The sequence below is a fragment of the Chaetodon trifascialis genome, chromosome 19 (assembly GCF_039877785.1).
Source record: "Chaetodon trifascialis isolate fChaTrf1 chromosome 19, fChaTrf1.hap1, whole genome shotgun sequence".
NCBI lineage: Eukaryota > Metazoa > Chordata > Actinopteri > Chaetodontiformes > Chaetodontidae > Chaetodon > Chaetodon trifascialis.
In genome coordinates, this window is record NC_092074.1 from 13,118,485 (window position 1) to 13,177,695 (window position 59,211).

The window sequence follows — 59,211 nt, forward strand, 5'->3', positions numbered from 1 at the left end:
CCACCACCCTCTCCACCCGCACCAACCGCACCTGTGAGGCGGACTTTCTTTCCACGTCACTCTTTCCAAACCAGACATCAGTTTGGTCAAGTGATGTCACCTGAGCAAACTTCCGAGTCTTTGTACTCATCCTTCCACAGAAGGTTTCATACAACCTTACCCCCCACATTTTCAGCTCTATCACCCAAGATCAGCAAGCACGTTCATTTGTAAAATTGAGATTATTTGTTGGGGTTGACTTTGACACAACGTGACTTACAAAGCTGATTTCTGTTCATATAAACTTTCTCTTTGGACTCAAGGTCTCACCTGTACACTCTTTTAAAGGTTATATATGGGCTGAAGCAGGTTTGAGGCTACAGTACATGCAGCAAACCATGTCTCAACCATGTCTGAGCTAATACAAGATTTAGATTCACTATTTATGTTTATATTTTACTCTACTGGTTTTCACACATCCAAGTTAGTGCATTCTTGCATTGTTCACCTGCCTCTGCTGCAAACCACAGGTTTCAGTTTGAGTTAGCAAACGTCTGCTGCAGCCAGCGTCCGGGGTTTGCGTTTCTGCGTGCGTGTGCGTTTCATTTAGTCTGTGTGTCTCCTAAACTGTCGACCTACACATAACCAATGAGTCATAGCCAGGAGAACATATGTTTAAGTTTCTACTCTCAGTGTTTAAGCACCAAATACCTTCAGTGCAACAAATTCTACAAATGCCCTACCGTCCACACCTGTACTGAGCTAACAGGTAAGACACAGATCAGTCAGGTCGTCTCTGGAGTTTGAGATGAGGCAGATGTGTAATCAACAAACTTTTACTTAAGAATTCAACCATCAGCTTCATCACATGATGCTGACACGGTGCATGGCTATGCTCACGTGTGTCATGCTACGTGGCTTACAGGTTAAGGTGCTGCTGACTCTTGCCAAACAAGCCTGACCTTCGACCTTTGAAATAACAAGCATCATTGTTCGGAAAGCAGGAAACATTTCAGAAATATACCAACTTTTGACCTGAAAACAAATGTAACTATAACCAAGCTATTTCAGACTCTCGGGGTGTTCGACTAAAGTTCATCGTTGTGTTAAATTAATAACACGAGCGTATCGTCCTACACCGCCGTCGCTGGTTAGTTATTGTCCTGATCTCATTTTAGATGTTCTAAAGTCTCCGGCCTGCGTGGAGGTTAAGGTGCTGCTGACTATAAACCGCAGCGTCCCCTGTTTGAGACCAGCAGGGGACATTCCCCACCCCCGTCCCCCCGTTTCCTGTCCTCTCTCTAGTATCAAAAACTTTTTCTAGCTTATGTTTTTCATCCGACAAGCTAACATACATTGTGACGCCACTTCCACCGTCCTGAAGGCTGTGCTGGCAACCTCAGCAGGACATTTGACTGACATGGGACAGAGCAGTGGTGGACATGGCCAAAACAGTGCTGGTGCTAAACATGCTAACAGGACTCCTTACGTGTTTACACATAAATCTAATCTTTCACTTTTGAGGAATAGAGGTGTCAAAACGCACTATGGAGGTCACAGCTGCATGATCCAACACTCCCACAGCACAGATGTCGTTTCGGATGAGACCCACTCACAAAATGATGAATCCTACTGAAGCATATTTCGATATTTCTGATTCATTTCTGTGACATACACTGTAAGGTAGCACAGTCAATGCAGCAATGAAGTGCCCATCTTTTTGTTGTAATGGAATATTGGCTTATGATGAATAAATTATACATCTACAAAGACAAAAGCGACGCTAATTGTAATGCTTCCTGTTGTTAGCTGTATTCAATATATAATGAGCACAGCGTTACTGTTAGCACAAAGAGTTTTGGTTGCATTGGTGTGTTTTCGATATGACATTCAGTGTTGTGACGAGTTTTGAAAGGTAAACCCCAATAGAGAAATGTGATTAATACAGTCAAAAACTGCCCTTAAATTTTCTTAAAATGCCAGAGATTCATGCATAAATACAGCCTGTTCCACCACTGATGCTGCTTTTCTTTCCATTCAACATGCTCCATACTACTATAAAAATGAACAATATAGATATACAGTAAATAAACAACCTTTGCCATAAAACCTCACCAGTCACAAAGCAGAACATATTTTTTACGTCCCTTGATTTTCAACTATTCAGAAGGATTTGAAAATAAAATTTAATTCTTAACCTGCCATGTGTACTGTACATGACGCTCTAAAGTATGGGTGACAGACTGAGTAACTATTCTTGAAATAGACCTTATTTATGGCAACGTGTTCACACACATTACTTAGAGATATTATCATGTTTCATCATTTGAAATCATATTTTAAATCATACTTTTAAAAAATAAAACCACATGAACCGGCCGCAGGGAGAGGAGCTCAAAACCACAGTGCATCTGCACGCACACACACACACACACATACACACACACACACACACACACGTAGTGAGAGAGGTGGAGATATGCTGTGTTCATTTCATAGAATCTGTTGTCACCCGCAGCCCCCTCCACCCCCCACTCCTCTGGCGCCTCTTTTTACTGAGAAGCATTGACCACATGACCGCAGCTTGTTTGCAAGCTGTTTCAGGTTATTTTTTTTTTATTTTGTCATGGAAGCTGTTTTGTCACCCATGCTTTCAGCTACACACATGCACATGCAAAACGTCACACACACACACACACACACACACACACACACACACACACACACACACACACACACACACACACACACACACACACACAGCAGCTAGCAGCATAATAAAAGTGCAGGACAAAGAAGGTGACGCAGACAGAAAGAAGACAACGCGACGGGCAGGTCAAGCTGACGACAGAAGCAATCAAGATGATGATGATGATGATGATGATGAAGAAACCCATCATTCTGATGACCTGTATCTTGCTTTTCTCGTCCCTCGCTGTCCTGGCATCTGAAAGTAAGCTGACTGCATTGCACCTCTGTAATTATTTGTTATTGTAAAAGGTCAAAATAATCAATGATGCGTTTCCATAATTTAAAAGGAGATTACAGTGAAAATAATAAGGACACTCTTTAAAAGCTGAGTCAGTCTAGTAAAGTTTATATTCTCATTTTTGAGTGTTGGAAGGGAAAAAGTTTTATTGTTAAGCATTATTATCAGTCAATGCATTAAAAAGAATAACATTTTGCAGTAGATGTATGTATTTCCATAAATCCTGATAAGATAATAACGCTGACAAATGCAAAATGTTGAATTAAATCAGCTGTATTACAGGTGGCACAGTGCGTTTGTGTGTTGGCTAAATGAAAATCTCTCTTTCTGTCTGCTCTATTTGTGTTTTTCCTCTTGGTTTCACAGACAGCTTCAGTCCAGATGAGTGCTGTTTTGACTTTTACTCCACAAAGCTGCCTAAGAGCAAGGTGGTGAGCTACAGACACACAGACGAGCGCTGTTCCAAGACGGCCGTGGTGTGAGTGTCTTAACTCCTCTTATTAAACTTCAAGCAAACTCTCAAGCAAACGGTGCCAACAATCTTTGTCTCTGTTTCAGTTTCACGATGAAGAAAGGTGGCGCGTTCTGTGTGGACCCATCTGTGGACTGGGTCAAGAACATCATGAAGGCCAAAGACAGGGCCCGTACTACAACCGTGAACAGATCGGACTGATCCGACGTGTTTCGACGCCACTTTAAAGCTCACTGAGTCGAGCAGACGTGGTGATGCAGCAGTAACCCATGATTCAGCTCCAAAGCTTTGGCTGTTTTTAGAAAGCTCTTATGTCTGTTTTAATGTGGCTTCAAGTGATGTATTACAAGATTAGATATAAGCTATTTTACAGTGCTCAAAATGTTTTCTGATATATTATTAAAAAAAAAAACATGATGAAGCATAATTTTCTCTGTTTTGATTTTCCATCCTTTGATCATAATTTTGTCAAACAGCAGTGGAGCATCAGAGCTGATGTGGTTACTGTCAGATAAAGCCACAGGAAATTGAGATCTGCACCACAGAGAGGCACAGAAAGACTGACTGAACTCTTTAGACAAACATCAGCTGAGATGAATTACAAAACACAACACTGCTGCCTCTTATTTCTGTGTAAAAGAGCAGCAATCTCTACTTTAGTTTAGTGTGCAATGCGCCACTGTGGGCAGCAGATGTCGCTCTTCTCTCTTATTCACATCCAGCGGTGTTTCATGGCGGTTCCCACAGGCAGGTTTTTAATCACTCTGGGTGACTGCAGCAACATTAGGACTTATTCAATCTCATCTGTAATTGCACTCATGGCAACAGCAGCTCAGTGAGACGTCGTTTGAACTCATATGCTGAGCCACAGCGCTGTCAGGTCTGTAGATAAGGAAGTCCAATCTGGCAACTGAAAGCTCTCTCTGCCAGCTGCAGTCTGGGGTCAGTGCTAAAAAGAAACCCACATGAGGGAAAACACATGACGAACCCTAAGACACGGACTGCAGACGCCAAGTTTAACTTCAAGTGCTCTTACTTTGTTAGAGTTCCTCCACATTTCACGAGAAACTGACCCCAAAAAATATCTTTTGAGGCCTCAAAAGACGCCAATGTGGTGACATCATCACCCAGCTTTTCTGTAAATAGTTTAAGACCCAGATTTTTATTTTCATGCCATGATACTTCATACATGTGTGTGTGTGTATTCAAAATCCTGTGAGTACAATTACTCAATGAAAGCTCATGACAAAGACTTTGTACTCACACCACAGGTGACCCATTAGAAGAGATGGTCTGATTAGATTTTGGAGGCTTGCTGCATAGATTTGCATTTCAATGAGGGGGGGGATCAGGGAAGATGGGGCAGCTCGAGTGCTTCTTGTTCGCAATTGTGATGCTCATCAACAATCATGCCGCTAAATAACAACTATTTGGCTCTTTGGGTTTGCTGAAAATGCTCACTTGCGAGCCGCAAAGGGAGTCTTGGAGATGTTCTGATAAATCTGCGTGACCGACCTGCGGCAGAGGGGAATGAGGACACAAGCAAGAAGCCAGAGCTGGAGAAGCATGCAGATGTTTGTTAGGCTAAAGGTCCAGTACATTTGTGTAAAAATACTCAATTTCAAGTAAGTAATAGTAAAAGCACAGAAGTATTATCAGCATCGTTTTTCTTACCTGTAGTGGTATTTCTCCATTAAGACTGTTTTGGAGTGAGTTGCTGAGTTCTGGAGACACTGGCTGACGTTGCTTTTGAGAAACACAAGCTGAGTGCAATCTAGTTCCATTATATTCCAGAGAAGGCAGACATCACTACAGCCGATATCTCCACAACTCTGCGACTCACACCGAAACAGTTTAGATGGATAAATAGCCGTTTGCAGGTAAGAGTGAAAAGAAAATGTGTTTCTGATTTTGGGATGAATCATCCTTTTAAATATCAGAGGTAACGGAAGAAGAAGAAAGAGGATGGCTGCTTTGACTGATATCATTATAGTGTAAATGATTTTCATAGGTTAGTCCCGTCAGTGGTCCCCAAGCAAGGAGTCGGGCCCCTCCAAAGGGTCACAGTCTGAGAGGCTGTGAGACAATTAAAGGGAAAGGAATGAAGAAAATGTCCAGTATTCATGCTTTAGACTTGAACGATTATTTAAATAGAGGAGAAATGTCTCCTTGGTAGAACTTCTAACCACTTACAGACGTCCAACATGTGAAAAAGGGCCCTAATTAGACACTTCTGTTTCATAAGAGGTCACAAGCCAAAACGGTTTGGAGCCACAGTTCAACCTATAAATGCTACGTGCTATGTCAAGGATACAATATGTCAATCGTATGTTTTAAATTGATCATCTTAATCTGCATTTTCTGCATTACAGCTTATGGGCTGCAGGGAACACCAGTATGATCAATGTAACGTTAGCTAGCTATCTAGTGAAGCTATGTCTACATATGGAGCTGGTTGTTGTTACATTTTTGAGCCTTTTATCCTGTTGATGAATGGATCATTTCAAAAGTGGAGTAGCTTTCTATTAAATATTTGTTTTTTCCCCCAGGGATCTGCTTCCAGGCTGCAAAGTAACCAGTGCCTACAGCTGACAGCAGCGGAGTGAAATATACAAATATTCCAGCTGAAATGTAGTACAATATAAAATGATACAAGAATTTAATGCTGGTATTTACTTAGAACCCTGATACCAAAAACACGGACGCTGTGTGAACGATTGAGCCTTTCGAGGATGCTCCTTTCATACCTAATCATGATGCTCTCACCTGTTACCAATGAGCCTGATTACCTGTGGAATCAGGCTCAGGTGTTTTTGGAGCGTTCCACTACTTTCCCAGTCTGCTGTTGCTCCTGTCTCAACTTGTTTGAAACATGTTGCTGCATCGAATTCAGAATACACAGATATTTCTAAAAATCAATGAAGCTGATGAGCTCAAACATTAAATACATTGTCTTTGCACTGTTTTCAATTGAGTATATGTCAGGATTAACCAATGATCATATTACTTTTTATGTTTTATACAGTGTGTTTGGAACTTTTTTGGAATCCAGATTGTACTATATTAACTGTTCTGTACTTATATCAAGCTCCTTGGATGGCACAGAGTATTTGTGCCATGACAGCTTGTTCTGGCTGCTTTATATGAACAACAGCAGCGTGTGTGTTCATAAAAAAGCTGCACTCGCACACTCATGTAGGGAATTCAGGTAGTGTTACAGGAGACTGAGAGGAATGAAGAGAAGAGAGCAGAAAGAAGAAAAGCGTGAGCACTACAGGCGATGATACAGTCCGGGGGTGAGGGACACAATAGCATGTCATCAGGAGTGTGCACACACACACACACACACACACACACACACACACACACACACACACACGCACACACAGACACACACACGTGAACACACGTACGTATATAAATAACTGGTGTGTGATGTCAGCTTTTCCTGACAGATGGGATCAACATAAATTAAACCCTGGGAGAATGAGAGATGGGGCGTGTGTGTGCGTGTGTATGTGTGCGTACGTGTGTGTGTGTGTGTGTGTGTGTGTGTGTAGAAGCAATAAGGCAGACAGGAGGAAAAAAAGAGTAAAAGAGGTTCACGCAGTCAAATGTGCAATAATAGTTATAGCAATAAAAGTGTGAGCATGTGGGAAGACCAATGCTGGTCATTCATTGACTCACTCACACACACACACACACACGCACGCACACACACACAGTTGGAAGGTTATTAAGACGCTCACCATTATGAGCAGACGGGGAAATTAAAATTGTAAATCACCTGTTTAATGCTGATCATTAATCACTAACCTAACAGTGTTACATTTTCCTGCACTCTCACAACCAAATTGTCACTTTAAGACATCTGCCGTATAACTTTTCTTGTCACGTTGTCATGGTAATAAGCATCAGCACATTACCCTGCATGCCTTTGGCTGAGCAGTCCGACAATGACTGAGTTCAGCCGTCCAGATTCCTCAGAGTCCTGCGCTGCCGGACACACGATAACGCTGCTTTGCATGACAAAAAAAAGGGAAGTCGCTGTCTGCAGCAGCTATCAAAAGGAAAGGATTAAAAGGAAATTAAATGTGGGAAATTAACAGAAATTAAGAGAAAGAGAAGGAGGGAGATGAGAAAGAGAGACGGGTGGGGGGTGGGGGGGGTTCGGGGGGTTGGGAAGGGGGGGCACATGGAGAAGGGACCAAAAACCTAGAGATCAATATCTTCCGTATAATTACCTACAGCTTCCTGGGTTGCTAGGAGACCAAATAGAGATGAGAGAGAGGGAGAGAGGAGATGAGACACACAAGCGCACGCGCACGCACACACACGCTAATTTCAAGGTTGCGCTGCTTTTCATTGTGTTTTTTGCCTCTTGAGTTTAAACAGAGCTCAGGGTGCAGAAGAAGTGACGAAGATGAGGAGGAGGAAAAGTGAGATTGAGGGAATTAAATGAAAGTGAGGGAGGAGGGCGGGGATGAGGGGGATAGAAAGATACGTCAGATCTTTAGGGGATTGGCCTGCATGAATAATTACTGAGGTATTGACACAGCTTGTCTCTTCATCGTCCGTCTTCCTGACCCTCCGCTCGTTTTTATCTTTTCTAATCCCACGTCCACTTCATCCCGGCTCCTATCCCTTCACTCCTCTCTCCTCACTGTCTTCATGCATATCGTTTCTTTGCCTCTTTTTTCTCTCCCCCCCTCCCTCCCTCCCTCCCTCCCTTTCTTTTTCTTTGTACTTTCCTCGTTCTTCTTAATTTTTCTTTTTTTGTCCCTCAGTATCTGTGTCTGGAGCTATAAATCTGGTTATATGTTCACAGTGATGAGCAGCAATTCTCTTCGACAACATGCTTTATGATGCAACATTATGACCAACATCAGCTGTAATGAACTATTAGTGCAGATTTCGGATATTTGCAAATGTTTCTTTCTCTCTCTAAGCCATCGTTTCTTTCTGCTCACTTAAATCTCTGTGAATGAATTGAATAAATGTAAACAAACAGAGCAATAATCTGTTCACATTAAGCTATGGCAAACATTTCAAGGGTTGATGATCAGCCCATACACGATCAGTGTGAATGAGAGCCGAATGCATTTAGCCATTAATCACTTGTTAATCAGGTGCACTGAATGTGATCTCATTAAATGGGAACACTATTTGTGCACTGTACCTTTAAATGGAGGGAGAGGATGGTGAGTGGTGGGATGCAGAGTGAGGGAGAGAGAGAGGGACACATAGTAGAAAAAGGGGGGTTGCTGTGTGCACTTTGTCTTGGAGAGGTGTGTGGGTTGAACGTGATTTGACTGAAAGAAAGAAAGAAAGAAAGAAAGAAAGAAAGAAAGAAAGAAAGAAAGAAAGAAAGAAAGAAAGAAAGAAAGAAAGTGACTTCAGAGGAAATTACTGAAAAGAGCTGCACATCCTTCAAGGATTTTTTTTTAGGAGGAACTGCCACTGACTGAACATTCCTGAAGAACATGTTGGAAAAGGAAACAAACGGCAGATATCACTGACCTCTGACGAGACAGCGCTCTCACTTTTAAGGACTTCGAGGCATTTGAATGAGTCCGCTGCCTTGAGGAGATTTCTCCTGGGAAAAATCTTGCTTTACTTCAGACTTGCTTTACTTCAGCCCGTGTGGTGACTGAAAGGAATTTCAGAGTCTATCAGAGAAATTTGTGCTTCCCAGGGAAGACTGAAATTTGCTTGAATACTGCTGAGAAGCTGTTAGGCAGCAGGATATTAATTGGATCAATCTGAAGCTTTTTAAAGTTGACTTTTCACTGTATTCCTCTGAAATGGAATTAAATATTTCTGCTTATTCTACGGACATATATTGATTTTTTTTCATCAATTTACCATATATTTATGCTACTTTAGGTAACTGTTAATGTTATTTATTTGCTAGAGAACGTCACATAGGTGGTGACTTCTGATCTGATTCTCAAAGGATACAATCAGCCCCCACTGATCTTTTTACCAGCTTATCAACAACCATTTTTAGATTTAAGGATAAACCAGAGAGAAGGAAAGACAGGCAGAGAGATGGCACAGAAAGAAGGGGGAACAGAGCAGGGTCATGTTAAGACGGGGGACAATCTTGGAGCCAAAGCCATGGTCGGGGCCCCTACAGCAGGTGGAGGAGTGGTGGTGGAGGTCAGGGAGAAGAAGGGACCTCTGCGGGCTGCGATACCCACAATGCCTTTCCCTCTGGCTGTCATCTGTCTGTTTCTGAACACCTTCATACCTGGACTCGGTAAGTCTGGAATCACACTTTTCTCTTTCTCTCTATCTGTATTCACTGCGTCTCTGCGTGTAAATTTCAGAGGAGCCGACCACAAACCCAGACAAACAAAGACCTGAAGAGAGAGCAAGCGTGAGACACACGGAGGGTTGAAAATAGGGAAACAAGAGGCAGAGTGGGGAGTTTATAGCTGTGGTGCGAGCGGGCTTGACAGCAAACAACAAGATCAACAAACATGAAGGCAGAAAATCAAAGAGAAAGCAGAGGGGGATGCTGAGTGGGCATGGAAGGTGCATGGGAAGTTTGCAGGCAGTGAATAAAACCGAAATTAGTTTAGAAAATACCCTTAAGCTGTGTCCAGCCGTGACCAGTTTCACACAAAACTCATCACACGAACAATTTATTTGACTTCTCTTTAATCATCTTCGGAAAAAAAAATTTCTGTTTGCATGACTGTACACAGAATGCATTTTTTTCCTCCCTGAATCTGCCTCTGTGTGTGTGTGTGTGTGTGTGTGTGTGTGTGTGTGTGTGTGTGTGTGTGTGTGTGTGTGTGTGTGTGTGTGTGTGTGTGTGTGTCTTATCTGTGTGCATGCATATGTGTGTGGGGGAAAAAAAGACATTCACACCTTGTGATGGAAAGTAACTACATATATTTGCTCAAGCACTGTACTTTAGTGCAATTTTGAGGTACTTTGCTTTATTATATGTTATTCTGAAATCAGCCATTCTGCATAACAAGTGCTTTTACTTTGGATTCTTAAAGTGGACTTTGATGCAAATGCTTCTCCATTTCACTAAAGTCAGCTTTTGAATTCAGGACTTTTAGCAGAAAATTTCTACACTGAGGTATTGTTGCTTTTACTTAAGCAAAAGATCTGAGTACTTCTTCCAACGCTGAACGTGAGTTTCAGGGTGTAAATACACTCAGCCATTAGTCTGAGTCTGGTTCAGTCTGGGTATAAAGATCCATCACAGGTCTCATCATTATGGGCAGCGACAGCATCGCTGTGACTGAACTCAACATTTGTATCATCATGGGGAGAAACCTTGAGTGTAGCTTTAGGATGTAATCTTAGTGGCTTGTAGCTCATTTCAGACGACATTTAAACAGTAACAGGTTGTTCAGCTTGAGTTACAAAGTTCAGCTACAAGTTGAATTGAGTCAGTCCAGTGGATCTTTTCTGGTGGCAAAATTAGCTCTTTACACTGATGCCCCCTGTGCTGCCCCCTAGAGGATCATAGAAGAATTGTTGGTTTCTTTGTAGATAAAAGAGCTTGGTCTGTACCAGCTCTATATGGAAAGTGTCCTGAGACAACTTCTGTTGTGATTTGGCGCTATACAAATAAAATTGAATTGAATTGAATTGAATTGAATTGAATTGAATTGAATTGAATTGAATTGAATTGAATTGAATTGAATTGAATTGAATAGAAGGTGGTGCACTCTGCTGCAAAGGTAGAGGTGCATTTGAGCAGGCGCCTCACCCACCTAATCACCACATTCACTGCAGTTTTAGTGCTCAAAACAACACGGAAGGAACGCCAACGGCACGTGAAATACACTAAAGTGTATTTAGTGTATACAGTGTGTACATTCTCTTTGGGTCTTCAAGTATAAAATATTTGATCAGTGACATACACTCAGTGGTCACTTTATTGGGCTCACCGCTAAAATCCAACACAATGCAACACAACAGCTCAGCCATAAATTCTAACAATCTCAAGATTTAAGTATTCTAAGACTGTGCAGATCCAGATCCTGATCATTCCCTATTGTTGGGAGGCCTCTGCCTTCTCCATCTAATTTCCCTGCTTATGTCTGTGTATAGTAAAATTATGTAACATCTGGCAGCCACAGACACATACGTGTACACACACACAGGACGAAGCATCAGCCTCAGCGATATGCTGATTGTCACTTAGTACATGACAGCCTGTGGAGCCAGACACACAGACACACCGCATGTCATTCATTAATCTAGATGGGTTCAAAAGCAGCAGCAGCAATTAAAATGACAGAAATATGTAGCAATTAAAGAAATAAAAATCAGATCAGAGTCCATCTCGGCCCCTCGCCCTGATCTGTTGGTCATAACTCTGGAGACCTGTTATGTGTGTTTGCCCTCTGTTCTTCATCTCCTCCCTCTCACTGTGCTTTCCCTCCGAAATCTCTACTCCCATCATCCTTTTCCCTCACTTTTACACACATCCTACAATCTTTTTGTTGCAACCTTTCTGCAGTAAATGTTAAACAGGCGTGTAGGAAAACAAGGTCAGCTCACACCATGAGCTAAATAATCATTTTTTCCCCCTCCAGGCCAGTTAGCCTTACATGCTACCTCAAAAATTGTGCCCAACATGTATGAAAGAAAACACCTCATCGATGTGTGTGTGTGTGTGTGTGTGTGTGTGTGTGTGTGTGTGTGTGTGTGTGTGTGTGTGTGTGTGTGTGTGTGTGTGTGTGTCTTCACAGTGTGAGTGTAGATGTAGGTTGGCCTGAATGCCTTGACATTTCATTGAATAGCTGCGGCTAGTTGCCATGACAACACTGACTGAAATGAACACAATGCACGTGTGTGAGTGAGTGAGTGAGTGAGACAGAGAGAGACTGAGTGTGTGTGTGTGTGTGTGTGTGTGTGTGTGTGTGTGTGTGCGTGCGTGTGTGTGTGTGTGCGTGCGTGCGTGTGTGTGTGTGTCAATGCCATTTGGGTCTAATTGACTGAGACTGAAAACAGCGGCTTGTTCTATTCATCCTGCAGCCAAAATAAAATTTAGAAATGTGTAATTGAATTTGGATGAGAGTCAGAGCAGAACACGATCTCCTGCAGACACACACTCACAGGTATATTAATAAGGACACACACACGCACGCACACACACACACACACACACACACACACACACACACACACACACACACACACACACATTCATGCTAAAATGGAAAATACTGTGTGACACTTTTATAGCTCAATAGATCTACAGAGTCAGTTCAGGCCACCTTGCTCCTTTGTGTTGTATTGTGTGTACGTCTGCTGCTGTGAAAAGAAGCTGTTCAGTAAGAAACACTTACCTGAAAGCACCTGAAACCTTATCTGAACTGGAAATACTAACTTTCAAAACTCAAGTCACATTTTCTACGATACAATATATTGGCAGAAATGGAGGATGAGGAGGAGGGGTATTTAGTCATTTGCAATTGGAAACCTCACCACTAGATGCCACTAAAACCCACAGACTGGTCCTTTGTTCACTAACATGCTTCTTCGTAGCTGTGCTGGAGGTACTGTGCATGGACAACAAGTCTGACAAATTAAATGACAAAGTATATCAGTGGTCCATGCACATGCTAGCTCTCATGATCCAACAACATTGTGGTTATGGTCTGGTTAGCTTAAGGCACAAAAATGACTTGGCAAAGCTTTAAGGGCAGATCATGGTTTCGTATAAAATAGCATTATATATCCTTTATTTAACCAGGTAAAAGCCTCATTGAGATTAAAATCTCTTTAAAAAAAAAAGCATTAACTTGGTTAAGGTTAGGGGACGTTGTGGTCATGGTTAAAGAAATGGGGAAGCAGCTAGACTAGCTCTTTCCAAAGGTTACAAAATCTGCTCATAGCACCAAAGTTCACTAACTTGTTCATGTTTGTTAACTATGCACAAATATTGAAGCGTGTAATCGAGAGATTGCAGTTTCACAGGAGCCAAGCTAGCTGTTTCTCTGTTTTTCCAGTCTTTACGCTAAGCTAGGCTAACTGTAGCTAGCTGTAGCTTCATGTTTGCTGCACAGACATGATAGTGGTAGAAAAAGCCTCTTTTCAACCTCGCAGCAAGAGAGCGAATCAAGTTCATAAAATGTCAATTATGAATTCCTTTAAAAGAAATTAAGGTTGGACGTCGGTCGGAGATAAAAACACAGAGAGCTCTGTCTGAAGTTAAAAAACATGGTTACCAGTGAACAGTTCATCTGTCCGCCCATGCACCTCTGTGCAAAGGAAGAGTTACTGTACAGCACTGAACTCCCACAACTTGTCCTTTTCACATTGCGCTTTGTGTATTGAATAAACAAGCAATATAGCTGCTCTCTGTTCACCCCCTGTTTCACTTTATGCTAAGCTAACATAATTACCTCCTGGCTTTAGCCCCACACAATAGTCAGTGCACCATCTAACTCTCAACAAGAAAGTAAATAAGTGGATTAAACTATTCCTGACTTCTGTCGTGAGTTTAAATGAAAAAAGTCATTCTGGTGTCTGACTTTGACACCAGAGAAACTGTTGTCAAGGAATGGTTGCTGGTAATTTCTGGTGTCAACGTCAGACTGGAAAACTGTCAGATACAGAACGATAAGTTCACATGTGCATGTTGTTCTTTGACAGATTACATTTCACACCAGATTTTTTGTAATGAGAAAAAGTCTCTTCCACACCATAGACTGAAAATAAAGAGTCCAGGGTCTACTACCCAGAGCACCACAGCGAGTTGGAGGATTCAATCTGACAACTGCCTCCTCTGCGGTCCACTTGTTTTAACTTTACATTAATCACGCCTGACGTTAAGTTGCCAGAACCTTAAATTGTCCCTGCAATGTGATGAAGACAGAGTAAAAATCCATTGGTGAGCACCCCAGAAGCTCTAAGTCAGCGCAGCCTAAATGAATTCAAGAGCTGTCGGCTTGTAAATAATTACAGATACTTATTGTGAAGGAAACGACGGCTCAGCACTGTTACCATCCTTGCCTTAAGAGGATTGGAAAGCATGAGGCTTTGACACACAGAGATAAAGTGAATATATGTTTTTGCCCTCGGTATGAGTGTGTGGGCAGCAGAGGTCACGTGTGAGTGTGTGGGTCAATGTGTGTGAGCACGAGTGTGTGATTGATGACATGCGATACTGGCATCAGGTTATGTGGTCGTGTTGACATCTCGCCTCTGGATGTTTGGAAGTGTGCGTGTGTGTGTTTCTATCTTTATATGGACTGAATGGGCTCGCCATTCAACCAACCATCCAACATAGGGACATTTCTGTTGGTGAAACAGATCCGAACCCTATTCTATAATGAGGGGAGCCACTAGGGTACTCCACTAGAAGAGACCCTGGAGGGCCCTGCATCAAGTTTTCTCAACTGGAAGGGCATCCTAGAGGGCACTTATTTATGTCTTCTCCACTAAGGGCAATCTAGAGGGCACTTCCTTGGCATTTTAACCAAATTAATTATGAATGAGCTGTAGGTTAAAAGCCACAGTTCGATCAGAGTTAGGCCTAGTTTTAATGTCAGGCTCATGGACAGATGGAAAATGTTATTGGGTTAATTTTTTCAGGCGATCACCACCCACAGCCTGTCTTCTGACTCTGATCGACACTCAGACTCAGTTGCACTCATTGTGAACGGCTGCGAGACTTATAAAAAGGGCTCTATACAGCAGGATGTGACCATATTGCTGAATGAATTGCTGCAGCTGAGAGGTGTTGCTATGAGATGCAGTCATGTACAAACATTCCCATGTGATGCCAAGATGGTTTGACGACCTGTGCTGTAACATGTCCAACACTCCTGATGTTGTTTTTGTAAATGAAAGCCCAAGAGCAGGTTTAATCCCAGAGATAGGCTGTTTTTTCATTTGTACACGGATGAAGCTTTTCTCTGATGAACTGATCAGGTTGCAAACACAAGATATAGATGAAGATTAGTGTACTGGTATTTGGCAACGTCAGACACATTGACAAGCTGACTGTTTGTGGGTTACGATTGGCAGGCTTACCAAAACAAATAGCTAAACAGCTGGTGAAATTTTGTTCCATCTCAGCTGTAACAGGAAGCCTGTGAAGGTGCAGGCGGTGTTTTCTTTACACGTCAGCATCCAAGAATGCAGAAGCTCTCTGTAAATATCTGAGTCCTGTTGACAGTTTTGATGGAATTGGCAGATTCAGCTAAGACATTTAAAAAGTGTTTGTTTATGCAGTATGTGCTGTACTTACAGTACAGTTTGGCTAACATTACCAAGTTTTCTTCTCTTACTCCACTCGGTAACTCCACAGTAATGTGATAACTGTATTTTTTTTGTTCAGCACACGTTGTGCAAGAGATTAGAATTTTGAATAAATTAATTGCATAAATGCAAACATTTTTTATGAATCACTCTCATTTCTGCGTGTTCAATGGAGAGACTGCTCTGGTACATGATAGCTTAGCATAGGGCATGGGCTGCAGGAGAGTACAGCTAGCTAGCTTTCATTATCCCCTGCTAAGTTGGAGAATGTTTGAGGCCCACTGCTTCACCGTGAAGATGAGACTTCTTGAGAGCTATATGCAGTCACTAGGGCTGAGCTGCTGCTGGTCATTAAACCGAAAACTTGATGCTTGTTAAACATTGTTTTTTTGGGGGGAGGGGGTGGAGGGGGGTGGTTGTAGAGCAAGCACCAGTAACGCCATTGTATGTGATTGTGGCGGCCACAGTCATTGCAGGATGTGTGATGTATTATAAGGAAAGCCTATAATATGACTAATACATTTTTCTGAGAACCACAAATACCCCGAAATTACCGAATTATCAGAATTTGATCTTTCTGGTCCAAATCTATTTTCTGCGCAATAAGTAAATTGATGTAATTACTTTTTCAATCAGCGACATCAAACTTATCATATTGTTCAAGTTACTTGCCCAACACTGCTGTTCTTTCTCCTTTAATTTCCCCTTTTCCTTCGATTGCCCCCCCCCCGTTTTTTTTCTCCTTAAATGTCTGTCTCTTTCCCTTTCTTTCTGTCTTTGTTTCTTTCCGTCTTTCACACTCTTACACTCCATCATTAACCTCCCACACTAGCAGTGGGTGCTTCGTAGAGTTCTGTGTGTAATTATGGTCATTAGTCTGGGTAATGTCTAGGTGCACACATGCACGCAGACAGATTTGTACTTGACAATGCTTTCTCTGGCCCCTTATCTGAACCTTAGCCTTAAAACCAAGTCTGAACCCTCAAAACGCCCTTTGACGGTGTGTCAGAAACTGAGGGCCACCCAAAATGTCCTCACCGCCCAGGTCTCGTGCATGTTACATACAGAGGATCCAAGAGCTTTTCGCACACAGAGCATTGTTAGAGTAGATTTCTCAAACCAGGAACATTAAAAGCTCACTGAACCTTTAGTGTTAGTGTTTAGCATTCATACACAGCAAGCCATTTCCTTGAGGGTTTGCTTGGTGCAATTCAATCATTGGCAGTCTGAAAGGCACTGTATGAGGCCCGCAGCTACAAAGTGTGGAACAGGGAAATAATTAATCTTTTTTTTTGTTGTTTTTGCTGCTTTGATTTTGCCTGCGGTGTGGAATTAATCTAACGTGAACAGAACATTTCCTTCAAATTATTTTAGATATTTTCCTTAATGAAAATATCTAATGATTATATATCTCATGATTTATTTTGTAACATGAGCGTCTGCTCAAAGAATCTTTGATGAAAAATGAGAATCAGATGCTGATCTCTTGGATGCCAGTAACTGCAACCATTTCAGCAGAGCAGCTTTTCTCTGAAAAGTACTTCACTGATCAGATACATAACAGGTGAATTTTCCAGTAAGCTGCTTATGTCCTCAATACTCTCATCAGTGTTTTTGGCCACAAAAGGCTCAAAATGTTTAAAAACCCTGTCACTCTCTGCCCAGCACCATGTAACAAATAGGGTTTTTCCATAGTAGTGAGGTCACTGTGCCATGATGTTGTGAACTGCACCGAGAAATCAAGCCACGCTGTTACGATGTGAGTGTTTCTTCACTGCACAGCAAAGCAAGGAAAAGTTTGTTTGGTCACAAGGCCGTCGCCTGAAGCTCTTTTCAGCTCACTGTGGCTGTTTCTGTTCCTACTATTCCTCCCTGCAATATTTAAAACTGACCTGCTGACAGAATAGTGCAGAATTTGTCCATATCTGATTGATTGGGCCTGTTTTTATTGAAGGAGAGCACTATTTCCACTAACTTTCTACAACTTCTTCACAATAAAAGCTTCCTGTAAGCAATCTGAATCTGGCCTGTACAACTTGCATAGGCTTCTGTCGTTAGCTTCTGTGTGTCCCTTCCAAGTTACCATACTGGGGTAGAGATAGCAGTGTGTTAGCTGTATGCTATGTGGCTGAGCATTAATTCAGTCAACACCCAACATGTTACAAACAGTGTGGTTATCCCTGAATATGTCTCTAAGTTGTTGATAGAGACCAAAAACTGAGCTAAAATTGAATGAATATTGGGCTCACGTGTCAGATGGCCAGAAACATGACTCCAAATGAATGCCAATCACTCTGTATTTGCTTAATGTGTGAAGCTCATCAACTAAAAGGTGATAACATGGCAGGTGGTTGCTTAACAGCTTGTTTCCGCTGCTCCCAAGTGGCTAAATAGTCACCTAATATAAAATATTTATGGATTCCAAATTCTCAAACGTGTATTTACTCATTTTTGTGAGCCCCTATCAGCTGCACTGGACTGTCAGACAAAGCAAGTCATTTGAAGCTGTCACTGTGGGCTTCTCATTGCTTTTGCTTTTCACTATTTCCTGAAATTTTATAGATCAAACAGTAAACTGAATGAAAATACAGATTAATCAATCATGAAATGAATCATTTGCTGCAGCCTTAATGGATCTATGCCTACATGTTGATCCTGTTGTCAGGTACAGGAAATATTCGCTCCTTCCAACACGACTGACAGAAACCCACTGTTCAGTGAACACCACACACGACTGGTACCTGAAAAACTGACAGCAGCCAGACCGTATAAATCCTGTTTTACATGCCAAAGATGGAGGTGATGTGTAACCATTCAGCCGCTGGCTTGCTGTCAATCATGGCTCATGTCTGGAGGTGGGCAGCTCCATCAGCAGCCAGAGCATCTGCTGGTGGGTGTGGCCTCTGCGACCTGAACATTTCTCTGTCTGATCAGACCATATCGGCTTTGGGTGGAATCTCATTTTAGCCCACTGCTGCTCTTTCTGTGAGATGCTTTGAAATGAGCATCGGCGAGAAGCTTGAAAGGAAAAGTGTCTAATTCATCGCTCCTCTTTCACATGTAAACAGTTTTTTTTTCCCCCTCAACTTTTCAGGGTCTGCTTACTATTCTGGGATTGTGCTTGTCCTAGAGTTTTTGGAAACCATTCCAGATAAGGCCAGTGCAGGCCATGTGAAAGTAAATATTATGGTGTACATTCAGATTTGTCAAAGACTATGGGTCGACTGAGTATACTGTGTTTCTATAGAAAGCTTCATTATGACAGGGCCCTCAGTTTGCCTGCAAATTTATGGTTAATGAGAGAGAGAGATATGTAAACAGAAAAGCAGACAGAGAGAAAAACACAGAAACAGACTGGGAGAAGAGAAGTGATACAAAGCTAACTTCTACATGAGTCGACTTTGGCCTTTCCTCACTCTTGAGAAACAAGATGCAGCTGGCAGCGCAGCCGTTCTTGTTCCTCCCTCCCCCCACCTGCTTGGCTTGCACTGTTATTTGAATTCCTGCAATGTGACAAGAAGTGGAACCAGCAGAAAGAGAAGGGCCAAGGCCATGATGCACTCGACGCCCACCAGGCATTTCTTGTGTCGCATTCAGTATTCACGGCATTCAGTTCAGTATTTGCAAAAAGGGTACAAAGAGCCTGCAGAGAGGAAGACATCAGCTGAGTCTGTGAATAATTTATGTACAAATGAAAATATTTCTTGGACGTAATGACTCAATCGCTAAGAAAACACCTCCTAAGCAGACAGTTCTGCAAAAGACATTTTATACTCAATGAGACTCTCTGAATTCATACATTTCATTCAGCTCATCTTAACCAGCTGGTTTAGTGACTTTGCTGTAATTCAGACTCCCATGAAGGCTGTTTATGCAGTCTGAATTCTTGAGATGTTGAATGTAAACTGGCATGTCTCCAAAAATGCTTAGAATTAAAAATATGGACAATTATACAAGTCCCACCGTCAGGGGAGGAGTAATGTAACATTTACGGGACGGGAAATGAAGGATGGGCAGTATAAAACTGTATTTGGGAACAAGACTTGGGTGCATCATTTGAATAATTCTGCAGGTGAGAAGAGGTGCACTGTGCAACATGGCCACTCTGTTTCACGCTTGTTAATGTCATAAGTGTGCTGTTTGTATTCTGCAAAACCTTTTTCATTTTAGGAGGTGTTGCATGTTTTCCTGCAATCATTGAGAGACTGGGCCCAGATGGTGGAAATGATTGGATGGTAAATTATTCTCAGGAACTGCCTTGGCTGCGTCCTTCTCAGGATTTGATAACAGAGTTGGGGAAAGTTGCTGCATGTGAGGAAAAGTCATATAAGAAGAGTGATTTAAATGTAGAAATGATGCTTTTGTACTTCTCTCAGATTTGAATTGTTTCTTTTTTTCTTTCTGCCGTAAGAAAGACATATTTTATTTAGGTTGACAGATTTAATGCACTGATGCCATATTTAGAAATAAAATGTTCAAATCACAATTAAAGCAAAACATCCTGTAATGAAATTATCAGGTTTGTGTGCTTCTCTATGCGACACATGCACACACGGTGCGTTTACTGTCCTTTGAATGGGGCCATTGTAGATCCAGGTCTCCAGATAACAGGATAAGGAGCGATTTCGGATTCCATGCAGGCGGACGAGGCTTGTCCACAGAGATAATCCTGTTTTCAGCTCGGTGGATGTGACCATCGATATGTTGGCGTCTTTCTGTGCTCTTTTCCAAGGCACCACTCCTGCCGCCGCCAAATACTCGGCCTCTTAAATATTGACTCACTCACTGAGTGGACAGTGTGAGATATGGCCATGTCAAGTAGCCTCGGTCTACAATCTGCCTCACTGTGCTGAACCTGTAATTTCTTGTAAGCAGAAGAAAGTTTGATTCAGTTTTTATTTGAGATGATAGACTTCTGGACATCTCCTATTATGACTGGCTGTGACAATGATCACTTTGTGCAGCTCCTTCATTCTAATTGGCCAATGCTAACATGCTAAGCTAAGAACATTGTGATCATAACCTGCTAAATATATGCATGTTAGTGTACAGTCATTGGCAGCATATTAGCATGCTATTAGCATTAGCATCAGGATTGAGCTTTTTTTACAACTGTTAAAAGAGTTTTTGTTTGTGCTAACAGGATGTTTTTGCCCCACAGGCACCTTCATCTCAGCCTTCACGGTGCTGTGTGGAGCTCGCAGTGAGCTGATCTCAGAGCGAGGTGTTTGTTGTGTGTTCTGGCTCAACGTGGCAGCAGCCCTCATCCAGATACTGACAGCTGTTATCATGGTTGGATGGATCATGAGTATCTTCTGGGGAATGGACATGGTCATCCTGGCAAGTCAGTACCGGTCTGTCTTCTGTCTGACAGTCTTCTTGTCTGTTCTCTTCACCTCTCTTTTTTATTTTAGTCTTGTCTCCTTTTTCTTTTGTCTGTCTGTCTCACGCATGACATGCAGTAGGTGGTTGAGTTCAAAGTTTCATCCAAACAGCTTTTCACAGCATGAAAATCAAATTGCAATACTTATGCAAAACGTCACATACACACACGCACGCACGCACGCACATCTGTCTTTTCAGAGGCTTTGTTAACGGTAAGAACTAGAATTACTGTCGTGTGGTTGTATACCTCCTCCAAACTGTCGGGTTGCAGGAGGCCCCCTGTCCTGGTTGTCGTCCAGGGAGAGAAAGTGAAGACGTTGGACTCATTCAAGCGCCTTGGGGTCCAAATACATTAAAAAAAAAACACTGAAGCCCTCTTAAAGAAGGGACAGAGCAGATGGCTCTTCCTGAGGAGACTCAGATCCTTCAGAGTGTGCAGGCTCCTACTGATCTCCAATCAGTTTGTCACAGCTGGTGCTCTCTTCTTGGTGCTTGTGTGCTTGGGGTGGTGGCAGTTTCAACAAGCTATTAAGGAAGGCCAGAGAGGTGATCAGGTTGGTGGGCAGTGTGGAGGTAGTGGCCAACAGGAGGACGAGGGACAAAATCAAACCTATCTCGGATAACCGCCTTCACCCTGTCTACGGTGAGCTGTGGAAGAATAAAGCTGATTCTAATAGAACACCATGTCATGTCAGCAGACAAGGCTTCAAATATGGATGTTGCTGCAAAGAAGCTGCAAACTGTAAAACATGGATGCTTCATGACACACATCTTCACATACAAAGATGAAATATGGCCACAATCTCCCCTTCTGTTTCTGATTTATGGTGTTGAATAATGGCCAGAAAAGTGTTTTTGAAGAACATTATGAAGTTGACCTTTGACCTTTTCGATATAAAATGTTATCACTTCATTTGTGTGAAATCTTGTCATAAGAAGCATATGAATTCTTGACTTATGGACCTTTAAGACCTTTGACCACCAAATTCTGATCAGTTCCTCCTTGAGTCCAAGTGCTCATTTCTCCCAGATGCAATGTAATGAAATTCCCTCCAGGCGTTTCTGAGATATCATGTTCGGGAATGGGACGGACGTGAGCTCACAGCGAGGTCACAGTGACCTTTGACGATGAAAATCTAATCAGTTCATCCCTGCGTCCAAATGAATGCTTGAGCCAAATTTGATGAAATTCTCTCAAGGCCTTGCTGAGATATCATGCTCTCAAGAACGGGGGCCGACATCCGCACGGACCGTCAGACAAACAATGCCTCAAGCCACAGGTGTCGCCGGCGTGGAGGCACAAAAATATAGAATATAATAATGGCAGCGGCTCTGCACAACAGAGGAAAACATCAGATACAGGAAAGAAAGAAAGAGGCAGAGGTAAACGCACACAGAACAGAGACAGAGAGGTAATTTTACTGCCTTCTCTGTCGGAAAGCAGTGTCTTCTCCTCAGGCACTGAAGCATGAACAAGAGCGCGTGCACACACACACACACACACACACACACACACACACACACACACACACACACACACACACACACACACACACACACACACACACACACACACACACACACACACACACACACACACACACAGAGTCACTGTTCCCTCATAGCACTGAGGCAGCCTTTGAATTACCACAGCTCTGTCTCCTTTGTGTGTATGAGTGTGCCCATGTGAGGTAATTGCTGCCTGCATGTGCAACCAAATGCGTGTTAGCTCGCACACGCCTGCAAGGATCTGTGTGTTTGTGTGTGAGGTACAGTGATGTGTGTGTGCGTGTGTGTGTGGGTGTGAGCAGGCCCCCCCGCCCTGTGTTTTTGTTCACTGCTCCCCACTGTTGCTCAGGCCTCTGGGCACACGTCGTATTCAACTGCTGCTGCTAAAATCTATACTCGTGTTAGCGCTCACGGCTAGCAGCTTATTGAATATTTATGTTGAATATGAGAACCATTTTCCTGTTAGCACCGAAGGCCTGATTCTCAGGGTGAAATCATGAATGTTGATCTTCTACGATCAATTATTATTCAGCTATTTATCACCACAATAATGTCTTTGTAGCTATGGGAGTTCTGCTCTCATTCATCTATTCCCTCTCTCTCCTCCATGCAGTGAATCTCTCTGATAATGTGGCATATTTAACCGTTTTCTCCTTCCCCCTCTAATGAGGCTGTGTTGCATATGATCAATGCCTTCTTTCTTGCTTTACCTCCATCTCTACAAACAGCCCTCCTTCTCTTCTTTCTTCGGCTCCACTCCCTCTCTCCTCTTTCTCCATCTATCTAATGATCGTGGTATTATTTGCCTCCCACTGATCGCCTCCCCTCTGTCTCTTTCTCTATCTAATGATTGTTCCTTGATCTCGCCACATCCTTGCTACCTCTCTTTCACTCTCTCACGTTATTCCTCCCACTCTCTGCCCGCCCCCCCAGTTTCCCTCTCCACCTCATTTTCTTTTGTTTTTTATGTCTCCCTCTGTTCCTGTCTCCGTATCGATCCTGCAAACCAGGGTTATGTTACTGTATTTGTGTTCATTTGATCATGTAATGTATCTGAATTAGAGCAAGGTCACTTTGGGCTGACAGCAGGTTTTTCTTTACCCTTGAATGTGTCTTTTTGTCCAGAAAGCCTGATTTGTGGGACTTTGACCCAGTCAGCTTCTGTATAATATTACTTTAATAATGAAGTTCTTGGTTTTCATCACTAACTGACTGTCATGCCTCTTCTCTCCCCCCACTGATCTCCTCCTTCATGGACCAAAGTTTCTGACGGTAGGTGTTTCTTTTACTTACTAACAGTCCCACAGCCAGTTGATAAAACTGTGAAGCGATGTAAAAGCACCTCGCAGAAATAGTGAATAGCCAGCTTTACAATATTTAACATAGATATTCAGTAAACCAGAACAAATATCCACCTTTCCCAGGTTTAGAAATTCCTACAAACGCATTCATTTAAAGCTTTCTCATCTGGGCTGCGGCAGAATCACATGTTATGTTTGGTATCTTCACAAAGTCAGCCTAAATCTCTGCAGGGGTCCACGGACAACCTGGTACAATAGCTGGCTCCTCCACAGGCCTGGGGGCCATTTCAAGATAACACCAACAACAAACAACTGATTATAAAATTGAGGAAACTTACAGAAAAAGTCTCAAAGTAATCCACCAATTGATAAGAAATGGTCTGGTTCCATTGGCAAAGGTCCACACGATCCAGTCCTGTAAGATATTTAGTCCAAGGCATTATAATAATCCACCAAAAGATGTTCAGTCCCTCCAAATTAACTCCAGTAAACATGTTGGTCTGAAGATGGCCACCACACTCTGACCTTTTGATTGACACTTCACTTGACCAGTTAGAATGTTCCATTTCATCTCGCCAACAAGAGCCAATGAGGATCTATGTTTAAAGAAGGCGCCTCATTCTCGTCTTTCATGTAAAGAGAGGTTGCTTGCACATGACTTTACGTCACCCTTTTGTTCAAATCAAACTTTATTTATATGGCACTTTTCATACTTAAAAGCAACACAAAGTGCCTCACAGAGGCTAAAAACAGCAAAAAAGAAAACCCAGCCCTCCCGCCCCCATAAATACATAGAGACATATGGAGACATATAGAGACTCACAGACACGCACGTACGGACACACACACCCGCGCACACACCCATATGGACAAGGCAAGGAATAAGCCATCTTTGGGGGCCATCCACACTGAGAGGGCCCCCAGCCCATGACTAGGGAGCGCCGCCCGAGGCCACCCCGACCCAGGCAGACAGGAGGCCCCACCCTGAGGTGCAGAGGCCTCCAGCCACCCAGGCCAGAGCCGCCCCCTCGGCAGCGCCCCCATCAGTAGACAGCTCCCAGTGTGGGGGGGCCCCCATGAGGAAACGCTGCAGCTAAAAACCAGGGGACTAAGACATAAACATTGAATGAAATAAAATGAGTAAATGAATTAAATAGTAAATAAACATGTCGTTAAAACATGCAACTAAAATAAGATACAAATAAAGATTAAATATGATAAGAAGCCTGATTAAAGGAATGAGATAAATCAATTGAAAGCCTGATTAAAAAGGTGGGTCTTGAGCCTCTTTTTAAAAACATCAACAGTCTCTGTGGCACTGAGGTTCTCCGGCAGGCTGTTCCACAATCAGGGGCCATAATAACTAAAAGCCGCCTCCCCGTGTGTTTTAGTTCTTATTTTTGGTATGGTATGATGCAAACTGCAGATGGAGGTGATTAGCTATTGTTTCAAATCTATGGTAATAGAAGTGATGACTACAAACAACACAAGTAACACTTATTAAATCAGCGTTGACAGTTCTTCACATTTCCACTGAAACAATGCCCATCTCAACCAAAATGAATGAAGCAAATGCTGCTAAGTTTTCAGAAATGTTGGTGCATTAATAAGTCAGGTTTCTTTTTCATCACTGATGGACTTAATATTTCCAATTTATTTGAAATCTAAATACAAGCCAGATTATTACGGTTTGCCTCTTTGAGGAAGGGGTTGTAATAGCTCAACCTTGCCAGCCAATATTTGATAAGGCATTAGCTCTTAATGCTGCAGCCCAGCTCCTTCTGCTTGCCGGCAGCCTCTTTGCTTTCGCTCCTCTCAATTAAATCAAATGGAAATGTCAAAAGTTCAGAGTAAATGTTTCGCAATTTCATGTTGCTCTTTAAGGCACTCTTAACCAAGGGCCTTAAAAGCCAGATAAATTTCACAGTTGTTATTTCTACAAGCACTCAAAAGTCTTTCTCTGGCTTTTCTTCATCTCCCCCCTCCTCTGTCTGCCCTCCCACACTTCCTCAGGCTACAGAGACCAGGGTCTTCCTCAGGACGTCTGAGAGATGTCGCTCTCTCATTTGTTGATCGATCCCACGGACAGTTTGACCTCCTCAATCTCCCCGACGTGTGATGGTGACCTTTACCTTTGTGATGACCTGTAGCTGTCTGTCTTTCAAATGCCGGAGCACAGAGAGAAGCAGAAACATGAAATTAAATTAGCCTCAGCCGCTCTGTCGAGAAGCCTTCAGAGGGCACGCTGGTGATTGGTTGACACCAGGCCACATTTACATTTGAAGCTGAAGGACCGAGCCGGGGAAAAGAGACTGAAACTGTACAGTCACAGTGGATAAGAAAAACGTGTTCGTATTTGTTGAGTGATTCTAATGGTGATCTTTGAATTCTGTCTTTTGATATTTTTTATTTGATCTATTTGACAAAGATGTGCCGACCACCAGGCTGCTCGACAGGATGGAGGAAGTGAAGGAGGAAGGACGATGACTTGGTGCGAGAAAATGGTGTTGATTTCCAAAACTTCTGTACTTTTGAATGACAAAAAAAACTCCCACACATGCTGTACATACAAATTGCTGTAAGAGGTGTTTCTAAATCACATCCCTGGGCTCAAAACAGCATTTAACACCTTTGGATTTATTCCAGTTTTACCGTCACGTGGTCTGTTGGTGCTTTCGCTGCGTTTCCTGCCCGTAACATGCCCGTAACTGGAGCATGTGACCAAACTTGATCCTGATGGAGGTTTCTGCAACCCGTCCATTAATCTACAGCCACTGTAGGTGCAGTGTTTTGTTCTTTTTGGGCAATGTTTCACTGTATGAGCAAACACATCTTTAACACGCCGCATCTCACCGCTGATCACAAGATGTGTGTCGTGCTAAAACTGCAGGGCCGTGTTGAGAGTGACTCATGCCTCCTGATGATCGCTCGCTTCTAATTTTCACAGCTCTTAAATGTGTAAATCAGTGTCAAGGGGATATTTTACGTCATTAGAACGCTGTATTCTAATTAACAGGTTCCCACTCTGGGGAACCATAGTCAACACCCTGTCTGACACATTATGACAAAGATACAATTACAGCAATGTCATTCAAATTTGTGACTGAATTCCTTTGTTTTTGACAGCTGTTTTTGCCTCGTTTGATAGGAATCATAAGCCGTCCTAAACACCAGAAGAGATTAATATGAAATTCAGACAATTAGATCGTTGAGTTCACTGTTTCGTGTGTACATTATATATATATTAACATGTGGGTGTTTGTGTGTGTGACTGATATGAGAAGGTCTGTAGGTCATAAGTAAAGATAACATGTACACGACTCGAAACGTTTATTAATATTTAACACAACTGCCTTGGAACTGTTGATCCAAACAAAGCCTTTCCCATGATACCACATCAGCTTTCTCATGCACTGTCTCATTGGCTCGCTTCCCTGAGAAGCATCCCAGAGTATCAAAAAGTCAAAGAGCCTTAAACTGAAGGAGTCAAACCATCTAGCCTTCGCTGCAACGCTAATGGAAAGCGGCGCACTGAATTGAAATCACTGCCTGCGCGCTTGCAGGAAATGAGTGTTCGGCTCCGGCCGGGCCGTTTGGCAAAATGCTCCTTACAGTCCAGGTGAACGGCAGCTTGTTACCTTCCTTGTAACATGGGATAGATTCAGGCAGCATTTCTGCAAACAAGCGGAGATACATGTATTTAAATCACAGTATTGGTCGTGCCTCTGGAGAAATACATGTGCTCTCTTCTTCATCTGATTTTCTACTGGTGATGTGTCTTTGTAGATCTGAATTCTCTTTGTTTTCTTAGCCAAATGCCTTTTTAAGAGTGCCACTGTTTTTACGACTGTGTTTCTGTTGTACAGTGTTTGCGCGAGGAGCGGGCGATGATGATCATAATGATGGCTGTGACGGTGGTGATATTTTATGCCTTACAGATGACCAGTGTTCTCTCAAGTGTTTTTGTAGCCGTGATGCTGGAGTTTCTTTGCTTTGTTTGGGTTTGGGTGCAATTTGTAGATCTGAAATAATTGTTATTTGGACACTTTATTATAATCATCTGTGTGTGTGAGGAGGAATATTCACTAATGTAATGTTTTTTTTAACGATGGTGGTGTTGTGCTAGCTTTCCGGTTGTAGAATGAACATACTGCCACGTACAGTTCCCTGCATGCATAGCTTTGGTGTGAAGTCACTGTGTAGAGTAACACGCACACACAGACTAACTTAACTATTTTAAGACCGTAGCTCAGTTCTGTGACTTTGCAACATGGATTTTCTTTCAGGCCGTTCGAGTTGACTGATGAAGAATGTTGCAATTAAAAAAGTTTGAGTTCTGATCACTGAGTGCCGACTGGATTGTGCATGTCTTTAATTTGATGTGAATCAGTATTAAAACAATCATTAAGTAGAATCAGCTCAAAGGGATTCAGCCTCAAAATCATGGAGTCGTGCTTCTCCTTGTAGGATTCAATATGTGCACATTTTTAATGTAAATACATGATGTGAGACTTCACATCTGACTCATGAATAAACATACACTTTGGATATGGCTACTGAGCCTCCTAGACATGACATGAAAACTGTGCTGTGGAGTTTTTTTGTTTGTTTGTCTCTCAAACTAATTTCACATCCACAAGGTGGAGCACAGTAGAGGCGGATCATGACAGTTGGAGGATGCACCAGGATCATTCCTCCATCGAACGTGACTGTCAGCAGAATGGAGAAAAAGTAAAACTCCGCTATTTGCCAATCAAACTCCGTCAGACGCTGCAGAGGTCGTCCCCAGGTCAGACATGACTGCCTGCTCTATTTGCCCATATTATGAAACAGAAGACACCTCAGTGCGCAATGTGTGACTCTCTTAATTAGTCATGAAGCACTGAAATAAAGTAACACTGAGGTGAGGTCAGTTCATCCTGTTGAATACTCCACACTAAAACTGTATAAAATCCGTTTCCATGGCAATAATGAAAATAATCTCATTAACCATCTGCACAGGGATGCTGGTGGTGAGGACAGAGAACATGCAAATGGCGCTGAGGGAAACTCTGTGTTGTGAGAGTCTGCCTTTAAGGATTGTGCCCAGACTTGCTGAATCTCCCCTCTCACCAAATAAGGATCTCTCACGGCTGACTCTTTCTGACCAGACGACGAGGTGCACAACATCCCCCGAACGCTCCCGCCATCCGCCACGTCGAGTAAACACAAGCTCTTTCCATCTCAGCTCTGCAATCTGCGACGTCAAAGCACATTTGGGTCATCAAGGTGTAACTCGGTCAGAGAACCGTTTCCACCCGCGACCCAAACTGGATCAGATGCCGTCATTGAATGCTTGCAAACTCTCGAGTCCTGACCTCTTGGTTAAGATATTCAGAGGCCAGTGTGTGCTTCTCAGAGGCCCATCTGGGAGTCCAAAATGTGGTTTGTAGAATACAGTTTTAGAAAATGCATTCTGGGAAAACAGCAGATGGCATTTAACTAAAATTAATGAAAATGCATGCATGACTTTCTTGGCAAGCATATGCTCCCGTAATAATAAGAAATCCATGCAATGCAAAATATACTCAATAAACGCTGTAGATTATTACATTGGCAGGTGGAAAATGAGGGCATTTTGATTAATTAGTCTCTTCAGCCTCAGCTATGCGACTTTACCCTGCAGTGTTTCAGGTATGTGAGCATATATGTGAAGGCTCTGGTGGCACACATACACACACTATCCTCCAGTACTAATAATATCACATATATGAGCCAACATGCACCTAATGAACACGTCTGAGCTCATCACCTCTCACTGTAATTTCTCCCGTCTCTGCTTTCTTGTTTCATAAAGCAGAAATGACACATTGAACGTGTTACAGTAAATGCAGCCAGCTGAGACTCACATCATTATCTGTCTGACTTCAGGTTATCTTCAGCCTTTTTATTGCGATGATGTCAGTAGTTTCTCTTTTTTTTTTTTCTACATGACCTGTTTAAATCAGTGTGGAAACACAACAGTGCCGCGTGCTGGACACTGAGGGGCATTACAACAGGCAGGAAGTTTGACACTAAATGAGCTCAGAATGATTTTGGGAAAAAGTGTGATTAAAGGATTTTCCAAGCACAGACAAAAAGCGTCACAGAGAGGTGAGTCAGAGAGGAAGAGGGCTCTGGGTCTACGTGTGGATCTACATGCACTGCGCCCTCCTGGACATGAGCACTGGCATGATTTATTTGCGTGGATATTTAAGTGCACGTTTTTTTTCCCCTCATTTCCCAAGCTCTCTGCCAGTTCCTCCATTTGTGGCCAAGACATTGCTAAATAAGGACGACGACCTCTCTCCCTCCTCCTCTCGCAACTGTATTTCACTCTTTGCTCTCCTCTAAACAGCCTCTTAACCTGCAGCCACTATATGTGGACTGAATCTGGGCTATATATTCATTGAGATTGATGATTTTCTAACAGTGCAAGCTACTTCACGTCTCTCTGAAGAGCCATTTGAATGGTCTAACACCACACACACACAAAACCACACGGAGCCACACGGCAAGTATTGATCAAACATTTACTCTTTTCATACCTTTATCACAACTTTCAATACAGAATGCATTTCGATTAGAAAATCTAAACCAGTCCTGATATGGAATATAAAGTCCAAGCTAAAAACCCTCCACTGGAAACTGCAGGCACCTTGTTTTTTTCTTTTTCTTCTTTTTTCCAGCTTCACTCCAGAAACCAAAATAACTGCATTCACACAGCAGAGACGAGAGAAGTTTCACAGCAGCCAGATGACGAAGGATTTCACACCCGAGAAGGTGTTGAGAGATTACCGGCATGTGAGAGGCAAGGTGAGCCCAAGAGCCGGAGCTTGTGCGATATCAGGATGAGCTTCTTCCATCTCAGCGGTTCATTAACATTCATGACTAAACCCAGTCAGCCGTCCCGTCAGCCTCAGTCAGCAGCATGGATCCATATGGTTTCATTTCTATATGTTTTTACAGTCTCCTACTAACAGTTGAGTAGACAGAAATCGTGCTTTGGGACTAAAAATAAAAAGTTTTGCTCGTTATCAACTGGAATTCGGCTAAATCTGACGAGACATGAGTGTACAGCAGAGGGAGACACAAACTGAGGAAAATCACGCTCTCACCTGAGGTTCACTCAAAGATCCTGAATGTTCGTGTTAACGGTCAGTTTGAGGAAGACAGATAGTTTGAGAGACGCAGATTTCACCCTATAAAGCTAAAAGATATAAACAGTAATTTAAATCTGGCTACAGTGACACAGAAAACATGCTGCATGGGTAAAAAGTCTTGTGTGTAAATTGCAGAACAGAAATATGCGACCCCGACATGTTGGTCCTGGTCTACACGGTGACTCGTTCTGCCCCTGTACTGTATTAACCTCATTATTTCGTGACTGTGGGTTTACATTTAGAATTCAGTCCTCTTCCTTAATACAATCATTGTTTTACACTGTCACCCATGACATTCCCACCAGACGGGACGATCGGTGTGATTATCCAAAAGTTCAGCAAAACACAGCAACACAAAACAAAAGAAAATGCAAGAATAATGTTGAAAACATCAGAGGAGAGATAAAATTCAACCTTTTTTTACATTCATTTCACACCTGAATATGCAGAGCTGTTTGTCTCTCCTTCCGTCCACATCCCAGCTCTTCCCAGTCGATCCACTCAGGGCCTTTTTGTTTGGCCTTAAAGCACTGCAGATGTTGCTGCTCCCTTTCACACTATGAAAACGGTGGCTGTAAATATATATATATTCAAAACTCATCATAGCGGGTTGCTTGAAATGAGAAAGATAAGCTGGTGCTCGATGACCAGTTGTGAGCAGGTAACGTGGCCTTCGCTCTGCAGTCCTGACCTCGCCGCTGACTTGCACTTTCCTGTTGGCCCCACAATCTGTCCATCAAATCGCTCGACCCTTGAGGATTGGCTTAGGCAGAGTGAGAGGCCGGCGGTGTGCGGCCTTCCCAGTACTTCTGATATGCTGTCTGAAACATGTCCTTACATCGCAGCTTCGCGTTCAAGCGGGAGCAGATAAGGAACGAGCCGCCCATCTTGCGGTGGAGCGAGTACGTCTCCTCGGGCGGCGGGGTGAGCCGTTGCTTGAGCATCACGGGGATGAGGTTGTGGATTCTCTCGGTGGTGGACTGGGAGCCAAAGTCGAAGGGCTCCGAGGAGGAAAAGGCCTCGCCGAGGATCATCACGGCATCCACGTGGGCGTTGATCATTGACTGGACAGAGGGAGGGGAAAACAGGCTGCGTGTTAGTCTCAGCTAATGACCATCCTGCACAGTAACACATGCTGCAGCCATGCTTTGTGATCCAGAGCAGAGACAGAGACACTTACCTTGGACTCATACCCAGTCAGGAACTTCATCTCAATAGACTTCTGCTGAACTCCCTCCCTGTCGCCCTCGGCAGCTGAACGGATTATCTACGATCACAAACAGGTCATGAGTGTCACATTTTAATATCTTATGCATGCAGAATCTGCATAATCAATATGAATTTTAACTTAACAATTAGTTAAACCACAACATACCAGTGTTGTCACGAGACTGAAATATCACAATACCTTGAAAAATATCGGCATTTGACATGATGGGGAAAAAACTGGCATTAAAATTAAGATTTTTATCAAAAGACAGATTCTCCTCAGCTTCACTCTGGTACTATAAGACAAATACCACACTTTTTTTTAGAAACTAGCTCATATTAGCTCATAATTCAAGTGGAGCGAAGTGAGTGAGAGGAGGCGGGGCTACGTGGGCAATGCAGGGGTGTGTGAGTCAGCTGGCTGCCAGAGAGAAGACAGAGCGAGAGGATGCAGCTGATGCCAGAGTATGAACAGTGCAGAGGATGAGCACTGAAATAATTTAAATATTCAGAACTGAAGAGAACTGATTTGAAACAACAATACAACATTGATCCACTCTGATTGTTGTGAAAAGTAAGAGTCTTACTTCTATGTAGACATCTGTGAAACTCTCATCAAATCCTCTTGTGGCTCCAAAGTCCAGCAGCGACACCTAGAGAGACAAAATCACCATTTTCATGCTCATCATCATCACTATTATTATTAGTAGTAGTAGTAGTAGTAATTGTAGCAGGAGTAACTCCAGTAGCAGTAGTATATTTGGCCTGTAGGCAGACTCACCCTGTGTGTTTGTGGATCATAGAAGAAGTTGGACCAGTTGGGGTCAGTCTGCATGTACCTGAACTCAAACAGCTCCCTGAGGCACAGCGTCAAGATGTTCTCACAGATCTGACACAGAAACAAACATATAGAAACTCTAGTGCTGGAATAACAAATGACTTCCTGCCACCAAAGACCCATTCATCTATCCATGGATTTATTGATCAGGAAGACACTAGTTCTCCCATAGTCTGAACACGTTATATAACACATCCCTCCCGACGTGAGTGCACCCATTAGCCTGCGACACATCTATCGACCCCTTCGTCCGTCTGGTTTGTCAGCTCTGTCACCTCGTTCTTCAGCTCCTGCGAGAGGCTCTCAGCCTGGTCCAGGGGAAACCCGGGGACAAGCTCTGTGGTCAGGACATGGCTGCTGCTCAGCTCGTCGATCACCTCTGGGACATAGAAGAACGGTTCGTCCTTCAACAGCTCCCTGAGTCAGACAGATGAACAGATACAGAGACGCATAAATGCAGGTTAAGCAGGCAGGTGGTACGCACGAAGAAGGTAACAGTAAACACACTTTGCAGCATTTGTAAGCATCTACGATATGAATGGATGGAAAGAGAAGTTCTGCGAGGGCTGATGCGCTAGCTTGTGTCAAACTATATGAGACTCACCTGAATTTCTTTGCACACTGGGCTTCTCTAACATAGTCGCACTCCAGTGATAGCTCTTTACTCATTACGTCTATCAGGTGCTCTGGAAAAAGACCTGAGGAGAGACGAAGACACCAACCAATTCAGTATCTGACCAAGTGTGAAATACGGTCACAATCTGCCCTTCTGTTGCTGAGTTATGGCGTTGAATAATGGCCTAAAAAGTGTGTTTTGCAGAATATTACGATGTCACAGTGAAGGTAACCTTTGACCTTTTGGATATAAAATCTAAAATCACTTCTTCATTTTATCCTGTGACACCTTTGTGTTCAATTTTGCCATAACTAGCGTGTGAATTCAGTGTTACAGCAGCAGCTGGAGCAGTGAAAACACAGCGAAGCGAAGCACAGATGTGCAAGCGTCTGCGTAAGAATATGAAGGTGAGCACGCTCGTGTTTGCATGTATAACAGAGTTTACCTTCAGGCAGGGCGTTGCTCATACTCAGCACCGTCATCAGGTTGTTGACGTCACTGTCGATACTCTGAGCGACACCGGGATACTGGGGACAAACAGAGACACACAGGGGAAGAAAATAGAACCATTTTTTACTTAATTTGATCAGAAAATGAGAGAAAAAACATATTTTATGCCACATACTTTTCTGTGATGCTTTTATTCATAATCCCTCTTTAAAATACAGAACCACGCCTGTACCATGCTTACGAGTAATCTCATGACTCTCTTTTAAATGTGACTTTAAAGTGTAATGTAAACAGCATTGTAATTATATTCTGTAACTGGCAAATCCCTCATAAGCTCTAAAAGGTTTAAAGTCATTTTTTAAAGACATCAATTAAAAAAAACACGTAAAGGCGTAAGACGTAATATAACTTCAGCCCAAAGAAACCACAAGCATCTGTTGTTTACACAGACTCAGGTCTGATCTGTAAACAGAGCAGAGATCAGAATCTGTGTGGTTTCTCTTCAAATGCACGTTTGAGAGGACACACACATGTGAGACACACTCCAGTTACAGTGTTTATCTTCATAACAAGAGCTGCGTGCACAAACACACACACTTTCACAGCCTACCTGTATTTTCATGGCCACCTCCCTGCCATCCTTCATCCTCGCCAGGTGAACTTGGCCGATGGACGCTGCCGCAAACGGACGCTCCTCAAACGATTCCAGCTTGTCTCTCCAGTTAGGACCCAAGTCACTGTTCAGCGCTTTCTACAGACAGACAGCAGACACAAACAGCTGATATTCCCGCAGCTCGTCACAGTCAACTCAATGCATCGCCATTAAAAATAAACTTAAGCAAAAAGGAAAAAAAGACCCTTACTGTCATTTGTTTGATGGGCATGAAGTCAGCACTCTGTCTTACGCGCTCAAAGATCTTGGCGAGTTGAGGGTTGATGAATGCGTCATCTGAAATGCGGAAACACAAAAGTCTGTTGCAATAAAAGACTGATACTGCTTGGCAGCCACAAATACGACACTAGCAGACATTGCACAGGACGTGAGGAATCACTATTTCAAACTGCATTGTCAGTTTCAAAATAGACCCCTCAAGGTTAACGCTATTTTGGACTGGTGCTAAAGGGTACAATGGCTGGACGCGCAATTATCCAGCGACAACTGCGTTCCTGTCTTGGTGGATAAATGTCAACAGCTGGCAAAGACCAGTGCAGTGAGTTTACATCCTCCTCACTTGAGTCCAGTCATGTTTTCCCATGTTCAGTGGGATAAACACTGATGCATGCATGTGTGTGTGTCCACATACAGACGACTGCGAGCTTTCTCTGCATGATTCAAGACTTTGAGATTCTCCTTTAACTTATAAAATATTACAGTCTTGCACCATCCTCCCTCATGCACCTGGGAAGTCTCCTGACTATTCCAAAAATGCCCCAAATACTAAAGTACAGCTAACAACTTATACCCAGTGTTGACTTGTCACCATGTCAGAGATAAAGTTGTCAAAGTTCTGCCAACAATCACACACATGCACACGAGATGAAACCTGTTCAGCAAACACCAGGAAGCCGTTGTCTTCTCTGCTATTACCGTGTTTGTTGCTTATCTTAATGACACTGGCTGTGTACGCTTTAACCCAACATGTTATGAATGCCAATGAACGAGGGTCGCCAGCCAAGGTCGTGCAGCGAGGGTAACGGAGATAAACAAAAATAATTATGTGTTTAGTGCTCTAACCCGACCCAGCTGCTCCAGCTCTGTGACAGGATGTTTCCTGCTGCCGGCCGTCCAGCCTCCAGTTTCAGCTGGTGTACGCACGCAAAACACAAACCAGTGCCAACTTACGCTGTAACATTCTCAGCTGCTGCTACCTGCATGTTTGTGCTGGAGCGCAGGAGCAGGTCAGTGCTAATGCACAAGCCTTGACAGAGTAAAAGGTGACCTCATATAGAGTCACTGATCGACAACAAACAGATTTCTGTGCCAACTTTCTGTACTGACGGTTGTTTGTGGTCCAGAGATTCTTTCTCAGGTGAAAATGGATAGTGATCTCTGGTCTCCATGGCTGGTGGAAATGACACGTGTGTGAACTTTTGCGTCTGAGTCATCAGATAGTTTGCATTTCAAGCGAGGGATTCATCAGCTTTATTCTTCTTCCATCTTTGTCCACTTTGCCGTGCATCCCTCCTCGTGCTCGCTCTTTTCATGCTGACTCATCCCTCTTTTTATCTCCACGTCCTCTAGCTCACCCCGTCTACTTCTTTCCTTCGTGAGTGGATGTGTGTGCGTGTGTGTTTGTCACACACCTTGAATGCTGAGCATCTGTCCCAGTTTTAATGCAGCTCCTCTGACTTTACACAGAGTACTGACGATGCGCTCAGCGTTGGCCTCAGACAGGAAGGGGCTGGAGTCCAGAACGCCTTTCTTATTTTCACCTGCAGAGGCATAAAACACAGGATTTTGCCAACATTTTATATATGTATTAATTAGCTATGTAACATTTTATGTTTTATGGACAGGTGAACTAATTCGGCATTGATCAATATCAATAGTTTAAGGTTCAGGTTTATATAGAATATGAGCATCTGTTTGCGTACATATCCGAGCAGACGTGTTTGTCTGTGTGTACAGCATATGTGTCAGTAGGTCATCAGGTAGTGTGTCTGCCTTCAGAGGCTTTAACGGAGATTGGCCACACACAAACACACACACACTTACTTGTTCAGAGCGTGGGATTACTGCACACACAGATAAACACCCACAAACAGAAGTGCCACAGATTTACGACCGTACGCTCTTGCAGCTTAGCTCTGTTTTAGGATTAGTCGGCTCACGGTGCAGAGCAGGAATGTCTGTTTGCAGAAGGTGGCAGGACGGTGAGGGCGGCGGCCTAACGGCGCTCTACTGGCATAGAAAAGGTGTGCAGCACGTAACAACATGCACCAAGGATGGGCACTGAAATTTATGTTAGCTTCTACAGCAGTGCTCTTGCATTAGGAATGTGATGGCAAAATTATTCCATCTGATCACGAGCCAGAGAGAGACACACCTGTCCTCACAGGCAGAAAGTCAGAGCACTTACATCCTGTGTTTTTAAACATACACAAACCCATGAGGCAATCAGAAAGAAGCAGCTGTGTCTCAGCACAACAGCTGTGAAACTGGCCATGTGCATGATTCAGTCTCCCAGACAGCAGTGACACCTGCCATTAGACTTGAAAAGTCATTTGAACACAAAAATTAAAAAAAAAACTGGAACAATAATGCAAAAACAAACAAACAGTGCTGTGAAAAAGCAGTTGCCCCCATTCCTGATTTCTTCTATTTTTTGCACATTTGTCACAATCTGAATAAACACAAAACACCAAATTGAATGATTCTTTCATTTATTGGAAGAAAAAGTTATCCATCTCCCATCATCACCCAAGTGAAACTGTAACTGCTTTCACATCGCTGTGGAGGAACCCTGCTTTCTGAGCACGAACTGCCCATTTAATGTCCTGTTTTTCGGGACCTTCGGCTGTTTTTTGGAGAGGTAAGTGTGGGTGTGTTACCTGTTGCATCATTGTGTCTGATGGTCTTCTTGGCAACTTCTGCCAGTGCTCCAATACCCAAACCTACAGCGAGACCTGGCAGAAACACACAGACCAAACAACAATGCACTCATGAATGTGGACTGGCTAGATACATAAACCATGGAAGAGAAAATAAAGAGGTATACTATGATGTAAAACTGCAAACTATGTTGTTGCAGAGTCATGCAGCGACACTAAAAAACATCCTTTCAGTGAGTCAGTCGGTGTAGTGGCAGCCGGCTGCACCTTCACCGGGATCCTGTCAGTGTTTCACCAGTGTTCAGTGATGTTGGTGTCGATAATTACTGACTATATGAAGCCATCTGTGGCCATATTCTCATTAAAATATATCCAGCAGAATATATGACACAAATAAAACAACCCGGCAGCGTGCAGTGACAGAGATGCAGCAGCTGCACCTCTGTCGACTCCAGAAAGCACATGGAGATTACATGAAGCGTCTAATCATATTAAGTAAGATGCTGAAACAGTTAATCCTCGAAAAAAACTAGAGGGTTTATTTTAGCAGATTATAAGAAAAAGAAAGCCTGCACGAGTCGTAGACTGTTTGTGAGTGCACTCCTTCATGCCTGGTCTGTACCTTATATAACTCAGCATTACATAATCGATTAGTCAGCGGTCTCTGAAGCGACAAATGTGGGATCCAGCGGTAGATGGACAAATCAGGATGCTGTGTGCTTCAGTGTCTTGCATGCAAGTTGAGCATTTCTTCATTGGTCAAAGACGTCATCGCCTCTATTGTTGGAGACAGGTTGGACCAGAGGGAAGACGGACGCACACCACCCTTTACACCAAAATGCGCTGAACTTTGTACCACATATGTTACCATGTGTAACCTGATACAGCGCTACTCTGTCATCACGCTGTTTTTGTCTTCCTGCCTCAGTGACAATTTAAAATGTACAGCAGTAGATTTACACTCCAGCACAAAAATACACTTAAATAGCAGACGAGGCCGCAGCTTGTCATTGTATGTATGACTCCCTGCCGAGCAGAGATCAGCATTTCCAGCAGCATCTCCGAGAGACAAAATCTTTTCCAGACCAAGCACAAGTGTCTGTCAATCATTTGAGACAGCCATGTGTTTACAGAGCAACTGCTGAACACTACGCAGGAGCTTTAAAAGACGACTCCCCTTCCCTCCCCTTTAGTATTCAGAACCAGGAATAAAATATACTTTATAGCCCTGTTTCCTCACCAACCTCAGCAAAACCTTCCAAAGCAGTGACAGCGTGGCAGCAAAGTTATTAAAAATTGCTTTTGCCAGGAAACCTGCCAACAGATTTATGAAACTATATAAATCACTTTGCTGCTTGTTAGCCTAACACGCCTAAAAGCTGCATTCTTTATCGCCACTCGAAGCTGAGAATGAAACTTGAATAACTTGTCAACAAACGTTGCAGGAGAGCGAAGGACAAGCTGAGGACACATTCCTCCTCCTCCCCCACCTCTCCAACACCTTCTAAATGTTACCACTGTCAACATGCCCGATCAACTCGGGCAACACTGCAGCCTGTATAAGCTCCGTTTGTTTGCTATGAGCTACGTATATTTGTGTTGGCAGAGGTCTGACTCGTCTGTCCCGGGTTCACTTTAGGACCCTGATTCCAAAAAAGCTGGGACGCTGTGTACATGTACATAAATACAGAACACCACCAATGAACCTGTAGATTAGGTAAAACATTAAATATATTCTAAGTGTATTGTAATTGTCATAAAGGATTAGTTAATTATCACATCCTGTTTGGGACTCCTCTGGAATCGCGTCCCACAGCTCATGTTCTCCTTCATATTCTGTACTTCTAGCTTCTCTGTCCAACTGCATGCCACCGGTTAGCTTATCCATCTTCCATCTGAAGTGAAATTACGAGCTGCTGATCTACAAACTCTGATCTGTCACGTTAAACTGCGTCTCTGGTTTGTTGTGAGCTTTTCATAACGCTTGTGTGAACATATTATCCTTTGAGTATGTTACAGCTAATAGACTGAGAGAACAGGCAACATGGTCCAACAAATGATTAAGCGCATGCAACAATCTGCTCACACAGATATTATTACAGCTGAAGTGTCGCTGTCCTCTCTCTCAGTCTGTCTGTCAAGGAGTGTTTTTATCTGGACAGGAACACGGGTCCATTAAAGGGCCAGATACGCTTGATCTAACCTCTTGAACTGTTTGTTGAAGTCATTTATGCCTGTACATCCCGTACATACACTCAGTGTTGTTATCTTGATGTCCTGATAAGGCCATGCAGAAGGACAAGAACAACTGTCTTGAACCCAGTTACCGCAGTTTATTAAGGGGGTGGACTCTTACCGGCAGACTGAAGATTACAAGGTTAAGACGTTTCCTGAATGTCACAAATTCAATTTCATGTCACATTACACACACAAACTAGCACAACTATTTTTTTTAAAACTTTCTAACATTGTCTATCTAGCTAATTGAGGAGAAATCACATGTTTGACGCTACATACGACTTGCACGCAGACACACATACCTACAGCTATAGTCAGCCAATCAGCCAAGATTCAGACAGAGTAACACAGAGTCGTATCACTGTACCTCCAAAGTTGGCCAGTCTGCCGAGCCGAGTCACTGGCACTTTCCTCTCTCTGGCTCTCTCACTCAACTAAAGAAGACAGAGCAATAAAGATACCTTTATATTAAAAAGTATGTGTGGAAAGGTGCACGTTTGCATCAGCGTCGATGCTGAGGGACACACATTACCATCTGTTTGTGTGGTTTCATCTCAGCCCTCTTGCTCTGTCTTGCTTTCTCGATGTCTTCGGCCGTCAGCCCCCCAACTGTGGAAGGGTCCTGATGGTAGCTCCTGAGGTGACTGACCTGATGCTGATAGTATAGCTGTCCCCACAAATGCCTGTTCAGACTGTGGTTGTAGAGATGGTGATGTCCAATGAAATGTCTGCCACATCCAAAACAAAAGTGATTACCTCCATCCTCCAAACAGCAGCAAAAACATGTATACGGTAAGTTGCAATTGTATAAGGGACTATTTATACCTGGCATCTTGGTGGTAGGATCTGGTGTTTCCATGAAACTGTTTGCTGGGATCTTTGTATCCCTCAAACAGCGACTGCTTCCCACGGCTCGCTCCTGCTGCTGCTGTGCTGTCATCACTACCTCCTGTGTGATCCACTGTAGAGTCCACACCTTCCCCCCTGAACTCTGAAGATGTGAACTCACTCTCATCCTGAGGGAAGTCAAATTCTAACTCCGATGAAGAGGTCTGCTGCTGGCCAGACAGCTCCTGGACAGACACATACACGTGAAAACACACTCGTAGTCTTCTTTCAACATTTAATGCAATGTGCAGTTATTAATGAATGCTAAATTATGGTGCCACCTACACACACCTGCATTGTCATCATAGCAGCAGAGAGGCCTTGCTCTGCGGCTGATTGGACACTTTGGACTGCGGCACCAACTCCTTGGACTCCTGGGGTACACATAACAAAAAATACTAATATTAGCTTTATTAGCACTTCAGTATGCTATTAACTAACAATACATCAAGATTATCAGTGTTATTGCCTATAATAAGTACTAGTAATAAAAATACATGAAAAGTCTAAGTCTGTTTATACAAGTTAAATACTATCTTGCAGGAAATTAAAATAATGTAGAAACAAATATTGTGTCACCATTTCTGTTCAGTAACAATTATATTTCCAAACTGCAAGTGTATAATGTGGCAGATTTTTTTTAATAGATTTTACTTTTATAACCTTTTATTTTTATGGAATAATTCCTGAATTATTAGGTCATAAAGCTGAAAAACAGCTTGTGAGCATTTTTGCTAACATTACCTTTCAACCAGTGGGTAAGCTAGCCACAAGTCAGCGCACTACACTTGAGTTAGCAGGTTAGCTAGCTGAGCATTTTAATGTGGTTACCACTCCTTTAGAAAAGATAATACTTGAATGTGACACAAGCATTTTTTAATTAATGTCTTGTATTTGTACAACAGGGTACAATGTGGAAAAAACTACTGCATTATCAATTCATTCCGCCTGCAAGCATTTTTGCAAACATTACCTTTCAACCAATGTGTAAAGCTAACCACAGGCTAGCCTATCCTGGTGGGAGCTAGTGCGTCAGCTAAAGGGCAAGACTGTGAGTGCTAACAAGGCAGCAGCTCTAAAACAAGTGCTGAAACTTTTATTTCTATCATATGGCAACGCGTCTGAAAAATAACTACCTGGGGAGTACTGTTCACATTTAGGAACTAAACAGGCATGTTGACCTTACCTGCTCCACTGCGTAGCATGCTGCTCTGAGTCTCCACAACCGCCTGGCTCAACTTAGCCAAACCTCGCATTAGTAACATCATATCGCCTGCCATGATGGACTGGAGACAGGAAAAAGGATGGGAAAATAAGAAAAAATTAGATGAAAGACAGAGAAAAGGGGTATGTGTCACTGTTAGTTATGCTACATGTTATTACTGTACATATTTAGCAGGCCTGGCAACATGGAGGGGCACATACTGTACACAGACCAGACTAAAGGTCAGGTATCTATATGTGTACCAGTAACCTGTCAGTAAAGATGAGAGGAACAAAGACACAGACATGTGGACGAGGCGAGTGGAAAGAGAAATAAAAGCTGTCGTCAACACACATTCTGCTGCCAAACAGAAACACACCCACACACAAACATACAGCTGTCACATCTTGAGAGGACTTTAATACTTTATCTAAAAATACTGCTGACCTGCAATGAGCATCACACACACAAGGAAGGAGGGCAACATCATGCACGCATTTATGCTATGACGGTGTGTGTGTGTGTGTGTGTGTGTGTGTGTGTGTTGTCCAGAACTGGATCTGTAAATGTCACTGGAAACCAGGAGGGAGGAGACTGAGTTGCTGGCTGCTGACAGGACCATGACATTGTTGACATTGTTTTCTATTAAAGCCTATCTCAAAAAATGACACCTTTTCTTTGTAAGAATCAATCTGATGTACCAACAGTTGGCACATTTAGCTTAAACTGTGATGCAACAATGCCTGTGAATGTAACTCAATGTCAATTTAGGACACAAATAAAAGTTAAATTCACTCCTCTGGTGTTTCCAGCTCTTATATAAACAACAGAGCTTTCCTTTCTGTTACGGTCTGCAGTATTACAGAGTGTGTTTGTGAGTGTGTTACAGGTGCTGTTTCGTGGGTGTGACGGCGTGCTTCAACACAGCTCAGCTAGGAATCGGGCCAATGGAAAAAGCTGTTGCTGAAAGAGTCGAAGCAAAGTGTGAGCGCTGCTGCGTGCACACACACTGAGTCAGTAAGTGGGTCATCCCTCCTCCTTTAGGGCTGCTCTGTGTTTTCAGAGGGAGGACTGGAGACTGGGGGGGGTGGACGTACTTTGTGATACAAAAAGGGACCAACATTCAGAGCCCCAAGAACAATGAACATGAAAACAGACATACACGTGTTTTCGTCACTGTTAATTTACCCTTGGATGATCATTGTTGTCCAATGACAGAAACACATCTCAGACTTTCTCTGCAGCTTTGCAACATATGTTTGGGACTTGTAAATATGTTAAATTGAATTTCTTCTCAATTTTGTGCAAACTTTTCTGATCACTTTGCTGGACTGATGTCATCTGCCTTCATGTTGTTACTGCGGCTGATTTTAAGTCATGTTGACAACCACCAGGACGGCAGCCCTGAACTGTTGCATCCTGGGTAACTATGGACTGACTCAGCATGTGATGGACCCCCCACACAATAATGAGCACTCTAGACTTGATCGTCTCCAAAGGTCTTAACATTTTAAGGTTGTGTGGACTGATGTTGTCTTTGTTTTATGCAGCGTCCTAACTGTTTTCCCCTATATGTGGTATTGCTCTTTCATCAGCTGAAAACCCATTTCATTAGCATGACTCAGTTTGATCCCATCAGCTGTGTAACCTTGGAGGAGACTATGCAGCATTTGAAATCCGCCTCCTGCTGCCTTCATATTTTAACTACAAGCTTTTTCAAAACTATTTTTAACTGCAGGCATTAGATCAACTCTCTGTTCTATTTGTGGGTCTTTTCTCCACAGGACCTGAAAGCTGCTGTTAATACGCTCGTTTTAAAAATATCTGTCTACACTAATCACTAATGATTCTAACAATGCTAATGAACAATTCTGAACATTTCCCACATCAGCTCTCCCATTTAAAAAAGGCTGGTTTTTAACTGCTTAACACCTTCCTGGCCCTAAACAATTGATTCAATGTTTTTCAGTCCAGTTTTCAACCACATAGCTCCACCAAGACTGCTCTTTTCAAGGTGTTAAATGATATCCACTTAAACAGAACAGTGGGAAAGTTTCAGTTTAAGTATTACTGGATCTCAGCGCTGCATTCAACATGGTCAACCACAATATATTACAATAGACTGTAAATATGTGTAGATATATGGATTTTCAGGCACATCTTGAAGCTTGAATTTTATTTGAAATACATGGTCTATTTTGTGTCACTTTGTAATTACATACACTATCTGGGAATATTAAAATGATGTGGCGTCCCCCATGGCTCCACTCTCGGGCCTATTCTGTTCAACATCCGGATGCTCCCACGAACTCAGATTATGAAAAGCAACAAACTGTCTGACCATAACTATACAGACGATACACAGATTTACATAAAAACAGCATCAGATCACTGCAGTCTCATACAAGCGCCGAGTAAGTGCATTAAACAAACCAATGATTAGATGTGATAGGAAGAAAAGTCAGTGCTCAGCCTCAACGCCAGCATTTCAGACCATAAACCAGAGGAGAAATCAAATCAGCCTACAATCACATTAAGAACATATCAAGAATTAAAGCACTTGTCTCATCAGGAGTTAGAAAAACCTGTCCATGTTCCCTTACAAGGAGTCCAGACCTCTCAGATGGTCTGGAGCAGGTCTACTTACTGTCCCCACAGTCAAAACTAAACATGGTGAAGCAGCTACTTGCTTTTATTTTCCTCTGTTGTAATTCCTTTAAATCCTATCCATACATGTCTTTTGATCTTGTCTTTATATTGTATTTTCTATGTTATGTCTTAATGCGTTTATGTCTTAGATAAAGCACTTTGAATTGCCTCACTGAATGGTGCTATGCAACTACATGTACTTTGTCTTTTCTTTTGTATGCATCTAAGGATGAACTGAACTATTGTATAAAAGGTCTGCAAACACACAGACTACAGTGTGCAGACTTAAGAAATACTGCAGGTATCGGCATGTTTCAAATGTCAATGAAAGGTAAAACAAAGATTGTTATTTGTACTTTACTGCCCTCACAATTATCACAGTGGTAAACTGAGTCAACTCAGCAAAACAGCAAGATCCTGCAAGACCTTCTGGCATGCTGAAAATTCAGATCAGAAGTTTTGCACTGTGGCAACGGAACTCCCTACTAACACAAAGCTGCACGAGTGGAACATGATTTCATGGAAAATATCTAATCTTGTGCTGCATGAATGGCTAAAACACCACACTTAAAACATACCTTAAACAATGTGCAGATCTGCAACACTGGTTGAATAAATTCACTTGCAAAATATGACACTATTGAGAAGAAGCTTCTGTTACCAAATCTAAACTATTGAGCAACTTCCCATTTGTCAATGTGGGTGTGTTGCCTCAGTAGGTGTGTAAAAGCTGTTTTTCCCTCTGTGTCAGTTCTAACAAGTCAGCTATCGGAAACAGAGGAGAGGACACGATGTACATAAAACCTGAACTAAAATGTAATGCAGAGGACTGAAAAATCTGATTCAAAGCCCAGTAGGTGAGAGGTCACTACAAGGTGCTGCATTTGTGGAAGCACACCGACTGGGATTACACATGGTATTATATTTTGAATGCACACTCACCCACCCGAGCCTCAGTTGTTGTCTGTCCCTCCACAAGCTGTTGACTCACTGCTATAAAAATAACCAGCCATCGCTGTCCGAGTGTGCATCGACATCCGAGCGTTGTGCAGTACACCTCTTGGCTTTCTCCCAGCCTCCCGTCACTGCCTTTGACTACTGATCTTGAGCCAAAAGTGGAAAATGTTTGTCCCATTACTGTGCAGTGGTGATCCACCAGTTTCGCCACCACTAACGAGGGAAACGTGACTGAACCCATGTTTCCTGCAGGACTGGACTGCACAACAGGAAAGTTTGGGTTCTATTTGCTCCCAAAGTGACAAGTGTTGTGATCAAATGTGTACTAAAACACCAGCAAGTGCTGAATGTGTAAAGACTGGATGCAGGCTTGAGCATGTTGGTGGCCATCCAACCACTGGTGATTGGTCGAATAATTATTTTCATTACTGATCATTTTCACGACTTCTCGATTAATCGTTTAATCTATAAAATGGCAAAAAATTGGGAAGAACGCTCACCACAGTTTCCCAAAACCTAAAGACTCTTCATTTACTGTCATAAATAACGAAGAAAAGCAGCAAATCTTCACATTTAAGAAGCTGGAACCAGCAAATGTTTGACAAAACAAAATTAATAAAACGATTAATCGAATACCAAAATAGTTGCCAGCAAATTTTCTTTCAATCGGTTAATCTTTGCAGCACTGAGCTGCATCAATGCCTATCAAGCACTTAAAGAGAAAAAGAAATAAGAATGTCAGTAAAAGTGGCCTTTGTAGCCCGACTTCACTTTGTTTAAATAACCATGATTGGCAGTGGAAAATAAATCTAATCAATCTCAATCTATTAAATCAACCTTTACTGTCCTCTTAAGGAATAGTGTTATCAGTGCTGGCCACAACTGAGCGACGATCAGTGTTTGAAAATTTAATTAAGACAATCCAACGATAATATCTCAGCCAATAATAACTTTTTTAACAATCATATTACATCAACAAACCTTGTAGATAAGCAACCCAGATATTTGCTATGGAAAGACCAGTGACCATGGTGTACTGAGGTGTACTGAGCCTGACATGTTAGAGATAAAGAAACAAACCTGTCAGAGATCTTTAAAGGACGGAAGGAAGAAAACACCTCAGATAAACTGTGTTTATAATCATCCATACTGATACAGCTGCGATAAGCTCATATCAACCTCTGTTTCAGTCAGGCTCTGGTAGATGATAATAGATGTTATACTACAGCTCCAACGTCATGTCATGCTTTCACACGTTCCACACACACACACACACACACACACACACACACACACACACACACACACAGGTTAGATACATGCGGGTGTTTTTATTTAAAATGAATAGTTCACATTAATTCAAATGATTGCAAGTGTGCCAGAGAAAGCTGCAAAACTCTCATCTTGAAAGACTGTGCAGATATGAGCTCTATGTAAAGGTACATTCACTGTGAGTATTCATTAGTATTATTGGTACATGAAAGTAAAATTTTTGGGTGAAAATGAATTGAAAATAAATGCGCTACTCAGCATGTGGCTCCTGTCAGACACGCACTTCTTTCAAACACCTCCAGCGAGGCTGCATGGGCCACTTTCACTTCACTTTATGGGAATTGTGCTACCTAAATTTTTCAGACTGACGAAAAGACGCCGTTTAAAACATGCCTTATTTCACTTCCTCGTGGGCGTGCGGGCACGAGATCACAACAACAAGCGCGTGCGACGTTTGTTGACAGGTGATCGCTTAAATGAGCGTTAGAGCTGCTTTAAACGGCTGAGATTGAAAGAAACGAGCAGGTTTGAGAGACAGATTTCAGGGACTTGGGTAAATCTCGGCTCAGCTGGCCTGTCCGCAAAGTTTGCAGAAGTAACAGAGCAGCCATGGCCGACGGGCACGTCAGCACGCTGCCCGGGATGTGGCATGCTGAAGCAGCGACGGTGAACGGGGTTATGAAGCAAGAAAATACTGATTTACCACTCATTTTATTAGCTAATGCGTGTTAATCTGCGTTAGCGTCTCAAACACTCACCTGCAGCTATCATGCAAGGTCCCCGCTTGTTTCTCGTCCAGACGAGGTCAAACGAATCTCTCTTTATTCTTCAGTACAGATATAACGGGGGGTGGGGGGTCTTTTTCACGGGACACGGTTTGCTAGCTGCAGGACTTGCGGATTGTTCGCTGGTCCCCCTCCTGCTGCTGCTGTTTGCGGCGTTTAATCCACTTCGTCTCTCTCTCCACCACGAGGTCAAGCCTTATTTACCAACTTGAGGGAAGCCAGAGCCGTGCGTTGACGCAACCCACCAGCGCCCCCGTGCTCACGCAGACGTGCATGTCTTGCACACGATCCCGCATTAAGACTTCATAAAAGTACATGCATTTTAATCAGTACGCTATATATTTTTTTTTATTGCAATACAATCATCAGCCCTGTTATTTTTTGCAGTTTCAGCTTTAGAATCATCAAATCTCCTTCAAATCTACCCCTGACCTCATTTCACCCGGGACGAGGCAGCACAGCATACCTCTGCGTCCAGCTGCCCCGATAAACTGTATTTATGCACGGCTCTGGTCTTTCTCCTCCCGCCCGCCCATCCTCTGCTCCTATTGGTCCTTGTTGTGTGTTGACAGTTTGTGGGGACTGAGTTGCGGTGCCTCATTGGTTCGTCACGCAAGAAAATCAGAGGGTATGTTTCTCTTTATGGCGAGTGGGCAGAGCCACTAATTACAGGTCGAAGCAGAGTGTTGCGTGACCTTTACGTGAGGAGAGATGATTTGTACGTCCTGACGTCGCCCCAAACTGAGTGCGTCCCTCTTATCCTGTCTGATAAAGTCTTAATAAGGAAAATAACTGAACAACAGCGATAGAAATACTACTACTACTACTACTACTACTACTACTACTACTACTACTACTACTAATAATAATAATAATAATAATAATAATAATAAACTTTGCCATATAGCACCTTTCATTAAAGAAATACAACTTAAAGTGATTTACAACAGAGAAATCACACGTGCCAAGTTCTACATAAAGAAGACAAACATAAAAACAGGCAAAGGAAATTAATGTAAAATCAATGGAGAATAAAACCCACTTGATAATGATAGTAAAGTAAAAAGTAAAGTAAAGTAAGATGGAATAAGGATGAAAATAAAGACAATGCATGACATGAGATGACAAATAAACTATAGCATAAAATAATTATATAAAGCTTAAAACAGAGTGCATAGAAAGTAGTTTAAAAGTGCAGCAGTGCATAAGTGTGAGGCAAAGCCCAAAAGTTTCCGGCCTGTATGACGAACTTCCTAACTTGTTAAAGGCTAAAGTGAAGAGATACGTTTTTAGCATTGGATTTAGCAGTGTAGCTTAGACGCAGCCCATTAAGGGCTTTGCAGACAAGGGGACCTTGAAATCATTTCTGAATGTTACAGGAGGCCAGTGCATAGCAGCAATGCTGATCTGATATTCAGCACCACTCAACAATATCATTTTTGGTCTCCTTATGACAAAGACGACTAATTTACTAATAGAAAACTATCAAAACATTTCAGATTAGTTGGCCTACCTATCACATTTTTATTTCATTTGAACCTCCCCCCTGTCAATTCATTTATCTATTTTCTTCTGTTTCTTTTTCAAGTTTCTTATTCTTGTTGATTGAATGATTCAGCGTCATGCTGTTTTCTACTGTCATCACCTGATGGCATTTGTATTGTTTATAGCCTATATATTGCTTGATTTCAGCAATGAAGATATGAAGTTAAGGATGGAAAATCGACACTGTGTCAGTTTTCCAACTTTGCTGACAACTTGTGTATGAATTCATGTCTGAATATATTAAGATGGCAGTACAGCAGGCTAGATATATGCTCTTATTTTTGCATATAGATGCAATGACTAACGTGACGTGCAGTGGCCTCAGGATCGTTTTTCACATTTTTTACTACAATATTTAGACGAAAATGCTTTTAATTTTACAAATGTCCTCGTCCAAGTGTGCTGCTACGCAATATATTGATAGAAGAGGTCTATAATGAGTATTATTATGTCTGGGTTGTCACAAAATACTAGACATGTTCACATTCAGTCGTAATGGTTAGCCTCCTAGGATGATTTAAAAGAAGAAAAAAAAAGACATTTTTAATAGCTAGCAATATTCAAAATTGTTTTTTATTAGAATGGAGTTATATAGAGTTATATATATATATGTTATATAAAACAGTTGTATCTGCAATGATACAAGTAGCAGTATCATTAATAACTCTAATGTCAATAACAACACCATTAATAACAATATGGCACCATCTAGTGGATAAAGTCCAAAATAGAAGTTCGCCCTGCATTAGGGCCTGGATCCCTGATTTTGACTTTTATTTTTCTTATTATTCCTATATTTCCCTCAATTCAGTCTTTCTTTTCTGTTTTGTTTTAACACACAAAAATTATTTAAAAAAAAAAAATCAAAAACAAACACTTCCATGATGACATCATCATTCTAGAACGCGCCAGTTCTTTGATCTTTGATTGTTCTTTGACATGTAAGCCGTAAAACCATCTGGAAGCATACACACTTTGTACGGTTCGTGAAAGCACACAGTTTTATCACTCACTGCGGAGACTTTAATAACATTTTTGCGAAACTTTAGTGAAACTTAAATTTGGATGATGAGTTTAAATATCTTCAGTAGATTGTGCGGAAGGTGTTCTGATTACCATCAGACAGTAAGTACAACCACCCGTTTTATTCCCCAAACTTTGTTCATACCTGAATTTCTTTCATAGACGTGACGTTTAGCACACCAAAAGTGTTCTGAAATTACAGTATTCTTAATTGAACTCAAATGACTTCACTGCTTAAATGTTTTATATTTTCTTTTTTTTTTTCTTCTTTTTTTTTTTTTAATCACAGAGTCTTGAGAGTCATCAGAGGCAAGACACTTTCCGCAGCAGGGCTGAAGAGATGGAGGTGACCAGGCAGGAGGCTCTGATCCGTCAGTCAGAGACCTTTTGTGCTGCAGACAAAGCACGCACGGACGCTGTGTGGAGGAGACTCTTCAGCAAACCTTCGCCCGACTCCGTCCCTTTATCCCCCCCTTCACCTCCTCCCCCTCCCCCTCCCCCTCCCCCTCCTCCTCCTCCTCCTCCAGCAGCTCCAGAATCCCGGCGAAGAGTATCCCATCTACCGGTGATGACGGTGGACCACGGTAGAGCAGGTAAGTTCATTTATAGACAAACTAATGAGCCATAATTGCAGAGCCAGAAATTACGAAGACCAGAAACACCAGAGGTTTCTATTTAGTTTAGTTTAGTTTAGTTTAGTTTAGTTTAGTTTAGTTTAGTCAACCGAACAACAGCTGAAAAAACACTACAACAGCACTACAACAGCGCCAACTAGCGGTGTAACCTTATACCAGATCATCAACTTAAGATGACTGTACACAGCAGGTGTAAAGCAGAATATAAACATTACTGTAAACACTGAATAGGTGTAAACAATATAATAATAATTCACAGTGAGAATATACTGAACTTATGTCTAAACAATTAGGATAGTTAAACCTGTTTACACAGTTATTCACCTATCACAGTTTCACTCTTACACTAATACTAAAGGTGAAGCTGTGAACACAGTAAACAGGGAGAACTGTGACTAATGAATATCTCGATCTAATTCTGAACAGTCAAAGAAGTAGCCAATGGATACAGACTCCAAACAGCTGATGGTAAAGTGGAGGCAGTCCAGAAAATACTGGAGAACTACTGCCAAAGGAGGACCATCCATGTACCTCAACCCCCACAGATACCGAGAAGGAAACTTGGATCCACACCGCTGACTCCAGCTCCTCCTCCAAAACCTGCTGCAGCGCAGCAGAGACGACCTCGTCGCAGGGTGGTAATGAAGCCTGCAATGACTGACACCGGAGACAAGACAAAAGACATTACAATCAACCTGCAGGCAGCGAACCACGAGAACCTCGAGAAGCTGCAGCCGCTGCGTAAGCCTGAGGTGGAGCTGTCTCTCAGCTTGCAACTGCTCACCTCAGAAGACTGGTAAGACTTCAACACCACACAGTAGAGAAAATTTTCTGCCTGCAGATACCTGGTTCATGGGTTCATGTCTCATATTAGCTAAAATCTCAGTTCTCCATCAGTTCAATGGAGACAGTAACTTCTAACACCAGTTGGTGCGTTAGTAAAGCACAAACTGGCACTTACAGTCGTTTTTTTATGTTTAAACTTGACATTAGCAGCAGCAGTTTAAACTGAAGGTCTGTCAGGTTGGTGTTGTTCATAAATAGAAGTATGATTTAATAACTGTGTCATTTCATCACAGGACGAAGAAGGTGAAAGGACTGTGCATTATCCGAGCTGTGGCCCAGCACCACCCACACACACTGATACCCACACTGTATCCAGTTTGTACAAGTGTGAGTGACGAGGTATGAAAAACATCATCCTGTTTTAATCTCTGTGTTTCATGTTGTTCTCGTTCTCTGTCATCTGTGACAGAGGTATGACCCCTGATGTTCATGCTTACTTTCTAGGTTAGAAACCCTCGCTCTACAGTGGCCGTTGCAGCGATTGACACCCTCCGTTATCTGTATGTCTACCTGCGGAAGAATATGGACGCGCTGGTAGAAAGGACAGGTGTCTGCCTTCTGCAGAGGATTGCACAGTCCAATGCAAATGACTTCATTCAGCAGCGGGTCAACATGGCCCTGCAAGCCATGGTGCAGAACTGCAGCTCAGGTCGGCACCTGAGCGTGCTGAACACGGGACTGAAGTAAGTTCATGCTTAGGTTCAGAATGTGTTAGTAAGTGTAGCAGCAGCATTGAAAGAAATGAAATGAAACAAGGTGAGCTGATTTTTTTTTTTGTCTTTGTCCTTCCTTAGCAACCTAAACCGTGCAGTGAGGACCAGCGCAGCTCAGCAGCTCCACCTGCTGGCTGACATGATGGGAGTGAATGCCATCTTTGAAGCAGATGAGAGCTTCACCCACAAGTTCCTCACTGCTGTCTGTAAGATGTGTGTGGACGCTGACCCCAAAGTCAGGTATGTTATAAAGCATTTAGTTGACAAGGTTCATGACTGTGTAATCTGATGTCTTCTGGTAGGTTTTTGTGAGAAATTCTCTTTGTTCAATCTTGTAGTTTGAACACTGGAGTGCTAAATAACAAATGTATCTCTCTACAGGAGCCATGGACATGACATCCTCCGGAAAATGACCGTTCACAAGGACTTGATGATGCTGTTCAATGGCATCATGTCTGACAAATATCGATGGCCAATGACAAAGATCCTGAGAAACACCAAGTAGAAGAGTAGAAAACACTGGGTGGATTTCCTCCGGGTGCTCCTCTTTCCTCCCACCTCCAAAAGTTTCGGTCAATGTTAAATTGGAATTGACAGAAGCTTGGCAATCATTAATTAATTATTAATCATTATCAAAATTAAATAAAAAGTAAATCATGCAAGTTCAATTTGATGCCAACGATGGTCTTCGTCTCTCTCAACTTAATGTCTGAAGAATGGACTGTGCTAATTAAGCACTTTCTGACATTCAATCAAAAACAGTTTTTTTGTTTTCAAAGTAAATGTCTTTACAGTTTTTATTCCTTTTTTAAATCACCGCATGCAAGTCTTGTCAGAAGCTTCTCAGGACAAGAGTGCAGCGAAGCCTGTCATAGTTATGAGCTAAGATGAGAGTCTTTAAGATTTTTTGTACTGTTGAAAAAAATGTTCAGATGTGATTTTTGCACACATTTTATTCATTCATTTATTTACCAATTATTCATTAAACACGGTCACGTTGTTGTCATCCATAAGTCAACTTACATGGTGCTTTCTACCATTTATATTTGAGCTATAATCTGGCATGTTTTCATGAAACCTGTTCAAAATTTGTATGATGCTGAATGAGGCTAATGTGAGCAGGCTGGCTAAGAAGACATACAAATAAAGCAAGTTTGGAGTATCTGGGAGGCGCATTTATCATGCCGAGCAGTGACTTTCTCCTTTTTGGTGGATAAGTGCCTCCACACCTGCAGCCTCTCTACCGAACGAGCACATCCCAACAATCTGTTCACTGAATGCAGCTGGTATCAAACCTCCATCAAATTCTCACAGGGGCAGCAAACAAGGTGACCCCCAAAAATGTCAAAGTAAAGAGTTTTAGTGGAATTAGCAAATGTAATGCCTTACAGTGCTTATTACTGAATTAAGGTATCACATGTATGTAGCATTTTACTACATAATGCTACGGGCTGAATCTGCTCATTTAGCCAAAATACTTGTATATTAATATGATGACACACCATCCTTGTCATTTACAACTGCTCTGTCGAGAGCATCAGGAGAAGCAGGAGAGTTCTGCTTTGTACCCACAGTATAGCCTGAAATGTGACTGTTTTGGTCGCATGAAAAACCAGGAACATATATTATTCCTCATGTTGAAGGTACATGAGCTTTAATAACTTTAAGCATTTTGTTGGCTTTCTAAATCCTGTTTAAAAAAGGCCATTTTGAGTGGAAAAAAGGGGCATTGTGGCTGTGATCTGATACCAGCTGGGTCAGTATTGTGCTGTTCAGTGTTTCCCCGGTGACTTTGAGCGTGACACGAGTTTCAGCCGAGTGTGAGAAACCCTTTAGACACCAGCCGGCTGAACAGGAAACAGAACGGCAACATGTTTTCCCACTCAGGGCCGCTCTCTCCTGACAGGAGACAAGAGGGGCATGAAGCCACCAGCTGGAGGGAAACACACCACTGCACCATCTCTCACTCCCACCATCACCCAAACATAGGCATGAGGAGCAGTGAAGCAACTACACTTTATACCATACGCCATTAGAAATAGAAATGTTATATACACTCTCTTGTTCCTGTTTTAGTAGTATGTAATAGTATGTGACTATGTAATTTTTCAGTTTCTTGATTGTCTTTCTGAGACAATCGTCTCTGCAGTGTCGGTGAAGTGGCAGCAGAGAGCGCCACAGAGCCACACAGATCATGTTGCATTACGTTACATAAACAAGGTTATAATTTTTCCCCCCAGACTAAATGAACTCACTGGTCTTCTTTAAGTGAATACATGTCCTGTCAAACTCCCTGAAGTGTGGACATAGTCAAATTTGGGTCAATAACAACCCAGTTTTCACATATGGGACCTAAACCAGAGGAAATAAAGTCAGAAAAAATGATTCTTTGCTGTAAGGCTCAACCATACGAAAGCCTTTGTCACAATATACACATACATCATATACACATTGTGTGCTGAGAGGCCAAAGAGTAAGAAAAATGTGAAAAATGTCAAACATCTTTTGAAATTTGTAAGAGCTGCATGTTAAAAAGAGACCCTGAAAGGCTCACCTTCCCCTCCACCCTCCAAGAAAAAAAAAAAAAAAAAAAATCACATCTCCGCAGTGGTTTCCCTTTCACCACCTCTCTACTCCTGAATCATGTCCTCTCTTTCCCACCAGCTCCGGATGCTGCTGCTGTTGTGGACAGGTGTGATTTGAATGGCAAATGACCCCCATGCAAACACAGAAATTCATGTGGCCAAGGAGCAGCAGCAGCAGCGTGGGGGCCGCTGCGGGTTTTCTCAGGTCAAGGCGAGAGGTTGTGTCCTCATGGGTGAAACACACACTCTGATTTTCCCCACAAGATTCAGTACCATCGCTCAAACTCTGTCTACTGATGGATGCACAGACCTTTCAGATTGCAGAAATCACACATGGAGGTTGCTTTGGTTCAACAAATGCACACTTCTTTAAAGGAACAATCCAAATAAATACACAAGCCAGCAAATCCAGAACAATATGATACCTACTAGCAAACAACCGTAAGTGCACATTGGGAAGCATAAGCAATAGCCAAGATGGTTGGTCCTAAAGGCTTAGTTTGACATTTTGGGAAACATGTTTATTTGCTGTTTGGGAGAGTTAAAAATGAAGCAGAAGCCAGTTAGCTTAGCTTAGCATAGAGACTGGAAACAAGGGAAAAAAACAGCTACCTAACAGCTAACAGCCACCTGCAACTCCAAAGCTGTGTCATGTCTTGATTGTTTGATCAAAAATCTTTGTTTTGTTTCTCCTGTTTCTGGTCTTTATGCTAAGCTATGCTAACCAGCTGCCTCTCGGGCGGGTGCAGCGGCGTCATCCTGCTCATCTAACTCTCAGCAAGAAACTAACAAGCGCATTTCCCAAAATGTTGAACGACTTCCTTACAGAAGGCACTGTATTGAATTATAATCAGTCTCTTTCTCTGTCTACTGTCACTGCAAACATGAACTGAACACCATGGCACTTACATGGCACAAACTACATACTGTTTAGTTTTTATTGTTCATCAAGAACCTGTTACATCATGAGACATTTGTTTCTCCCACATCTGGCCAACCAGGTTTTTCTTTTGCATTCCCAATAACATAAATGTCATAATCTGAACATCATCAGTCTTTCTATAGCCAAATCCAATGGTTTGAATAACGTCCACAATGGCAGCAACCTGCCCCACAGCTCATTCTGTAACACATGCTTGAAGACAAAACAACACAGTCCAAAATTCAAAATCTCACAGTATCCCATTCACTAAAAAAACTAAACATAATATAATGTTATAAATAAAAAGAGAATGAAATACAAATTAAGCCCAAACTTTAAGAGGATAATAAACATGCACCCATGTAAGACTAAGCACAGAAGCCAACAGTTAAGACTAAGAGAAGAATCCATCATCACATTAAAAAGTAAGAACATATTTTCAGTTGTCTGACTTGGCTTTGTAATGTCAAGGCACTGTATAGCTTAAATAAGATTGTTCATGGCTGTAAGTGTTCCACAGGATTTGACTACACTGAAATAATGTTACAAAAACTACATCAAACATAATAAATCTTTCTGTACACTGTGAACAATCCCAACGATGTGTGAAAAGTGTTTGGCCAGGGAGGTACAATGGACGCCATGTTGGCTTCTACATATAAAACAATGCCCTCCATAACATACTGAAACTACAGTGAGATGTATCTTTTAGCTCCATATGATTGCCAGTGATTGCCAGATTATTGTGGTGCAAACATGGCTGCCGCTGAAAACCTCTCTGACCAAACCACAGTATCTAAATTCTGTGTGATGGGTTAAACAGAGGTGACAAACAGACCTAAAACACACCTAAAATCCCTACCGCACAATCTTCAGATGTAATGAAGTGCAGATTGTTTTCTTCTTTTACAGAAATGGGCAATGTGCTGAAGTTGTGGTCAAACAGATTAGAAAAATCTCATTGAATTAAGCACAGATATGCTGAGGAAAAAACATATGGGAGTTCTGAACTTGCATTTTTAAACCCACTACTTGATGTGACGACAGCATCTTTAAAAGCAGGATAGCATAAATGCTAGTTTGTGGAAAAATTACAGTTTTTTTTGATACTACCACCAGGTCAGGTATTTCAAATTCCACGCATAGTGACTTTAAATAATAATTCTGGTGATATATTTTTCTTATTATCAACAAATCCTGTGAAAAACAAACAATGAATCAGTATTGCCTGTGTAGCTGAAGTCAGACTTAGCTTACTCCTCTGTGCCATAGAGCGCCATCAATGTTTAGTTTTTGCACCAAATAAAATGTAAAGTATTATATAATATAATATAAGACCTGCATAGCTTTAAGATAACTCTGGTGCATCAAATGGCAACACTAAATATTGTACATGGTCCCTTACAGATAAAAGAAAATAAATAAATTCTTTAATGTGTATTAATCCGCTGCTGAAAATAGTCCCCAGCAAGTGCACTATTTCCTCCTGTTTGAGTAAGGATTGCTAAAAACTACCGTGCCCAGCTAGAAAATTATCTAAAAACTATTATACCAAACTAACTATACTATCTCCAGCAGGAACAAACGGGCTTGGGGCTGAGAGCCTCGTTTTATGGGATTTGTTTATAATAACAAAAATATAGACTATCACCAGCCTTAGCGTTCAGTTAGCCGTAGACAATTTACATTTTTTGCATTTAATTAGAGAATTCATGTAGGGAAAAGGTTGTCTATTGGGTATAATGTGTGTAAGAATAGACATTTTTTCACAACAGACACTTCTACACGAGATATAACAAATACATTTAATGATACTGTGCATGCTGATTTCAAGTTTTGCCTATTTCCTGTGATACACTAGTCTACATATGCCAAGTCACATTTAGCTTGAGGGATAATGTGCTTTGCTTTGATTGAGGTTAACATTTAAATCCTTATTAGTCTGATCATTGACGTCAATGCATGCTCTTTGCAGAAAATATTACTTTTCCGCAGTGCCTTTGGGGATATTTAAATGATATTTAAACTTCACTGTGAGATATCATGGTGTTTTTCCTGCTGTGACTAATTAAAATGTCTGCTGTGAAAAAGGCCTATCATTATTATTATTATTGTTATTATTATTATTGTTAAGCCTGGCCTTGGGTGTATAAGGATCACATCAAAAGGATTATGGATAGGGAAGAGCAAGATCCTAAAATCCACTGGAAGTGGATGGAAAGGTCACATATATGAATGGACGTGGCCTCACATTGTCATGGGATGATGTGATTTGCAACATGAGGGCAAACATCTGTGAAGGAATCCTTGAGTAAGTCCAAAGTGTTCCCCGGAAAAGGAAGAATGAGTGCAAGTGGTTGTAGAGTGTCCAAATGTTCACTTGGATTTAAAAAAAACCCTCAGACTTCAAGTCTCAGAGTCCACCATGGATGAAATGATGTCCACCAAACTATCGAGTCCAAAAAGATAACCGTCTTCTCTGTTGCCCTCCACCCACGAGGCTCGGTGGGTCAGTTCCTCCCCTTCAGGAAGAGGCGTGGTTTTCCCGAAGTCGATCATCCAGACTTTGGCCCGTCCTTTACTGTCGTGAACGAATAGCAGGGAGCTGCCAATCACCTGCAGAGACACAGGAAAAACAATGGAATGAATAAGAAAACAGGAAACGACGACTAAAAAAGTCTGAACTTAACTTCACGTGTTTGGTTGTGTCCCTCAAAAACATGATCTCACTTCCTGTTTTGTTTCACCAAATGATTACATTCACAGCTTGTATATTTGAATGTTTGTGTGTGCGTCAGTGTGAAACTGAAGCGTGCGCATGTGTGGTCAGGGCTATTGCTGTCCAGTTTCCATGACGTCTGCATCTGTGTGTGACCTGCTCGAGTGAGTTAGTGTCACTCAATTACAATTAATTACTTTATCACTAAATTACAAGTTTAGAAAATGCATGTTAACCAGGCCTGGGGCTAATTCAGCAAATCAAGGTATGTATGCATGTATACTACATGCTGTAATAGCTTTTGCACTAATGCAGACCCTATCAGGTCCAAATGCACTGAAGGACTGGGAAAATGCTCGATCATTGGTTGAGAGTTGACAATAACTTGCAGCAAACCTGAAAACTTTGCATCCCCTAAAACCCACACAGACGAGGTCGCACATTTTCCAACACAATAAACACGATAATGATTTCTTTGTGAATAATGTTTGATGGGTACATCC

General features: G+C 42.2%; 5 protein-coding genes across 7 annotated transcripts in view; 3 read left to right on the plus strand and 2 right to left on the minus strand.

Annotated features, from left to right (window-relative positions):
• Positions 1–2,791: 2,791 nt before the first annotated feature.
• On the plus strand, positions 2,792–3,841 carry LOC139347898 (C-C motif chemokine 14-like). Its single transcript, XM_070987748.1, has 3 exons — positions 2,792–2,932; positions 3,335–3,446; positions 3,527–3,841. Exons 1-3 carry the CDS (start codon positions 2,842–2,844, stop codon positions 3,639–3,641), a joined length of 318 nt encoding a protein of 105 aa, XP_070843849.1. The 5' UTR covers positions 2,792–2,841; the 3' UTR covers positions 3,642–3,841.
• Positions 3,842–8,710: 4,869 nt separating this feature from the next.
• stum (stum, mechanosensory transduction mediator homolog) lies at positions 8,711–28,427 on the plus strand. Its single transcript, XM_070988190.1, has 3 exons — positions 8,711–9,702; positions 20,848–21,034; positions 25,895–28,427. The coding sequence occupies exons 1-3, from the start codon at positions 9,492–9,494 to the stop codon at positions 25,998–26,000; spliced, it is 504 nt and encodes a 167-aa protein (XP_070844291.1). The 5' UTR covers positions 8,711–9,491; the 3' UTR covers positions 26,001–28,427.
• A 1,986-nt stretch (positions 28,428–30,413) lies between these two features.
• Positions 30,414–48,221, minus strand: coq8aa (coenzyme Q8A, genome duplicate a). Of its 2 annotated transcripts, none has more exons than XM_070987356.1 (17): positions 47,694–48,221; positions 42,040–42,139; positions 41,145–41,227; positions 40,791–41,038; positions 40,498–40,693; positions 40,333–40,399; positions 37,728–37,802; positions 36,480–36,608; positions 35,039–35,124; positions 34,786–34,926; positions 34,171–34,252; positions 33,714–33,807; positions 33,385–33,526; positions 33,053–33,160; positions 32,859–32,924; positions 32,243–32,329; positions 30,414–32,126 (listed from the first exon to the last, which is right to left on the minus strand). In XM_070987356.1, the coding sequence occupies exons 2-17, from the start codon at positions 42,131–42,133 to the stop codon at positions 31,827–31,829; spliced, it is 1,998 nt and encodes a 665-aa protein (XP_070843457.1). In that variant the 5' UTR covers positions 42,134–42,139; positions 47,694–48,221; the 3' UTR covers positions 30,414–31,826. The 2 variants fall into 2 exon arrangements, with proteins under 2 accessions (XP_070843457.1, XP_070843458.1); XM_070987357.1 differs by having other exon boundaries at positions 40,498–40,657; positions 47,694–47,828.
• A 3,249-nt stretch (positions 48,222–51,470) lies between these two features.
• On the plus strand, positions 51,471–53,647 carry LOC139347852 (TOG array regulator of axonemal microtubules protein 2-like). Its single transcript, XM_070987673.1, has 5 exons — positions 51,471–51,719; positions 52,003–52,108; positions 52,214–52,452; positions 52,564–52,722; positions 52,864–53,647. Exons 1-5 carry the CDS (start codon positions 51,565–51,567, stop codon positions 52,985–52,987), a joined length of 783 nt encoding a protein of 260 aa, XP_070843774.1. The 5' UTR covers positions 51,471–51,564; the 3' UTR covers positions 52,988–53,647.
• Positions 53,648–56,069: 2,422 nt separating this feature from the next.
• itpkb (inositol-trisphosphate 3-kinase B) overlaps positions 56,070–59,211 on the minus strand; it is a 25,777-nt gene continuing 22,635 nt past the window's right edge. For both annotated transcript variants that reach the window (XM_070987671.1, XM_070987672.1), the window contains one exon: positions 56,070–58,605. In XM_070987671.1, the coding sequence (XP_070843772.1) occupies positions 58,396–58,605 (210 nt within the window). In that variant the 3' untranslated portion in view covers positions 56,070–58,395. The remainder of the gene's footprint in view (positions 58,606–59,211) is intronic.

What these genes read in the sequence shown, in the direction of transcription:
- coq8aa (XM_070987356.1), bottom strand. Translation starts at nt 42,133, where the DNA reads ATGGCAGGCGATATGATGTTACTAATGCGAGGTTTGGCTAAGTTGAGC. An exon ending in GAGCAACGCCCTGCCTGAAG is followed by an intron (nt 33,808 to 34,170) that starts GTAAACTCTGTT and finishes GTCTCTCCTCAG; the next exon opens with GTCTTTTTCCAGAGCACCTG. An exon ending in CGCAGGAGCTGAAGAACGAG is followed by an intron (nt 33,161 to 33,384) that starts GTGACAGAGCTG and finishes TTTCTGTGTCAG; the next exon opens with ATCTGTGAGAACATCTTGAC.
- stum (XM_070988190.1), top strand. Translation starts at nt 9,492, where the DNA reads ATGGCACAGAAAGAAGGGGGAACAGAGCAGGGTCATGTTAAGACGGGG. An exon ending in CACCTTCATACCTGGACTCG is followed by an intron (nt 9,703 to 20,847) that starts GTAAGTCTGGAA and finishes TTTGCCCCACAG; the next exon opens with GCACCTTCATCTCAGCCTTC. An exon ending in ATGGTCATCCTGGCAAGTCA is followed by an intron (nt 21,035 to 25,894) that starts GTACCGGTCTGT and finishes ACACTTCCTCAG; the next exon opens with GCTACAGAGACCAGGGTCTT.
- LOC139347898 (XM_070987748.1), top strand. Translation starts at nt 2,842, where the DNA reads ATGATGATGATGATGATGATGATGAAGAAACCCATCATTCTGATGACC. An exon ending in CGCTGTCCTGGCATCTGAAA is followed by an intron (nt 2,933 to 3,334) that starts GTAAGCTGACTG and finishes TTGGTTTCACAG; the next exon opens with ACAGCTTCAGTCCAGATGAG. An exon ending in TGTTCCAAGACGGCCGTGGT is followed by an intron (nt 3,447 to 3,526) that starts GTGAGTGTCTTA and finishes TCTCTGTTTCAG; the next exon opens with TTTCACGATGAAGAAAGGTG.
- LOC139347852 (XM_070987673.1), top strand. Translation starts at nt 51,565, where the DNA reads ATGAAGCCTGCAATGACTGACACCGGAGACAAGACAAAAGACATTACA. An exon ending in CTGCTCACCTCAGAAGACTG is followed by an intron (nt 51,720 to 52,002) that starts GTAAGACTTCAA and finishes ATTTCATCACAG; the next exon opens with GACGAAGAAGGTGAAAGGAC. An exon ending in GACGCTGACCCCAAAGTCAG is followed by an intron (nt 52,723 to 52,863) that starts GTATGTTATAAA and finishes ATCTCTCTACAG; the next exon opens with GAGCCATGGACATGACATCC.